General features: G+C 48.1%; 1 long non-coding RNA gene across 1 annotated transcript; it reads left to right on the plus strand.

Annotated features, from left to right (window-relative positions):
• Positions 1–24,023: 24,023 nt before the first annotated feature.
• Positions 24,024–45,155, plus strand: LOC134159909 (uncharacterized). The gene is made up of 3 exons (XR_009963358.1): positions 24,024–24,193; positions 25,717–25,829; positions 44,553–45,155. It is a non-coding gene; the product is annotated as an uncharacterized LOC134159909 (long non-coding RNA).
• Positions 45,156–71,249: the final 26,094 nt, after the last annotated feature.

The raw sequence follows: 71,249 nt of genomic DNA on the forward strand, positions 1-71,249 counted from the left end.
AGGCTGGGTCCTCTTATCACCATTTAGGAGACAGGCTTTGCACATCTATTGCTTATCAAAGACAGCACTTTGGAGGATTAGAGGATGGGGACAGGGGTTTGTCAGATGCCTCTTGAAAATGACCCAGGAATGATGGGCTTGCAGGAAGGGCGTGATCATGGGAATCAACCACGGGTATCAGCGCTCCACCTAAGCTGTCACACTATCGGATGCATTCATTAGGAGGTGCAGAAGCTGTTGAGCCAACTGCATTCACCGGGCTCGCTCTGGTCCTGCTTAGTTTAGGGCTCTCTGTGCTCTGATAATGAAGGATCAGTATCTCCAAAAGGCTTAGTCCTCTCTGGGGCAAGGTAGCACAGCATGGCCTAAACTGCATGTCCCAGCACCCTGTCCAGCTGGATCTTAGCAGTGTCCATCACTGGGGAATCCACTCCTTCCCTGGGGACATTATTCCAGTGGGTGGTTTTTCTCATTGGAAAGAATTTTCCTCTTGTGTCCAGTCAGAATCTTCCTGGGAGCAACTTGTGCCCATCACCCATCGTCTTTCCAATGGGACTTCTTGTAAACAGGGAGTCCCCATCTTCTCTGTAGCCACCCTTTAAATACTGGAGTCTGTATACTGGGGAGCTGTTAGGAACGTCACTGTCTTGACCCTCAGACTAACTCAGTCCTCTGAACACTCCATTGACACTGTGCCTCTCAGTGGTTTCACGTGAGTAAATTGGCCAACCCTTCCTTTTCCAAGGCTGCCTATGGTCCTTCCATGGAAGATCTTCCATGATCTTCCATGTTCCCATTCTCCTACTCTTTGCTCCAATCTGGTTTTCATCTTCCAGCACAAAGGAACCAACCAACACTTTTTAGTTGCTGTGGTTTATGCATCAACCTCTGCAGGCCTTCTTGCAGGACCTCCATCTTTTCCCCATTGTTCCCTCAAGGGCTTAGATGGTGCATCTCACCTTGCGTGAGGTATCACACCTCAGGCTTTCTTCACAGCGGGTCAAATCCTGTGATAGGCAATATTAAGATGAGGATTTCCGACTCAAGAAACCCCCTGGTGATGTCCAATACTCCTCTACCACGTCAGCCAGCAGCAGCTGTGTGTCTTTGCAGCCAATATTGAGTGTATTTTGTATCTTCGCCTCCATCCCTGTGGGATGTTGTAACTCCAAAGAGCAGTGCCCTGGATGCTCCAGTAAGAGGCTTTCACAAGTGAACATTTTGACTCAGTATCCTGAAGTGACTGCATCTCTTGGGGAAGAGAGGCAGACGCAGACACCATGTCCTGACTTTAAATGCAATGAGTAACTTATCAGAGGCAGTAAGTGGAGATTTGAATTCAGAGATGTAATTTATCTCTAAATACACATCTTCCTATTTAGCTGCGTTTACATCCACCCGTATCTCACTGGCTGCAATGTGCGTTATTATCTAGCAGTGCTTACCTTTGATGTGCTGAAAGGCTGTTTGTGCTGGTGATGAGAAAAGCAAGGTGGAAGCAGGCTTTCCAGTGCCGGAGTTTTCTGTTGCATTCTCCTTTGACTGTCTTTCATTTAATGTCTCTAATAAATGGTAGTTTACTGGAATCAAAGAATTCAAGGCTTCTGTTCTCGGTGATGAATGCAAGGAATAAGAGGCTTTTATACGTTTTGAAATCTGCAGAAAGACTGAGATACGGGGACAGCTTTCCTATACATGCCTCGTAAGCGAGTGCTTATCCTGAGATAGATGCAGCGATCTGGGCAAGAAAAACCAACATTTCCAAGCAAGCACAGTGCTGTCACTAAAGCTGAGCCACAGTGGAAGTACTGCAGGGTCTGAGCCCATTGTGTGCTGACCTGAAAAGGTTTTTGAAAAGCAGATCTGACTGCTGTTTCCTATTGATTACAGTTGGCTGTAGAAGTTAATGGGGTATTGACAGTCCAGCCCCCCCCCCCCCCCATCTTGGTCCTTAACCTGTTGTAGTGGGATATCCAAAGCTGAGGATGGAAAGGGCGTCAGAGCCACTGTGGGGACTGCAGTGATCTGGGGTCTGTCCCAGTGGTGGGAGCTGCTCACAGTGCCCAAAGGCTCTGGAAACCTTCATTTACTTCAGCCTGAGCTCAGCTGCATAACTCACAGCCAGGCTGCAGAGAAGAAGTGATCCCTTCTTCCTCCCATCTGAGATCAGAGCTCATCACACAAGTCAATACAGAGCCCAGAGTTCTTATTTGACATGGAGATACGGAGACTCAGGGATGCCATTCCCGACCTGCCTTAGGACTCTTTTCCTTTTGTCTTTGGACTCATTGGTGCCATTTGCAGAGGCAGCCTAAAATGGTGCTACGTACATGGAAGTCACCCAGGTGTCATCGTGCAGAACTGGTCACAGCATGGGCAACCTGATTTAGTTGAAGATGTCCCTGCCCATTGCTGGGGGTTGGACTAGATAAGCTTTGGAGGTCCCTTCCAGCCCAAACTAGTCTGTGATTCTATGGATGAATGAATAGATGGGTTTCCTGATTGAAACATGCTTTATAAACTATTTCCTGGAGAAAAACCAGGATTGGTACATTTAAAACAAAAAGAAGGAGCTAAAGAATGAGTACTGGCTTCTTTGCAACTCCTTTTTGTGTTCCTGCGCCGAGGGCTTTGTCTCTCGTACTTTCCAGTGCTTCCAGATTACTGCCTCGAAGCACAAAAGCATTAATGCCACAAGACTCCTTCTTAATAACTCTGCAGAACTGTTGTGCAAGTGAGCAAAGATAATGTGGGTCTGACACGTTGAGATGAGGTGATGGAGGCAGAGGCTGGGAAGGGAGATTTCTCCAGTAAGTCCCAGCATCAATCCAAGAGAGCAGCTAGAAGAAGAGTAATAACAATCTTTTCTCCTTTTACATGTCACAAGCTATAAATATGAAGCTTCAGCCTCTTTGCATTGCAGAATGAACTGAGTCACTTATCCTGAAGTTATCTTGTTTTAAGCCTCCTCCTGCTGTAGTTACTCCGTTGTGGAGCATCCCACTGCATCACGAATGTCAGCCGTGTTCCTATAGTCAAGTTTCTTTCCAGGCACCATGAACACTCCTCCTCTGAACCACTTGTTTTGCTTGGTGTTGTTTTCTGTGGCCAGGATTCAAAGGGAGTTTTGGCTTGGACAAACAGCCCAAGTTCTTTGTCACAAACTGGATGATCAAAACGGAAGGGGAGGGAAAGGAAAACTCATCCTTTTGAAGTGACTGGGGCTGCAGTTTGTTTTGTCAAGCTTAAAGCTTTTCTTTACATTGGCAAAAAGTCAGGGAAAACATTTGCTGGGAGTTACAGCAAAAAAGGGGCCAAGCTGCTGCTTCCACTTGCAGCAGAGACACAAGAGCTGGGTAAAGTCCTCACAGAATCAGACTGGTATGTGTTGGAAAGGACATTAAGATCATCTAGTTCCAAGCCCCTGCCGTCAGCAGGGACACTCATCTGCAAGGAGCAGTGGGAATGGTAACCCCATTAGCAGCGGATGCTCTTCTCATGGTCAGGATTGGACCAGACCTGTTTGTGGCAGGGAGAGTGCTAAAGAGGCTGAAGGAGAAGAGGTGAGGCCATGGGCACCTGAACCCCTGGGGCAGAGAAGAGATTCAGAGCAGCCCAGGGAGAAGGACTTGGGGGTGTTGGTTGATGAGAAAATGAACATGAGCTGCCTTCAGTGTGCGCTCACAGCCCAGAAAGCAACCGTATCCTGGGCTGCATCAAAAGGAGTGTGACCAGCAGGGCGAAGGAGGTGATCCTGCCCCTCTGCTCTGCTCTTGTGAGACCTCACCCGGAGCACTGTGTGCAGTTCTGGTGTCCTCAACATAAAAAGGACATGGAACTGTTGGAACAAGACCAGAGGAGGCCATGAGGATGATCAGGGGCTGGAGCACCTCCTGTATGGAGCCAGGCTGAGAACACTGGGGCTGTTCAGGATGGAGAAGAGAAGCTGCGTGGAGACCTCAGAGCAGCTTCCAGTATCTGAAGGGGGGCTATAGGGATGCTGGAGAGGGACTCTTCATTAGGGACTGCAGTGACAGGACAAGGGGTAACGGGTTAAAACGGGTTTAGATTGGATATAAGGAGGAAATTCTTTCCTGTTAGGGTGGTGAGGCACTGGAATGGGTTGCCCAGGGAGGTTGTGAATGCTCCATCCCTGACAGTGTTCAAGGCCAGGTTGGACGAAGCCTTGGGTGAGATGGTTTAGTGTGAGGTGTCCCTGCCCACGGCAGGGGGGTTGGAACTGGATGATCTTAAGGTCCTTTCCAACCCGAACTATTCTATGGTTCTATGATTCTCTGTGAGATTCTTGAAAAGAAAAGGTGTCTGGTGTGTAATGAGCGTTCACCAAGATCTGGCTGAGGCAGAGGGTAACTGGTCTACCAAACACCTCCATTTGGATGTCGTCCCCAGCTCCTCTGGCTGTGGGCATCTGCTGACCTGAAGAAAGGAGGAATGAAAGGCATTGCTTCTGCATGGGTTGGGGAATGTGGCAGGACTGTGCGCACATATCCTGGGAGCAGGTTAATAGAGAAGGACCCTGGCAAAATGCCTGCCAAAATGCATGTTTGGAACCACTGGTAGAGTTCTGAGGATGCAAAGATCAATGGAGAAAGAGCCCATTTTTTTTTCTTTAAAAACCAGAGGTTTTAGTCAACGTTGAAGGTATTTTTTCTGCCAGGAAATAAGAACTCTGCCGAAATAGTGGAGATGTAGTTTTTATTTTAGCAAGTATTTGGCCTGGGATCAGAAGTGCCGAGGGTCTGCAGTTGGCTCCACGTGTAGAGGAGGCTGGGTGAGATGCTCATTGCAAGCTCTTGGCATGAGCACACATGGGAGCTGCAGGATATTTTGCATTGCTGTTATGTTCACAGTGACTGCCTCAGTTTCCCCAGCTGCCCAGTGGAGCAGTGAGTTAATATCTTGTATCAGGTGAAGAATACAAGTCATTATGGGCAAGAAAAACTCTTTTGGAGGAGCATAGAGAAGGATAAGAAAGCAAAGGGTTTCATACAAACTGAAGTAATGTGAGGATCTGAGGATGCTCTTTTGTTTGGAACTGGGATTTTACCCTGGAGAAAACCATGTGTAAACCACCAGCTGGTTCTGGTGATGGTCTGTGCCAGGCCTGCACCTATTTGGGAGAGATGGATGTGAAACTCCAAGCTGCAAGGCCTGGGGAAAGCAGCTGTGCCATTCTGTTAAGTACCCCAATTGTTTTTCAAGTCTCATATCATAAAGCACTTGCTCCTGAAGGCCTGTGATTACAGGAGAATTTCTTCTCTCATTCAAAGGAAAATGAAGAAGACCCAGTAAATGCAAAGCTTTCTTGGGTGGATGTGTTGAAAAAGCCCCAGCACTTCATTCAAGTAGGCTTACAAAGGTTCAGAAACCAAAAGAAAGGCAGAGAGCAGACAGCATCCATTGTTTCAAATCCTTCCTGGGTTTCTGAAGTCCAGTTCTTCCTCTGTGCTGTAAAACTGGGCTCATTTCACGTGATTTCAGGCAATTAACCCCGACATGGCTCATGTATTTGGCCTGGTTCCTCAGCACGGGTTTATCCCTGGAGACTCCTGGCAAGGCAGGAGTGGGTTTGTTGCTTGTGCCTTTTCTGTATAAAACAGAAGGTTTGAGCAACAGTTAAACCCAAGTAATTACAGACAGATATATAGCGTTACAATTCAAACCTGCACTGTAATGGCTCCATAAAGTCACCTCGGTTTAGATATACATCGACCCATTTTTCACATTGCAAATGAATACTTTTTAAGAGCTATAACTTTCTTGGAGTTCATGAATTTCCGGGATTCATAGCCCTTTACTAGATGGAGGAAGGTGCAGGGGGTGCTGCTGTACAGAAAGAAAAAGGAGGGAGAGTGGCAAAGGGAGCTGAGGCAAGAGGCAAACCCATAAATCCTTAGAGATGAGATTTCCACAAGCTGCTTGGAGAGAAAGCTGGGATAAATGTCTGACACACTCAATAAATAGCACTTTGCTTTGGCACCCTTTCTCTTTCCCAGCCTTGCCCAGGGTTTGTGGGAGCCAGACTGAAACATAAGCTCTCAGGTCCCTTCCAACCCAAACCAGTCTGTGAGTCTGGGATATGACTTGGGGGATCCATAGCAGTGATGGTTAAAGGAAAGCAGGGGAAATTTTCTGCCTCCCTTTCTTCTAAACCCACTCTCAGCCTGTGCCACTCAGCATGTCCTCGTGTCCTGGTGCAGCAGAGCATGGTGCTGCTGAGCCAAGATGGGAGAAGCCTTCTTCCCAATGCTTTTCCTAAAGCTTGCTCCGATCAGATGAGGCAGATGATGAGAACATGCTGTTAGCTTTGCCTGGTTCAAGTGAGAAGGCACAGGTATGTGTTGTTTGTGATGGAATTTCCTATCCCAAAGAGCACTTTCAGTCGAGGCAGTGTTGACTGTTAAGGGCTGTCGTGGTTTAACCCAGCAGGCATCTAAACACCCATGCTTGAGAGAGACACCAAAGTGACACCTCCGTGCTGAGGAAGCACAGAGAGCGTGACTGGGTTGTGCCATCCCTCTGGGGTTGAGTCACTGTGCTGCCAACAGTGCACAACAGCCACAAAGAGACTTAAAACGCAGCTCACTGCATGCCCTGCCATAGTCTGACTTAGGCTACAGGGCACAAAGGCAGGCTTCAGATCAAGACATCATGGGCAATGCTCCTCGTGCCTTGCTGATGCTTTCCAATGTATCAATGAAAGGGTAACAACTCCTTTTACTCCTTTACTAAAATCTCCCCAAATTCTCCTCCACCCCGTTGTTTAGACCAGCAAATCCATTTTTCTCATGCAGTTTGATCAAGATTAAGGGGGCTTGATAGGGAATTAATTTTAATAATAATAATATGATTGCTTCTTTCTGATTTACAGACACTGGCTTGGTATTCTCTTAGGGAGTTCAGAACCAGGTTCCCACTGATCTCAGTGAGAAGCACAAGTCTTCTATCTCTAAGGAGCAGAGTCATCTTCTCTTCAGAAGCATACAGAGATACAGAACAAACCAAACCCGCTTTATGAAGCCAGCACCTGATGAAAACTCATGCCTGGGAACCCTCCTGCCTGCTCCAGGGAGCCAGCAAGGGCTTTCATCTGCTGCTGAGAACTTTGGGTTTCCTACATTCTGATTTGCTTAACCGAGAAGAAAACCTTTGACCTGCTTGCAGGGGCACAATTTGCTCCCTGGGGTTTGTAGCACTGCTCTTCTTAACGTAACTCGGGCTGTTTTGTCAATTGATAAAGGAGATGGGGAGAGAGAAAGAATCCTGCAGAAGCACAGAACTAAGATAAACAGGGGTGAGCAGGTAAAGCGTGCTGATATGAATGCATTCGAATCTGTGCATTTAACTGACCATGACAAGAAGCATCCATCTTTCCTCCTACAGCTTTTCCTAAACGTGCTCCAGTGTTCCTGGAAGAACACTGCCTTTCATGGGAGGGCGTGTAATGAAATGCCCTCATTCTGTTCTAATCAGTTTTGAATGGGGGAAAGACAATCATGAGCTGAGGAAGGCAGTGTTTCCCTTGCATGTGAATTATGTGATACTGTAGCTTCATTAACATGCTTTACAGTCTTATCTTTATTCATACTGGCAAATTAAATTAGCACTGTCTTTCAAATCGCAGCCTATTTTTCCCCCTAGGCAACCACCAGCAGCACAGAATAAATGACAGCAACGGGAGTAGATTGCCGTGCTCTCGACACTAGTCCCTGGATTTTAAGCAGCCATCCCTCCAAGAAATCATATTCGTTCTTGTTCCAAGAGCTGAGCCCCATTCCAGCGTGCTTGTTGCAATTACAGAGCTCCACGTGCTGGCACAGAGCCTGGGATGTCAACCGGGATGTCAGCCTGGAGCCCATGTGGTCCTTTCCTCTTCACTCTCCCCATAGACTTCACTCTGCTATTTAGGCAGGTGCATCCTTCCTCCCTTTATGGTCCTTTCCCCCTGTCAGCTCCTTGGAGGTTTGGATGGGAAAAGCATAAACCATGGTTGTGGTAAGGGTGGAAAGGCAGAGGGAGCTTTGCTGCACAGGGGGACCTTCCTGGATGGGAGCGTTTTCTATAGCTGCTGCTTAAGCACATGTGGGCAAACGTTTATGGGAAGGGGTAGGGAGTCTATTACTAATATATCCCCAGCTGTTCTGAGGGCTGTTTAGTGGAAAGATCCTGGTGGAAAGGTATAAAAGGTAGGATGAGGTGGCAAATACTGTCCCTACTTCAATCTTTGTCATGCAGCAGCCTGGGAGGGGAGTGGTGTGGATTGGTCAGTGCTGCAGTCAGGCATAAATCGAGCTTCATAACCTTGCAAGTGAAAGCGTTTGGAGCAGGTGATTTTACATTAAACACTAAATATTGCAGCTATTAAAGATCATTCGTCATCCACACAAGGTGCCTGGACAGAAATGAGCTGTAGCATCTCCTGCAACATTGGAAGCACATTAAAAACCATCGCTGTGCTGTCAGTCATTGCCACCTTAGAGGGGAGACCTGGCACTCAGACGAGCATCAGCCCATGCTTTGTGCAGCATCATGGGGTGACCTGTAGCTCAGCTTAGAGCCACCATCCCTGCTACCTCCAAACCCTGCCTCTTTTTGTTTCCTCTGCTGCTCTGCTCTTTAGCTCTGTCTCCTGTTGTGGTGTCCCAGAATGGAGCATCCTGTGGTGCTGTTGTCCCCACTGGAACAAGTGGTGCTAAAAGGATGCTACCAGGTGATTTGACCAATGTTAAATGACCACCTCACTGTTTCTCATAGGTGGGTCCTACTCAAAAGATGGGCAGTGCTGTGCAATCAGTTGTGATGGAGAATATGGGAACATTGCAGCTTTCTTCCCAAAACCTCAATGTGATTAAATTGAGGAGACTTTGTTCCCTTTTCCTGAGCATTTCCCCTGCTCTGTACGTTATCACCAATCTCAAGAGATGGCCCACGCCTCTGACCTAGAGAAGTTTTCATTTCCTTCTGCTCTCCTCCCACCAGGCCAGCCAAGACTGGCCATGCATTGTGCTGGGGAGCCTTGTTCAGTGCAGGATTATGCTGCAGATAAGGGTTTGTGTGATTATGATTAATATGACTCCTTTATTTGTCTGACAGGTGGACTGATAAATAGATATTGTTGCTAGGCTTCTGTTCCTTCCTGAGGTGATAAACACCACAGCCAGCCTGAAATGCTGATGTTTCTTGGAGATCTCTGAAAGCAGAGGTCAGGGCAGTCTGTGCCGTGCCCTTTGATTGTACTTGGATAAAGGGCTTGAGTCCCTTAAGTGAAGAGTGATGATTTCATCGGGACCTGACATGTCCTTAGTTTCCAGTAAGGAAAACAAACAAAACCTCTCAGTTTTCAGGGTATAGTCCAGACGCAGCTGAATGCTCATAAAAGGGCAGAGAATCTGCAGATCCAACAGAAAAAGTAGCTTAAAATGTCACCACAAACTGTTCCAATCTTTGGTGGGATTTTTTCTCCTCCCTTTATCTGATCACCATTTATCATTCTTCCTCTCGTTTTCTGACGTGAACAGATGAAATCTGGGGTTTCTCAGCAGGCAGATGCTCATGGTGGGACTCAGCCCTGGCTGCTCAGCCTTTCCCAAGCACTGGCCAGGGCTGCCAGAAGGCTCGGTCCCATCTCCAGAGTAGCCCCAGCTGCAGAGACGAGCACATCTTCTTGTTGCACAGCTCTTTGGAGCACCCGGTCCTGCAGCCAAGGAGGTACCGATGTGCTTGGAGCAGAGAACAGACCAGCAAGCTTTAAAAACCTTTTTACATCACTTACATTACTAATCCATCGCATGCATCCGTGAGTACCGGGGTTAACCACTAACGCATGGATTCCCCTCACTGAATCCTCAGCCTAATCACTGCAGCACCTCCCCTCTCAAGCTGGATAAATCCTGAGCAGGCTTTACTGGCTGTTTGCCTGTAGGGTGGAGCTGCTGCTGCTCCTGTGTTAGCTGGGGATAGCTGTGATAGCTGGGGACTAGCGATTGGGAAGGGCTTTGTGCAGCTTGCTGGAAAAGGATGTGTAAGGGAATCTCTCAGCAGTGCTTTTTCAGGGCCTGTATTGTTAATCTATGTAACTCAGGCTCCAGAGGAGATTAGTGATGCTGATTATAATGTGCCTATCTCATTAAAGCGGCTCATTTAATACAGGCTCTTCTTGCAAAAGTGTCTGGGAGCCTCCCATTTCCTAATGAATTTTTCCTCTCACTGGTGGAGGGAATGGTAATATTTCATTGCCCTGATCATGAGCTTCTGGAGATGGATAGACAGGCCCTCGGTCTATGGAGAGAGGTAGATGAGGAGAAGTCTGCTGCGCAGTTTGGGAACCTAGAGCAAGACTAATGTGCTAAACCAGGCACCGTTCTCCACTCAGCCCATGCATCACTGCCTGTTGTCAGAGCTGCAGCTGATTTAGGTACTCTCCTTAATGATGGAAAGTAGGTCTTTTCAGCCATAATTAAGTGGTTTTTTTTCCTGAGGTTGATGGCCTCAGGGTGAGATCAGCTTTTACCTGGTGTGTGTAAAGCCTGTGTAGGTCAGCCTCCAAAGAATGCTGGATGCCTGGGTGTGATGTGCAAACTGAAATCGGTGCCAGATGAAATCCAACCACGTGCAGGTAAGCTCTTGCCCTCTGATGTGCGTTTTACCCATGCCTTGGGGCTGGCAGAAGCGTGAACAATCTGCACACGTGTGGCACAGTAGCTTTGGCTCTTTTGTGCTGTCGGACCACCGGAGACAAGGGGAGATGCCCTGTCCTCTCTGCGATGGGTTAGGGATGTTAGCAGCTCTGCAGCAAATCTTGGAACAATGAAAGGTTCCTGCTTGTCCCTGGCAGCTCTGGTGAATCCTCCAGAGATGGTGCTGATTATGTCAGGAAAAGATGCCATTTGGTACCTGGCAGTTGGGGAGAAGCAAGAGTTTTCCAGCCTGCACAGGGAGGCAGAGACCCCTCAGTTCATTAGGCTGTGCCTGCCCACCTCCAGCAGGTAGTAGCTCCCACCTTGATCTCTGGTTCTCTGTCGATTGTCTTCCTGTATTTCCTACCAGTGGAAGCCCAGTGTTTCCAGAAGACTTTGCTCCCTCCTGTTGTCAAAAGTGCCTGAGCCTGGGCGGGATGAGATCTGTGGCTGTGGAGTGGCATACATGGAGTCAGGTCCTTGCCTGGTTTTGTTCGGTCCATGCATACTGAGTCAGGCACTCAAAGAGCAGTGATTAGGTGGAGCTTGCTCTACCCTGTCCTTTCCAGCCTGCCCCCAGCATCGGCTGCGTCGTGGGGACAGGGGTGCATGTTGACGTCCTAGTGCAGACCTTGCTGCCATCGGGTCTGAGATAGCTTAGCTGCCCTCTACTCTTGGAACAGCAGAATGTCCCCCTTCAATCAGGCTATAAGGGAGGATTAAGTGTTCAAAAGCACTATTTACATTTCAAAAACTAACCAGGGCCTGGTGCGAGATCAAAGTGGGAGTGGGGTTTAGGTGGATTGATCAGATGCCCACATTGCCAGGGCCTTTCTGCTTTCCTGTGTCTTGTAAAGGATCAGACAAGTTTGGAAGTGTAAGAACTGTCAGCATGGTTGTTTTTTCAAGGCAGGAAGAGTTTGTAATCCCAGGCATTTAGGTGCTTGCCTCAAAGAGAAATCATTCCTTTGCAGTATTCACTGGATTAATTGGTGACTACACCTTACATGCATGGCACTCATCCCTCCCTGCCCCAACCTCCTCATTGAAATGCTGGTCATCTACCAGACCGGGCAAACTCTGATCCATGTGTGGGATCCTGTTATTCAGAGCTCACACTTTACCACTGCCTTTATGTATAGGTAGAGCTCAACCCAGTTACCTGGCTCTCCTCACCCCAGGGAGGTGACATAGTCACTTGCATCAAAACCTGGATGAACATGGGACCGTGATGGTCGGGTAGAGGTCCCTTCCAGCCTGGTATTCTGTGATAAAACTAAGCATCTCTGAATGCCTTTCAGGAGTGGGAAGTGTCCAGCAGGACGTGAGCAACCAGTAAGTGGGATTGGATAGATTAGCAGAGATGTCATCATCATGCCATACTTCATCCACCATATACTGAGAGAGAGGATAAAGGCTGGGGCTGCTCTGGTCCATGTCAGACTGCTGGGTTTGTGGGTGCTTGCCTGCACATTTGGCAGCATCGTAGTGATGGGTGTCAAGTGGCCACACACTGGCATGTCCATCCACACCAGTCAGCTTTCTGCTTTGGCCACCTGCCCTGGAAGAAGCCAGCAAACAGCCTTGCATCCCGCTCTGTTGTAAGCAGTGATAACGCACTATGTGGATTGCTGTTCCTTATGGAGAAGTTGATGGCATCAGGTTTGAGCTTCTAGGCTTGAAACGGCAACTGCTGCATGCACCAGCCTTCCTTTGCTGTGTGCTCAACCAGCAGCTGCCTGTGTCTGGCAGCGAGAGGACTCTGCAGGAAAAGTAGGACAACGCATTCCAAGTCCCGTTTCTGTGGATTTTGGCCAAGCAAGGAGCTCTCTCAGTTAACCAGCGTGACTGCTCTACTCCCAGAGCAAACTCTAAAAGCCTTCTTCCTTTGTGCCAAGCCCCCTGCAGTTGTGGGTAAATTCCCTGGAGGAAATGGTGTGTGGCAGGAGCAAAGCTCCTCTCCCCGCAGCAGGTCTGTGGTGTGAAACTGCACTGTTGGAAGTACTGGAGCACACATGAAGAGAGGTTTTAAATCCCGACCCCATCCCACTACAACCTCCTGCCATGTAGCTGTAGGTGCTCCCCATCTCAAAGACCTTACGGGGGCTCCCATGGGGAGGGGACAGGGCTGTCCTGGTGTGTCCCCAGCGCTCGTACACCATGGGCTGAAGCTGACCCTTTGGCTTGGGGGGTGGCTGCCGTGTGCCATCCCGAGCTGCCCTCCGGGTTGTGCCGCTTCCCAGAGGCTGTGAAGGATTCCCAGTTCTCAGCCCTCCTCCTACCAAGCTCCTGAATGATGCTCAGGCTTGTGAAGTGGTCTCCTTAAGTGACTGGTGCCCTGTTCCTCCCCTGGCAGGGTGAGCTGCTGAGCAGCATCGGGTGCCTGTGCTCTGAAGACTGGGGGGGTTCACAGTAATAAATCTTTATCTGTTAGAATGGTTTCTGTGACAAGCTCAGCCCTGCAAAGCCAAAAACCAGCCTGGCCCTTCAGCCTCCTCTCATTGCACTGGTTGTCTCCTTCCTCTACCAAGCAGTAAGCGAGGGCTCACCGGTCCTGGAGGGGAGCAGAGCCAGCGTGTGTGGCCTGAGACCTGGTTTCTGATTAAACCTTGAAACAGGCAGAAAACAGAGCTCCCACTGGGGGGGCCAGGGCTGTCAGCTCACCCCCCTCCTGCTCTGCACCCCCAGCCCCCTGCGAGTCCCTTCTGGTTTTTATGTAGATTAACAGAGTCTTTGGGCTGTGATTGAACAATTGATCAAACCCATCCGGGCTTCACAGACTGGAGCAGACCTTTGCGAAGTTTCATTCCCACCCAAGGCTTTAACATCAGGAAGATCTGAGCCACGCAGCACCTGGCTCTTTGGTATCTGATCTCACTGGAGCTCTTAAGCTGTGCTTCGTCTTTGTCAAACCTTCCTGTTAGGTTTTGCTGATCGCAGCGATACGAGGGCATTCAGCTTAGTCCCTTTCCAGTGGGTTCTTTTGGATGATGGAGAGTGTGTTGACTTGTCTGAACATGGGCATTTAATAAAATGGGTTTCTAGTTGCAGTGAAAGATGAAGGTCTGTATTTCCAGACCTGGCTGCAGAGGACACGGTTTCATATCCATTTTGTGTGGCAGGCTTTAGAAATGAGTTTAGTCCTAGGAGGAGTTTATCCTCATCTTCCCAGCTCCCCAGCTGTGCTGTGCAGGGACATAAGCAAACATGCTGGTGACTGTAGAGTCATATGGGGTTCATATATGTGTTACATGGCCATGTCTCACCCCTGGCGGGGGAGATGGGAGGGGAGAAGGTGGCTGTGGGTGTCCTAAGTGACTGGTAGCATCCGCCTTGCCTCAACGAAGCTTTAGGTGGGTTAACACAACCTATCCATCACCTTCCCAGTGCTGGGCAATGAGGAGCAATGCAGACACTCCTGTCTGCACGTGGGACAGGGGCTGGTGTGTAAAACAGCCCACGGGTTGTCTTGTGTGATCCCTCATGGCAAAGTAGCTCCTTCTGAGAGAGCTGGGCTGGGTCAGCCTGGAGAAGAGAAGGCTGCTTAAGGGGAGACCTTAGAGCAGCTCCAGTGCCTGAAGGGGCTGCAGGAAAGCTGGAGAGGGGCTTTGGACAAGGGTCTGTAGGGCCAGGCCAAGGGGAATGGCTTTAACCTGCCAGAGGGGAGGCTGAGATGAGCTCTTAGGCAGAAGCTCTTCCCTGTGAGGGTGCTGAGGCGCTGGCACAGGGTGCCCAGAGAAGCTGAGAAGATGCTCCATGTGGCCCTCAGTGCTCCACAGCCAGCTCTGCTGTCCTTGGTCATGCTGCAGCTCTGAATAACAGGAGCCAGTGTGAAAGCTCCCTTTATTCCCCACTTAATCCTGATGCTGCCTTGTAGGAGACAATAGGGATAAGCCATTGTAGCAAGGCTTGTTGTTCTTCATGCTTTGTTACAGACACTGGCATGAAGTGACCACGTGCCCGGTGAAGGACAGGTATTGTTCCCCTGCTGCTGCTTGGGAAGCACACTGTAAAGCAGAACAAAATATCCCAGTTTTTGTCTTTCTTTACCTCCTACCGCTCTGTCTTGCTTTCCCCCACCTACAGACACTAGTTAAGCCCTAGAAAGCAGCTTAGATCAGCGGTGACTTGTTGTTGCTCCTTAATTCATGCAAATGTTCTTTTTAACTAGCTTGGAGTCTTAAACAGCCCCCTGGGGAACCCTTTGTGCTTGTGATTATTGAAACAAAAGTTTATTGCCTCTAAGCACAAAACAATTGGGGAATAGAGGGAAGGAACCTGTTTTCTTTGCTTGAAAGGAAGGTAAATTCAAAGGTCAGGCACAAGTTGACATACCAGTGGGCAACTGAACCCTTGGAAGAGCTCCCCACAACAGCAGTGAAGTGTGTCAGCTTTGCAGCCTCACAACAGCACAAAGTTTTTGGGTCTGCTTTTGGACTAATAAAGACCTTATTGGGTCTGAGGAAGGCTTTGGTTTGGCTCGAGGTTTCGCTGCATTGGTACATGCAAGGATGTGCGGAGATTGCCCGCATCAGGTGCGGTAAGAGCCCTGCTGCCGTGTTACAGCTGGGGCACTGAGTTCTGCTAAAACCTGGGGGACAGCTTGACCTGGCTGAGGGTCCAGCTTAGGACCATAGCAACAACCAGGCTGGAAAAGACCTTTAAGCTCATCCAGCCCAACCTGCCTGAGCACCCTCTGGGGAAGGAATTGTTCCTCAGCTCCATCTAAACCTGCCCTGGTGCAGCTTGAGGCTGTTTCCTCTTGTCCCATCCCTTGTTCCTTGGGAGCAGAGCCCAGCCCCTCCTGGCTCCATCCTCCTCTCAGGCAGTTGTAGGGAGCCATCAGGTCCCCCCTGAGCCTTCTCTTCTCCAGACTGAACCCCCCAGGTCCCTCAGCAATTCCCCATCACACTTGTGCTCCAGGTCCTGCACCAGCTCCATTGCCCTTCTCTGGCCCCACTCCAGCACCTCAAGGTCTCTCTTGTAGTGTGCTGCAGTTTAGCATCTTCCCTTAACAGTTGTGGCTCCAGATCCACCCTCTCCTGATTTCCTGTGTAGTCCTGTTCCCACTGCACGTCTGTGATTTGTCTTCAGCATGGTGAGAGACAGCACTGAAACACATCAGTGTGCTGGATAGTCCTGACCTGCTGCCGGCATGAAAAGGCTAACTGGTTTTCCCATCACATCTGCTGCAGGGCTGTAATGACAGCCATGATCTCTGACCCCCTGTGGTTGTGAGGCACATACTGGCTCTTTGGGGAGGCCACAGCAGCCGTTTTATCCTTGGGCAGGAATAACCCCTGCTCTGCAACATCCGACCCAGCTCCAGCTCCCTGCTGGAGTGCTAATAACTCCCTCCCAGCTACATGCTGGTGCAGCAACTGGAAATGCTTGATCTTAAGGTACTGATGCTAAAGAGCCACACAAATACACCAGGAAAGGGTTGTTCAGCTGGGAGATGGACTTGGATCCTTTAAACTGAAGGCCTTGGTAGTAGGTACAAAGCCAACCTTCGTGCTCTGGCACAGTGGAGTTAATGCGCTTGCAGGCTGAGCGCTTGATCTCTGCTCCCTGGGTGGGATGGGTAAGGCTGAGAGGGGTCTGTGGTCGCTCACACGTTGAGAGGCAGCTTCCAGTGCTGCTGCAGGATGGTTGTGCTCAGGAGCCTGCCCCAGGGGCAGGGTTGAACGTGCTCCATGGCCTCTGGTTGGGTTTTAGCTTTCACTCAATTGAGGTCAGGTTGGAGCAGTTCTCCTGGCTCAGGCTCTTCTCTGTGTGACAGTGGTCAAGAGCAGCGGCCAAGAGCAGAGGGTGAGGCTGTGGGCAGCACATTGTGCTGATTGCCCTGGGTTCCCACAGGGACTCATGGGGTTTCCTAAACACCACTTCGTGCTTGGGGTCTCTTCAGGGGCTTTCTTCTTCCATCGGCTTATCTAGTTCTGAAGTCATGCACATCCATGGCTCCGGCAGTAACCTGTGGCAGAGCTCCACATCATTACGTGTAGGAACAGCTTCCTCTTGTTTTCAAGCCTGCTGCCTGCTAATTTCAGTCAACATCCCATCGTTCCCTTCTTACGGGCAGCAATCACCTTTTTCTCCTTCCCTTCCATGTATTTTCAGGTGACTTCTGTGTCCACCTCCCCAGATGTCTCCTCTCCAACCCTCAGCCATCACCAGAAGAAGCATGGAGCCAGACTCCCCTAAATAGCCACTGACAGGGATGAGTCTTACTTTGCACCAAATGAACTGGCTTCAGTGTCTTTCCCAGTATTCCAGAGTCCAAGACAGAGCCCCTTTGCTTGCAGACCGTGCCTGTAATAGATCACTCTGACACCAGTTCACTTGTTCTTTGTGTAATAAGTTATAATCTAGCCATTCAGGCAGACATGTAAAAAAGAAAACTAACATGGCCTCTAAAATCAATGAGCCAGTAAATAGAAGGCTATAAATAATCAGGAGAAAGGCTTTAATTAGCAACAAAACTTGCTTGCAGTACACGGGGTGTGTATGGCAGCCTCTAGTCTGAAACAGCCTCACGTGCTCCGGCTTCATCTGGCTCTCACCAGCATGATCTCTTCTTGCATCTGTAAAGACATAAAGACCGGGTTGTGTTTTGGGGTCTCTTTGCTCCCCATCGCTGGGCTGTGTGATGGATGTCCTGTAGGCTGGGGGAGATCCCTCCTGCAGTCCTGCATCCAGCTCAGGGCAACAACACCAGAGGGACGTGGAGCTGTTGGAGCGAGGCCAGAGGAGGCCATGGAGATGCTGTGAGGGCTGGAGCAGCTCTGCTCTGGAGCCAGGCTGAGAGAGCTGGGCTGGGGCAGCCTGGAGAAGAGAAGGCTCCTGAAGGGGAGACCTGAGAGCAGCTCCAGTGCCTGAAGGGGCTGCAGGAAACCTGGAGAGGGGCTTTGGACAAGGGATGTAGGGACAGGCCAAGGGGAATCAGTCAATAAAAACAGAGAGCAAAGCTCTCACAGACGTGTGCTTGTGAGCAGAGGCAATACAGTCCCCACTGCTCTCAACAGTGGCTGGGCCGGTCCTGAGCTGCCCAGTGCCTGTGCAGAGTTTTCCTTGCAAAATCTGCTGTGGATCCAGCTCCCAATGTGAATCCCTGTGAGTGGCAGATCTGCTGGATATGGGAAATGAGGGGATTGATCTCTGCAGAGAGTCAAGCACTGGTGCCCAGAGCTGCTGCCTTGCTAGGGGAAAGTGGCTGATTTGAGGGTGGTCAGTGAAGGAGCTGGTTGATTACTTTGCCCGATGGTATCACAGCTTATTGATAACACAGGAGATGAGGATAGATCAGCAGAGAACCCAAAATGAGGTTAAACTGCACCCAGAGTTGATGGTTTGAAGCAACTCTGGCTTGAATTTAGAAGGCTAGATCAGCAGAGAACCCAAAATGAGGTTAAACTGTACCCAGAATATAAAATCTGGGTGCAATTGAAGTATCTCTGGCTTGAATTAAAGAAGGGGTTTGATAGATCCCTAATGCACTCTGGCAGAGTATGCTGGAGCCTGTATCTCAGGCTGGAAGAAGACCATTCCCTAAAGGATGCTTTCCACAAAGCCCTGGCTTCATTTTGCACCTCCTTGCTTCCTTGGCTGTAGTTCAGTTTTCTCCTCATGGCTCCACGTTTGTGAATTCACCTGGAGATGCTCAACTGGAAGTGTGCTATTGAGAGGCATCAACCCCAAGCTCCTGAGTTTTCTGGGAATCACTTCACTGCCCCGAGGGATGCTCTGTCGTGTGTCAGGAAAGAATAATTTTATTATTGAAAGAGTGATTCCATTAGGTCAAAGCAGATTGTAAAGATCCCTCTCCTGTGTTTTACTGCCTTTATTGAGTACCCAGCCATATGCCTCTTTAGTATCCACGTGCTATTTGGTTTTATTAATGCTTGCATCTGCTGGTGATTTGAGCAAGGGCCAAAGGTTCAAAATTGAAACTCAAGGACCCTCTACTACTAAAAGATTTTATTAGCCATAAATCTATTATAAAGTGCCTGTGTTGACAATAGGGAAGAACATAATCAAACCTCTCTCCCCACCAGCGACAGCCCTACTCTGCTGCAAGGATCCACATGAATTAGTCCGTCTTGTTAACCATCCCACAGTAAGTGCCTTTCAAGAGAAGAAAATACTGGAGCAAAACACAAAGAAACATCTGTGCCCTTAGAAATGCACCCTGCTTTCCATAGGGACACTTGTGTAAGTAGATGATGCTCCATTCCAGTAAGAATCTCCCGGGCTGGGTACTTTGTGGTGTTGCTATCTCTGGTACAAAGCAAACTGCAGAATGTTTCAGCACTGGAATTGTGGTTGTGTGCTTGCTTTGTGCTGGTTAAAGGGAAATATGCTGGGTAAATGACATCTTTCTTAGCATAGAATCATAGCATCAACCAGGTTGGAAAAGACCTTTAGGGATCATTAAGTCCAGCCATTACCCCAAGTCCATGTCTAACTACTGCTTGTTAGGTTTGGGGGGTGTTTCTAGCTCTGTTTAGGACTTGAGTGTGTTTCATTCTTGGTAAAAGGATTGATCATTACTACAAAAGGAGACCCTGAGACTAACTTGGCCAATATGTGTGGTGCTTTGGCATCTTTAGATACAGGCCAGCTGGAGGCTGGTCATTCCTTTTCTTAGATCACCACGGTATTGTTCCTACAATGAAGGCAATTCCAGTTTGGGTGGTTCCTCCTCTTCCCTCTAAATGTCATGGGGAAATGTTACAGTTCAGTCTACCTGACAGCCCTTCCCAGCTAGCATTCAGTGTTAGCAAACCCTCCTTTGTCTGCCCTGTCCCTTCCTTTTGGTGCTCACAACTGCCCAGTGTTTGAGGTGCCCACTGAAATAAAAGCCTGATTGCCATCAAAATCAGGCGAAGGAAGTTCTTTCTGCAGTAACAAAAGCAGGAATTATGAGATGATGAAGCACTGTTCCTCCTCCACACACAGAGGACCTGTGTTTAGAACAGGGCACTGTTTCAGATGTGCACCAGCACAGCAGTCTAAAAGCTTGCTTTAAGGAATTAAATGAGCATTATATTGAGACAGAAGGCTACCAAAAATCACCGCATTCACTCTGCTCTTGTGAGACCTCACCTGGAGCATTGTGTGCAGTTCTGGTGTCCTCAACATAAAAAGGGCATGGAACTGTTGGAACAAGTCCAGAGGAGGCCACGAGGATGCTCAGGGGCTGGAGCACCTCCTGTATGAAGACAGGGTGAGAGAGTTGGGGCTGTTCAGCCTGGAGAAGAGAAGCTGAGTGGAGACCTCAGAGCAGCTTCCAGTGTCTGAAGGGGGCTATAGGGATGCTGGGGAGGGACTCTTCATTAGGGACTGTAGTGACACGACAAGGGGTAACGGGTTAAAACTTAACCAGGGGAAGTGTAGATTGGATATAAGGAGGAAATTCTTTCCTGTGAGGGTGCTGAGGCTCTGGAATGGGTTGCCCAGGGAGGTTGTGAATGCTCCATCCCTGGCAGTGTTCAAGGCCAGGTTGGACGAAGACTTGGGTGCCATGGTTTAGTGTGAGGTGTCCCTGCCAATGGCAGGGGGTTGGAACTGGATGATCTTAAGGTCCTTTCCAACCTAAACTATTCTGTGATTCTATGATTTAAAGGGTGGCTGCAAAGAAGATGGAGACTCTCTTTTTACAAGGAGTCACGAGGAAAAGGTGAGCGGTGATGGGCACAAGGTACCCCTGAGGAGATTCCGACTGGACACAAGAGGAAAGTTTTTCCCAATGAGAACAGCCATCTATTGGAATAATCTCAGTGTTGGACACTGTTAAGATCCACCTGGGCAGGGTGCTGGGCCATCCAGTCTAGCTCATGCTTTGCCTAGGAAGGTTGGACCAGATGGTCCTTGAGGTCCCTTCCAACCTGGGACTCTGTGATTCTGTGAAGCAAAATAAACCCCATTCCTCTTTAGCTCCTCAAGGCCAATGCAACCAGGCTCTTAAGTGCTTGGTGCAGAGATGGAGCAGTGCTCTCGGTGTGACGAGCTGGCCCACACTCTCTGCATGGGGCTGTCTCCACAGGACCCATTTGCAGGGAACAAGGACTGTGATTTCCAGCCACTCTGATCCTTTTACTCAGGTTTATGTTTCCAGGATATCTCTGGAAACCAGCTCCAGCACAAAAGCAAATGACAAAAGCATGCAACGCTTTTGTAATTCAGGAACAGAGCCATGGGTGACCTCCTGCTGGCAGTACAGCTGGTCACTGATGGAGTGTATGGAAGCACTAAGTTTGCATCCTTTCTCCTTCTACCTTTCACGCTGTGATTGTGCTCAAGAGAAGAATATTTCATTGTCCACTAGCAAAAGCTGGCATTATTGTCTTGCCTCCATCTGCCCATTAGCTCCCTAAAACTGATGGGAGATGGAAAAATCAACATTGTGAGTCCAGGGCAAATGAGGGGTGGAAAATACACAGGTACCTCCCCAAAAACGTTCTGCAAAGACACAAGTCCTGGCCCCCTGCCTCCCTCTGTTTGCACAATTGAATGTGAAAGTTTGCCATGTGACAGCCCCCCGCTGCTCTTATAAAACCCAAAAGTTCTCTGTTTCTGGCAGGAAACTCGAGATCTGGTCTTGCAATGTCAGGAGCAATGTACCAAGACCCTGTTTCTTCCTGCCTGCTGATGCTGCCAGCATCTCACTAGCCGAACTGTTCTTTCTCTTCACTCTGGAAGACAAAATAGCAATAAACCCCCCCATAGTTTGGGTTTTGCTCCCTCTATGCCTCATTTGTGCTTCTCCTGTATTAGATTTTGTTGGGGCCATTTCACACATAAGTTTGATTTTTCTTTTGTGCTGGAGAAAACCTGAGGAATTACTTAATGCGACTCCGTTTGTGACTCTGGCTGTGAGAGCAGCCTGTCATCCTTGCCTCTGCAGGGGCAATGGGAGCAAGGAGGGGGGGAACGTGAAATGTGCCAGTCAGAAGGGAAAGATAGGCTTGGGCTTTTGTAACACCCACCTGGGCTTCAGAAGGTTCATGGGCTTTGTGATGTGGAGGCAATGTGTTTTCATCTGCTCGAAGTACTCGCTGCTCTTTAGACAGGAGATGTCGGTGGCTGGTGTTTGCCTTTCGCTTCTAGGGATGGGGAATGGGCAGTAAAAGCCTGGAAGCGCTGTGACAGAAGTAAGGGTACAAATTCAAAGCAAGGCTCCTCAGCATTGGACCATAGAATCCCAGAGTGGTTTGGGTTGGAAGAGACCTTAAAGCTCATCCAGTCCCAACCCCTGCCATGGGCAGGGACATCTTCCACTGGAGCAGCTTGCTCCAAGCCCCATCCAGCCTGGATCCTTAGAAGCTGTGCACGGGCCAAGGTCTTTTGGGGACAAGGGGAGATGTGAGTGGGGTTGGGTGTGTTTGGGATATTGGCAGCGTATTCTGTTCTTGATGCAGAGGCTGGGGATGTTAAGATGTGCCTTATGTTGTGATTATTCTATAAGCTTTCAGCCACCCACAAACTCATGCTCTTAAGTACCCTTTTGAGAAGGCCTGAGTGAACCAAGTCCATTGTGTTTTGGAGTTCCTTACTGCTGGGTTTCTCATGCCACTGTTACGGCTGGAAAATAAATGGGGTTTCTTTCCCTTTGGCAGAAACTTTCAAGCACTTTCAGCAATCTGAAGTGGAAGAATAGCATCCCGACTCTAAACCCTGCTTTCCTGGAATTACTCTTGACATGCACCTGAAAGGATAACTAAAAATAAAATATTGACAGTATTGTCAATATCTTACCAGTGGTCAGAAACCAATGAACTAAGCTTAAAAGTGAGATTGTTGCTGCTATTGTAAGTGGACAGCAATTCAGGGCCCTTCTCAGCAAGACCTAAAAGCTCCTTGTATGCGACTCCCACATAATGCTGCAGCTGGGGGTTGAGCACTTGAGCTTATTTATCAAAGGCTCACTTCAACCATTGCCTCCGAGCAGGGGAGGACAAGGAGGAATGTCTGCCTTTCTGCTCCAAAAAGCTTTAGTTTGTTTCTTTGCCAAACAGAAAGCTGCAGACTGGAATAGCTGGGAAGTTGGGGACAGCAGAACGGATACGAACTAAATGGGCACATTTGTTAGTCACGTTCCTGCCATCTAAAGCATCTTAATCTCGCTTCAGTCATCAGCAGCTCCCTAGGTATTCCAGAGCAGCCTCTTCTTCCTAAGGGAATTTCGCCATTTTAAAAATGCTTCTGCACAAAAAAGTTGGAAAAAAACAAACCAATAACCCTGATGTTAGGATGCTGTAGAAGAACAGTGTTAATGTTGGGACAGGTACTGTAAGCACTCTGTGTTGCCAGCATTAATGTGGATACTGTAGGCTTTTTCTCTTCAAAGCCCTAAAGTGCCCATCAGACCCTTTGCTTTCATCAATTTTGATGGGGAAAACAACTTGCAGCTAGTAAATCAGCTATCTATGTGGGAAAAAAATCCTAATTCTAAGTTGTGGAAGGAAGGGATCATCCCCTCTTGTATTTGAGGAGCTGTAAATACCCATTTACTTTCACTGCTAAGTTATCATCTTATTCCAGTTCATTTCTGGAAGTCTGCAAAATCCACTGCTACATGAATCATATATTGCACATCTCCAGTGGTTACCTCTGAAAGGCTGCCCTAAGCATAGAACCCAATGAGACATCGCATCAGCTTCAGCCAGCTTCACATCCAGCCCCAGGGAAGGCAGCTCTGTGCAGGGGACACAGATTCATTCCTTTTTACCCCAAAATGCTTTTAGAGTGCAGAGCTTTCAGGTGGATCTGTCCAGTTTGGGTTCTCCAGATGGGATGATACCAGTTTCACATTGCTTTTCTGCTCTGTTAATGTCTGCTGGGTCAGTGGTGCTTCAGGATCAGAACATCGTGCTGTGCCTTGGGCTTGTGCCACTTGAAGGCTTCTTGTCTACGGGAAGCCAGTGTTCCTCTGTTGATCCTTCACATGGCATGGCCCCACCACACATACCCTGTGCCCGTACACCTCTGGGTACCACAGGCCAGCATCTCCAGCCCATCTCTTTTCAGACAAAAATGCCCTGGAATCTGTGAACAAAAAGTGCTTTATGAAATTGTTGTTCTCTGGAGAGCAATAGAATTGAGTGAGAGCCTTTCTATGGAATTTGTAAAGCCAAATACAGCGTTTAATGGCAAATTAAGCCTTTACTGCGAGACTCCATAGGCTGGTGTGTTACCATTCCCAAAATGCCCGGAATAATCCATTTCTCTAAAAGCCTTAGGACACAAAGTGAACTGCATGAAACCCCTACAATACTCCAAACTGTTCTCCATTCATTTTCCAGTAACACAGGGCTTATTTTCTCTTGTGTGTTGGCCCCTCAGGTCTGCAGTAGTAGGAATCTACAGTTGCTTTAAGATGATTGCCAGATTCACTCCTCCTCTGCAATGTGCAGAGTCCCCTTGTCACTGTGGCCACTGTCTTGGATCCTGACAGCTTGGGCTGTTGGACTGAGCTCCAAGAAGTATTCTCTAAGGTGTTAATCTTTACAGGGCTTATCTACAGCAGCTGCTCCAGCTGGCTTTTGGAAATCCATCTGGGGTGGGGCTTTTTGTGTCTTTTGGTGAATCTAATTTGGTGTTAAATTCGTGGCTTCTCTTCGGGGAAGGGTTCTCTGGGCTCCCTTATTACAGAACCACAGCCTGGTTTGGGTTGAAAGGGAGCTTAAAGCTCCTCCAGCTCCAACCCCTGCCACGGGCAGGGACCCCTTCCACTAGCGCAGCTTGCTCCAAGCCCCTGTGTCCAACCTGGCCTTGAACACTGCCAGGGATGGGGCAGCCACAGCTTCTCTGGGCACCCTGTGCCAGCACCTCAGCACCCTCACAGTAAAGAACTTCTTCCTTAGATCTTCTTATATCTATCTTACATCCTGAACTTCCCCCTTTCAGTTTGAACCCATCACCCCTTGTCCTATCGTTCCAGTCCCTGATGAAGAGCCCCTCTTTTATCCAGCTGGATAAAAGCAGAAGCCTAACCCATAAACCTGAATTCACATTGATTTTTCAGCCCATCTCTCTTCTGCATGCAAAGAGCAACTGTTCCCATCCGAGATACCAAGCTGCACATGTTTTGCATCCATTTCTTGGTAGAAAATGTAGGATATGCAGGATTAGAAGTGATTGATGCTAGTCAGAATGCATCCGCTTTGTCTTCAGGCATGCCTGGGCACGTTCCTGGGTAACCTGCTTTGGGTGGCCCTGCTTTGGCAGGGGGTTGTACTGGATGATCTCCAGAGGTCCCTTCCAACCCCAGCTGTTCTGTGGTTCTGTTATTCTCTAACCTGGAAGGCAAAGGGGGGATTTTCAACAACGACAGTAGTGACTGAGGCACTTCAGCAAGTCTTCTTTCCTCACTCGACATAGGAGAGGGAAGAGATCAGAGGAGAAGGACGATCATCGTATCAGTGCGAACATGAAAGCTGCATTTAGCACCTGTCTAGTTTTTAATATGTGCTTAGCTCCAACATGGCATTAAGCACTGAGGTAAGTGATAATTTATGCAGCATCTCTGATTCGCTGGAGCACGGACAAGAACTGACTTCTTTGCCTCAACAACCGCACTGGAAATTTCAGGAAGCAGAGATTATTGCATATAGAGAATCATGGGAGCCCAGAGTGGTTTGGGTTGGAAGAGACCTTAAAGCTCATCCAGTTCCAACCCCTGCCACGGGCAGGGACCCCTTCCACTAGAGCAGCTTGCTCCAAGCCCCTGTGTGCAACCTGGCCTTGAACACTGCCAGGGATGGGGCAGCCACAGCTTCAGTAACCTCCCTCCTGTTATAACCCATCAGTGTGTGGGTCTCTGGGTACTTGCAGTTGGAGTCCACCTGACTCCTTAAGCCTTAGGGACCAGTTCTCTCATATCTTCATGCCTGCACTCTTCCTGCCTTACCTGGAGGGCCATTGAAAGGACCACGCACTGCTTGTTTCTTACAAAACTTCATGGCAGGGTTTGCCTTGTGCACAGGCTGAAAAATCTTTATTTTCTTTTCTTTCCTAGCTAGCAAAGAGGAAGCAAGCCCCAGCCCAGGAGCAGAAGAGAAAAGTAACTGGATGCCCTTGCACCCTCCAATCCATAGAGCTCAGGTTTCAACTGAGTGACCCAAGGCCAAGGTGAGTATAGATCTGAACTGAAAGCAGCACTGCCCAGTTAATAACAGCCATACACAATATCTTTTAACAGGAGAAGGTGCTTTTCAAGTGATAGGAGTTTTGTATTTCCCATAAGTGTAAGACGTGAAAAGCCAGCTCCTTTGCAGTGATGCTCAGTAAGTGTTCTGTCTGGCACAGAGGGCTCTCTGATGATCAAATGCCATTTCCTGCACTCCTCACTGCCCCACTGTAATCTCGGGTTTGATTAGCACCTACACCTCGTCAGAGGTAGGTACCACAGGTTTGAGAGCAGGGCAAAGTGCCACTTCAGCAGGGGGGCATCAGTGCCAGCACGCCAGTGCTGCAGAGCTCAGGGTGCCTGCAGCTCCCCCAAAGCTGGCATCACTGCTACTTGCTCCTGCCTTGATGAAGCAGGTGAGAACTGTCCCTCAGCAAATAAGTTTCAGATCAGTATTGGAACAAGCTTCTGTAGCCAAGCCCTGACCACGTCTGTTCTGGGACTGGGCTGGCTTCTTGAAGCTCATGGTACCCCATCCTCCAGCTTCACCACAAAGGGCACCATGGATGCTCAGCTTGCACATGCATTTTGTGGACATAAGCTGCCAAAAGGTAGAGAAAAACATCATTTAGAGTCTGAGGCACCTGGGCTGGTGCTGTGGCTCCAGTGCTCTTTGTACTTGTCCTACTCCAGGTCAGTTGTGAGGCTGGAGCAGGGCTGGGTGGAAGCTCTGCTGTTACTGTGGGTCACTTTGCCCTGGAATCACTGCAGCGCAGCGTGGCAGCAGCGCACTGAGAGATCTCCCCTTCCCTCGCTGCCACCTCGCAGAGGCTCAGTCATGTTCTCACTAGAGGCAGTCGAGCCGCATGCGCTGCCCAGCTTCTTTGCGAGTTTGGCATTTTTCATCATTTAATACAATGCAGCAAACAGGTTTTCACACTCTCAGAGCAGCCCCATAAAGCACCGCAACGAGCTTTAGCAGTGGTTTTACTCAGCACGTTTTATTGCGTGGGGTTTTGGATAGAACTGTTTGTGCATCGTAATCAGAAACCTGCCTCCTGTTTTGTTTCTGCAAGTAGGGGAGAGAGGGGCCAAAAGGACTTTTGGGTGAGGACTCACGTGCTTCAAGTTGTAAAACCATAGTTTGTTGAAGGCACTAAATCTCTGCTGGAGGTCTGAGCCCTCTGTTCTAAGGTAGAGGGAGCCCTGTTGTTAGTTAGGGGCAGTTCTAGTTCTGTTGTAGTCAAGCGACCTCATATGATGTATATTCAGACAGGGCCTCCAGGCAGGTTGTGCCTGGATATTAGAAGGTCTGGCACCGTTTTCTCCTCTCAGCATCCCAAACTGCTTAGCAGTGCTGGTGTCCCAGGAGCCAAGGCTGGCAAGGAGCGGGCGCATGTGTCCAGGGGCAGGCAATGGGGAGAGCCTAGTTCCCGATTCCTCCAGTGGTAACTTTTCCCCTTCCAGAAGAAGCCCAGAAACAGAGCCACCCAACATGGTCACTGCAGCGAGGGAGGGAGAGCAGAGCCAAGGTGGCTTCTGCACCTTGGGATCTCAGTGGCTTTGGAGAGGGATGCTTTCAAAGGCTGACATGCCCTGCTAGGTTTGGGGTGCCTCAGTTTCCCGAGGTTTGCAGCTGTCTCTGGAGCCAGTGTTGGATGGGACTTGATCAAACACAGGTTGTGTCCGGTTGGCCAACAGTTGGACAGGCAGATGGGACCTTCTGGGGTGAGCAGTGGGAGTTGCTGTCACCAGAGAGAGTGGTGTCTTCTGCTGTAGGCAGCCAGTACCCTCTTTATATAGCTCTAGCCACTAGATGGAGGTGCAGATTGATACTTGAGGAGTGCAAGTTCCACTGTGGAAATAACTTCAGTCCCCCATTTTCAGCAACTTTTTCTCCTGGGGTCTCTCAGTTCGCCTCTAGGACCTACGGAAGTCAGCAGACTGGCAAGATATAGGTGCTAATTCAGCCGCTGGTGGGAGAGATTTGTGCTGCAGGAAAGCAAACAGCAAATGGCAATGCTGGCAGGGGATACTGCTGTGGGAATCCCTACTCGAGCACGGCCCCTGCAGTTAGTCTGAAAGGGCATTTCTGAGCACTGCAAGAACGTGGTCTCTATCCCTGTTCTTGCTTTCTCACCTGCCTGTGTAATAGCAGCCTATCTGCGTTGCCCCAACTTGAGGCTAGAGCAGCCAAAAGGGCTTTTACAAGGACATCTGCATAGCAGAGCACAGTGAAGAGCATGGCCTGAGCTTCACGCACGGTGTTTGCAGGTCCAGCTGCCCTGTTTGAACAACATTCCTTCCCATTACCTGTATCACCCCCAGTTATCTCCTCTCCAGCCGTGGGGTCTCTTTGGCTTTCTGAACCCGAGCTGCTCAGAGCCCAACTCCATCCTCTCTGCCCTCCATGAGGTTTGATGCATATCCTGACCCTACAGCAGCGCATGGTGGTAGGGGAGCCACAGAAATGATGCAGGGCTTTTGAGAAGTGGGCCTGTGAGAGGCAGGCTCTCAGGCTGGAGCCTGGATGACTGTACGGAGGCGGGAATGCTGTTTGCAACTGGAAGAGGCTGTTACAGGGCAAGCGGGGAGAAATTATCCTCATTAGTCACTGACAACAACATGAGAACCAACAGGCTGGGGCTGCAGCAGGGAAAATGCTGTTAAAGTGCCAGAAGAAACATTATAACCCTAAGCAAAACTGATGCATATCAAGTGGGTAAGGAATGTCCGTGGCATTTCTGCTCCTGGAGATGCTCAGCACTGGGCAGACCTCCCTAAGAGAGAAGAAAACACCAAGCAAAGCTCAGACACAGGAGACACTAATGGAGGAGAAGTGTCCTCCTTCCCTGCCCACGCTGCCCAGTGATGCTGGTACCAACATAAGCTCCTGCCCGGCTGAGGGAGAGCGCTGTCTGGTCCGTCCTGCGCACCCCAAGGCAGAGGATCTCCTCGCTCGGGCTCGCATCTCGCCTTGCTTTGCCACATCTCCCCCATGCTGCCTCGCTGCTCGTGGCACGGTGCCTGCTGCAGAACAAACAGCCCTGCAGAACAAACCTCCTTTCAAAGAAACTCCTGCTGCTGAAGTGCTGGCGCAAGATGCTGGCAGCAGCGAGCTCCATGGGAGGTCAGCGTGACCCCATCCCCAGCCAAGAGCACTTTCCCTCTGACATGCACAAGCTGTCTGGCAACACTGGAATAACTGGGACTGAGACTTGGGCATGCAGCGTGTCCGCCCCAAGCAAGCTGCCTTTGCTGCTGGGTCTGCAGATGATGTTTGCAGGCCAGAAAGCTCTCGTATACTGGGCTGTGTCAAAGGGAGCATGAGAGCAGGTCACAGGAGGGGATCCTGCCCCTCTATTCTGCTCTTGTGAGCCCCCACTTGCAGCGCTGTGTGCAGTTCTGGTGTCCTCAGTAAGGAGGACATGGAGCTGCTGGAGCAAGGCCAGAGGAGGCCACGAGGATGGGCAGGGGCTGGAGCACCTCCTGTGTGGAGCCAGGCTGAGAGCACTGGGGCTGTTCAGCCTGGAGGAGAGAAGCTGCGTGGAGACCTCAGAGCAGCTTCCAGTGTCTGAAGGGGGCTACAAGGGTGCTGGAGAGGGGCTCTTCTTCAGGGACTGTAGGGACAGGACAAGGGGTGATGGGTTCAAACTGAAACAGGGGGAGTTCAGGTTGGAGATAAGGCAGAAGCTCTTCCCTGTGAGGGTGCTGAGGTGCTGGCACAGGGTGCCCAGAGAAGCTGTGGCTGCCCCATCCCTGGCAGTGTTCAAGGCCAGGTTGGACACAGGGGCTTGGAGCAAGCTGCTCCAGTGGAAGGTGTCCCTGCCCGTGGCAGGGGTTGGAGCTGGAGGAGCTTTAAACTCCCTTCCAACCCAAAGCAGGCTGGGATTCCATGATTTTGGTTTGAGGAGGAGGGGTTTGGGGCCAGCAGCTGAAGGATCTGCACTGCAAATGCCAGCAGCAGCTAGGATCCAGCTGAACAAAGCTGACAAACTTCATTTTTCGCTCTCATCTCAAGCCCACATGCTGCAAAGCCCAGGGAAATTAGTGGCATTAGTGAGGAAACACAACAGGAGGACTGAGGCCAGTTGGGATATAAGCTCCGTGCTCTGAGGTTCAGCTCTCCAGTGGGGTCTGGTAGCAGAGCCTCATTCAGCCTGTGTTTGAAGGGACACTTTATGCCTGTCTCCAAATCAAAGCTACACCTATACTCGTAAAGGAGCAGCGCAGTCCTGCAGAGCATCAGTGAATAAAGAATTAGGCCAGTATAAAGTATTTCTATAAGGGAATGTGCTCCTTGCATAGTTATTAATTCATTCCTGGTCATGGCCAAACTCACTCCTCTACTAAGTCATCTCTTAAATGAGCCAAATGAAATTTATTAACACAGCATTGATCATTTAAGTCTTTTAGCATAAAGCATAATGGAATAGAAACAGAAGTAATAATTTCTTGCCTGGCGTCTGGTTCGTGTCTTGTGCTCAGAGCTCTGTGTTACGGCTTCAATTGTTCCTGGAGCTTCTTCCCAAACAGGCACATCAGAGCAGCTGGGGGTGGGATCTGGATTTTTGCTTAAAGACAAAGTGAGTTTCCCTTTGGGCTGGGCCTGAAATGACTCTGAAAACTGAATTGGCAAAATAGAAGCAAGCTTTTAAATAGCTGCGAGGACTGGTTAGCTGGAAGGGAGAAACATGGGATCATTGAATCAACTGGGTTGGAAGAGACCTTTAAGCTCGTCAGGTCCAAGCGTTCCCCAGCACTGCCAGGGTCACCACTAACCCATGTATCAAAGCATCCTTAACCATTGCCCAGTCAAAGACATCTCCATTATAAACGAGTCTTACCCAGGCTCAGAATTGTTTTGAGATTCACACTGTGGACTCCTGACACAAAATGAAGCAACAAATGAATTTCTAGCCAAGAAGCTCTGAGAAATGCAAGGGATTTACCCCCTAACCCAAGCCCTTTGCTGCTATATGCCATCAAATATTTATTTACTGATATTCAACTGTAAAATGCTGAGAGAATAAGTCTGGAAATGCCTTTAGGAAGTCATCTGTTCCATCTCTCTATCCACAGCAGGATCGATGCTATTTGTGTTGCTCCTGGCAGGTATTTTTCCTACCTATTCTTGCAGATGCTCAGGGATGGAGGCAGTACATTCTCCACAGGTTATCTTTTCTTCCCTATCCTTACTGTTATCACTGTTACATGTTGTTACTATCTGAATCTGGCCCCATGCAATTCAGATTAGCTCCCTCTTGTCCATTTGATGAAGGATTCTGCATTTACTGGACAAGAAGGGCTGTCACAATTCACTGTTGGCATCCACAGGTTTACACTTCACTTCAGTGGAGCTCAGGAAAGTCTGCAGCCTCAAAAACCTTGGGTTTTCATGGTATGGCTTTGTCTGAGCCATAGGATTCCAGGCATCCTCTGACAGTAAACCAGAACACGTGTGCTCATGGTCCTAGGAGCATTCATACAATTCATATCTCAACCCAAGGCAGCCACAGCTGGGATGGTGTAGGAGGGATGAGTTTGTACTCAGACAATCACAGCTGAGACCATTTGGGGCTGTAATTACCAGGGCTTGAAAAAGGACTGTGAAGGACACGGCCTCCCTTCTGCTCCTCTCCAAGCTGTGTTCAGGTGGGTGGTTCATGCTTGTCCTGGGTTCAGCAGTAGCAGTCATTTTTCTCCTTCTTGGTAGCTGGTGCAGCGCTGTGTTTTGACTTTCAGCTCGGGAACAGAGCTGATAACAGCGATGTTTTGGTGTGGCCAAGGACTTTGTGAGCCTCATGCTCTGCCAGGGAGGAGGGGAAGCCGGGAGGAAGCAGAGACAGGACACCTGACCCAAACTGACCAAAGAGGTATTCCATACCACAGCACGTCATGCCCGGGATGTAACTGGGAGTTAGCCGGAAGGGCTGGGAGACTGCAGGGTTGGAGGAGGTATCGGTCAGAGCTTGGTCGGGCTGAGGGGGCGAGTTATCGGTCAGCTGGTGCTGAGATGTTGTATTCTCTTTGTTTCCTTTATCATTATTATCACTGGTGGTAGCAGCAGTGATTTGTGTTATACCTTAGTTACTAAACTGTTCTTATCTCAACCCGTGGGAGTTGCATTCTTTTCGATTCTCCTCTCCGTCCCTCCTGGAGTAGGGGGAGGGAAAGAAGGGGGGAAGTGAGTGAACGAGTTACCTGACTGGGTTTAAACCACGACAATGCTCAATGTCTCTTTATGTAGGCTCTGCTGAGACCAGGGTGAAGTTGGCTTTGGTTGGGAACTGGGAGCAGTAGCTCTAAGAGTTGGTGGCTTCATGTGGTGAGATGGGTAAAGAAGGTCCATCAAGGTCTCCATGGCTCAGGGCAGACCCTGGGGGACTTAATGTTTCTTCACAGCAGCTGTTGTCGCTGCAGAAGGTTTCATACATCTCAGCAGCATTCACTATGGAATAGGAGGGGGTTAATCCCCTCTTCTGCAAGGAGGGAGGGCAGTCTGTCTCTTCTACCTCGCTGCTGGAATAGCAAATCCTACAGGTCTGTTTAAAGGAGGCCCAGGGAGCACCACAACCAGCTACCAGTGTCAGCAGCCCACGAGTTGAGTTCATGATAGCTCACAGTCATGCAAGCTTGGATGTTTTCAGACATGAGTTGTTTCGTGTTGTCTAGAAAGGTCTCGGAGGGCACAGTTCAGTTCAGCCTTGAAGAGAAGCCTGGAGAGTAGCTCAGCAACACGTAAACTATCCAAATCCAAGCTAAAGCCCATCTCTATGCCTGGGATGCTGCAGTGTGCAGGGGAAGCTGTCAGACGCTGCAGAGTACAGCACTGGGGGTGCAGAAGAGAGGTCCTTCATTCCCACTTCAAGTGTCTGTCTCCACATTAAAGTCACTAGTTAAGCAGTCACAGTTCTGCCTTTCTCTTTGCAATTAGACGCTGTGATTAGAGCAGTGCCCATCACGTAGCTGTGTCTTTTCGTCCCCTTTATGAATATCTTCTGCCTGATCCTTTCCATTTCAAGAACGGATTAAAAGGCTCCTTTTAAGAAGCTGGGACAAGTTTCCTAAGCTAATGCAACCCCGGCCAAGTTGGGCTTTCATCAAGGCAGTTCAATCTTCACCTCTCCGTTCGTTAGGCTTGTTAGATCAGCCTGGTCTCCTGAGGGATGTTTTAAATGGGGGTAAAATACCATATTAAGCAGTCCAGGAACTAATTTGATCTAATTTCATTTGTATTTTGTTTCTTTCTTTGTCTCCTCTTCAAGTAGTAAGAAAGAAAGACTTGGAGCTATTCTAAAACCACTCTTTTTCTTAGCCTTTTGGTGGATAGAATAATTCAATGGAGCCTTAATAATCTGTGTCTCTTGGCACTCACAAAACTCTATCCTCCTTTCTTGCTACCTTTCCTCTTTCTGCTTTTACCAGATGGATGTAATAGCCCAGCACTGTGGTGATGCCTCTTGTTGCTAAACACTCATGAACTTTTGGAGAGTATCTGGTGAAGAACAGTTGCTGGAGTGCTGGAAAAGGGTAGATATTAAAAACAAATTCTACTTGTCAAGTAAAGGAGCAAAGGATGCTGATTGATGCATTACCCAGCTTTTTGCTAAGGGAATTATGGATGTGTACAGAACAGCTTCATTTGTTGAACTGTTGAATTTAGGGTTTGGGGTTTGTTTCCCAACATGCCTCTTGATCATTAGTAATTAAATTGCTCAGATTGTACAGTATATGCGTTTTAAAAGCATCAAATGGAACTAAGTGTATCTTTGTTTAAAAGCTTATAAACATGATTGCCAGAGGAAAAGTGTCTGTGCCAGGATGTTCTGCATGTGTGTGTCTCCATTACAGCTTTACGAAGCTGTTGGTCAGTTCTAAGCTATGTGTGAAAGAGGCGAGTGATAATGTTTATGGGGTTGAGCCTATATTAGACATCAGAGAATCCACTTAAAAGCTGGCTCTATGGGAAATCACAGTTTAGCTCTGCTCTTTCGATAGTGACTTACAGACACTGGTCTGTCCCTGACCCAGCCTGTGCTTCTGGAAGTGATGCCACAAAGGCCATAGCAGGTACAGATGGATGGCTCTGCCTCTTCAACACCCTCTTCTCACCTGGGGGTGAGGTTCTCTGCTGCACACCTCTGCCAACCAGATCCACAGGGCACGTTAGCTCCTGTCTGCAGGCAGAGCACACTGGTAGCGATCAGTACCCCTTTGGTGTGGCTGGAAATCAGGTGTCAGGGACAGTCCTGTGACTGTCTGATGGGGTCAGCATAGCCTAGACCAACCTGGAAGGTGAAATAGTTGAGGTGGGGTCACAGAACATCAGTCTCTGGGGGTGTTCTGCTGCTGGAGCCTCTGAATTGTCGTTCAGCAGCTGAAGTGCTCATCTGAATTCAAGGGGACTGATGGTACTTATCTACATTTCATGCAAATGAGCCCAAATGCTGGTTTCTGGCTGCTTTCCAGTTCAGATTCAAAGCCTCTCTCCCTCTCTCACCCTCACACCAGCCCGCTGGTGGGCTTGAATATCTCTTCAATGGCTCTTCGTGGCTTTGGCAGCACAAGAACTGCCTGAACTTCAGATCAGGGAGCAAGATGTGAAAGAAGAATGAGCTGAACTGCACTGCTGTGCCCTGGGCAAGACCCATCTCCTCTGAAGGACCAGAGGCTTTTGTTCCTGGGGCCAGCTGGGCCTGGATGAGCAGCTAAATCCTCGGTCCTGAGCCTCAGCAGCTCTTCTGCCTTGTTTTGCAATGAGACACCATGAGTGCACCTTGCTCAGTGTGCCCTCCAAGGGCTTGGTGTGTGTGCAAGGTGATGGTGCAAAGAGAGCAGCACAAGCATTGGCTTGAGAAGCAGGGGTAGGGAGAGATGCACTGCTCTAAAATCACCCAGCAAATCACCTGCTGCTCTGTGCCTCAGGGTTCCCAGGTTTGGGCTGTTTAAGCTCTTTGTTGAGTCTCTCTCCTCGCATGTTTGTGCGATGCCAAGTACAGAAAGTGCCTGGTTTTGCTTGAAGTTCTGAAATGTTTCCATAATGCAGACAGCAGCTCTTGTGTGCCAGGGTTTTAATTGCCAGGATCCCTGAGGTTTCCCTGCATAGCCCTTGCAGAAGCCAGCATATGGGGCTGACCTCTCCCAACTTGCTTGTTCTGCCTGGCAGGCTCTTCTCCATTATTTTCTCCCCATGTTGCTGCCCGTGTTCTGTACTCCCATCCTGTGCAGCATTTCCAGTCACCTTCCAGCAGCCTGAATGCCTCCTAATCTGAAGTGTGTTTCAGCCTTATCTCTGTCAAAGCAGAAGGGGAGGGCAGCCATCCTCATTCCCAGCTGCTCTTCAGCAGCCTGATCCGTCGGGAGCTGAAGCCATCAGCTGCTCATCTCTGCTTTCACTGGAAGCTGAGTGACTTGCAGGTGATGCTTCTGTCAAGAGCACTGAGGACAAAATGGGGCTCTCTGTCTTTTCAGGGCTGCACATAAATCTCTTCTCAACGTGCTCAGCAGTGATGGTGTGTCGTGTCTCATTGCGGGCTGTCACTGAGTTTACTCAGCTCCCTTGCAAAGAGTCCTCCTGCCGCAGTTTGTTAGTGCTTGTGTGTGACCATGGGAGGAGGATCCAGAGGGTCACAGCAAGAGCCCTCGTGCTGGAAGTGCTTTGCTGAAGCAGTTGGGTTGGCCTCCGTTTGCATCAGTGTAAACTGGGATTGGGATTCACTCTGGTACCACGGGGCTTTGAAATGATGTAGGAAGGAGCAGCAGAGCAGTTGCTGCTGATGTTGAGCAAACCGAATGTGTTGGCTGAGGGATGAGGAGGGACCAAAGAGAATAAGAAAACTGGGTGGGCTCCTTGCATCTTTCTGGCAAGCCTGCAAGCATTAGGAAGTTCCCTGCTCCTCATCCCAGCAAATCCTAAAACCTTGTGCTACCAGGGATGCACACCATCCATTCAGCAAGGGATAGGAAAAGCGTGCAGGAAGGCAGTAAGTACCAGGGAAATCCGTGCTAGGCACTGAACACAGACTGTCCAGGACCTGCTCTGGTGGAAGGTGTCCCTGCCCATGACAAGGGGTTGGGACTGGATGAGCTTTAAGGTCCCTTCGACCCAAACCAGTCTGTGGTTCTGATTCAGTGTTGTTACCCTGGACACAGCCTGGATGCTGTGTGCTGGTACATAAGGTCCATGTCTGGTACTAGCAAGCTACAGAAGAGCCATTTCTACTGCAGAGCAAAGCAAGACTTTTTGTCCTTAGTTTCCATCCTCAGGTTTTCCAGTTTTTACCCAAATCCCGAGTTGTGTTTGCTGTCACCTGGACCATTTGCTGCAGCTTCGGTATTGATCTGACTCAGAGTTGCAGAAAGCCGGCGCAAACAAAACCCCACTGTCAGGCTGACAGCAAGAGCTCACTCCTCTCAGGCAGCAATGAAAAAGAGGTGACAGAGAGCTGAGTGCACTGAACATGCACCCATAAATACACACATAACTGTGTAATTACTAGTATCAGTGAAATGATAGGTATAAAGACCTAGTTAGCAATGGAGCAGGATCATTAGCATAAAAACTACAAGCACAAAAATGCCTTGAAATGACAAATACAAGGAAGCCATATGAGATTTGCATTAAATTAGTGACTGCGTGTGAGATGCTGTTTAAATGGCAGGTGACTAGAAAATTTCTTCCCCTTTTAGTGGAAGAGGCTGAAATGTTCATTTTCATGGTAAACAGTAACTGCACATTGATTTCTGGCTTTAAAGCATCTCTGCAAATAGCACTCGCAGTGAGTGGGGTGAGAGTCACAGAAATCAGAGGACTGCTTTGCCCTGCGTGTCTCAAACTTAGCAGCACAGCTTGAGTTTCTTTCATGCACTTGTTAAGAAGCCCGCAGTGACAACAAGGAAGCCAGCCCCCCCTGCGTCTGGGGGTGGGAAATCAATTCACATACAATGATTTGGGAAAGGGATCTGATGAATTATTTCAAAGCAGAAACGCGTGTGAGAGGGAGCGTCGGGAGCTTGCAGTGAGCTCAAGGTGCCCACTGGCTGCTCCCTGTCACTTGGGAATTAGAACTTCCATAGAGCAGAGGAACGGGATCGTATCTAACAACTGGTGGGTCAGGATTGCTCCTGCAGCTTGCAGGTCCTGGTTTGGATAGACAAGCAAGTAGGATTCTAGGCTTGGATTAGTGTAGAAGGGCCCCCATCTGTACCCTGACTGTAGAAGAGAGCGCACAGCCTGCTGGGGCTCTCAGAGCTCCCAAAAGTCAGCACGAGACTGGCACGAATAGGGATTCCCGGGCTGTCGAGCTCTCACTTTTGCAGATGCTGTTAGGGAAACCCTATAGCCCTTCTTGTTGCAGCACCTGGGGAGCCCTGAGGCCTTCTCTGTGTTGTGAAGGTGTTGACTGCACAATGAAGAACGTGTTTCTGATAGGAAAAAGCCTTGTGAAAGTGCATCTTGCAAAGCCTTCTTTTTGTCCTGGAACCAGGACAATGTCTGGGGACCCAATGAAGGATTGGGGACGCTGGTGAGGCTGCAGGTTGGAGTGTGAGGTGGTGGCTGCCTCCGGGGCAGGGAAAGGAGGGAGTTTCTCTGTGATGCCTAGCCCTGTCCCTCAGCAGCACTGGTAACAGCAGCCTTGTTTGGGTTGGAAGGGACCTTAAAGCTCATCCAGTTCCAGCCCCCTGCCATGGGAAGGGACACCTTCCACTAGAGCAGCTGGCTCAGATCTCCATCCAACCCGTCCTTATGCCTGAGAACACCTGGGAGCCGCGGGTGAGTCCATCAGTCAGGAGTTGATTTGCACAGTTAACGTTACAGACCAAAACTCACTGTGGGTGCAGTCACTACAACCACCTAAATCCCAGCCAGGTTTACCCCAGGCATCCACTGCCAGATCAGCACACACACACCAGGCCTTGCACCCATCAAGCTGCACTGCTATAATTAATTAGCACAACTTCCTGACATAGCGAGGCTTTAAGTGAGAGCTTTTGACAAGGTTATGCTTTGATTGAATGAAGTCTTACCCTAGCACATCACTAAACGGTGCTATTTTGGGCATGAGAAATGTCACTTCTTTCCCCAGATAGGCCCATCTGAAACTGGTCACCAGGCAGTGACACATTAGTTGTTCTCCCTGGGTTTAGCTGGTGGTTGCTGTTTGAGAAGTTGCTTGGGTTCAGTTTGACCATGTAATTTGCAGAGAATTGTTTGAATGGCTTTCTGTGTTGTGAACCAAAAGCCGAAATGCTTCTCTTGGTAATTAAGATGGAATGGGTAATGGTTTTTCTCTGTCTGTAAGTTCCCTTTCTGAAGAAGGAAGGATTAAACTGAGCTTCCCAATGCCTCTGTTCTTTTCGTCATGGACACAGTCCTCATTTGCACCCACAAAGGTTTGCGCATCCTTATTTGTGTCTTGAGCTCCCTTTGAAAACCGAGCCCACCTAATGAGAAGAGGAAAACAGGAGCTGGTGCCGAGCAGAGAACAAGCACCAGCTCTCCTCTATCTTTCTTTTTCCAGCTTTCTCCAAGTACTTGACAAGTTTTATGATCAACCAGAAGCAGCGCTGAGGGGCAGGGAGCTGTTTGGAACAGTTAGAAACGTGCCACTTAAGTCATTTCTGCCTTTCGGGGTAAAACTTAAGTCACTTGGCTGCTGCTCAGAGGGTACAAATGGGAAGCCCTAAATACCCACACCAAGCCACTCTTCCAGCTGGTTCTTCTCGACGTGTCAGCAGCACGGTTGACCACGCTGGTGTCTCTGTTTGCTCATTCTCTGTAACCTCAGCCTGCCAAAGCCTGCATCTGTTTGGGGCGGCCGTCAATCAGATGTCGAATTTGATTTTGCTTGGCTCAAATCAAAGCTGGTGTTTTGACAAAAGGTGTTGGGGGGGGGAGAGAAGCTGTCAAAGCACTGCGGGCGAGAGAGATAAGCAGAGACCTGGGAGGTGGGGGGAGAAATGGGGGATTTATTATCCATGAAAGTGATGCAATGTTGTGGGCAAAGAGCAGGGATCGGCGGGGAGGGTGGTGCTGGGAGGTTTGGGGTGGCTTGGTCATGCCATGTTATGGGGTACAGAAGGAGGTGGTGGGGTAGAGGTCTAAGCAGGAGGGCAAGGAAGATCCCCCAGTTGGGCTTGTTCAGCCTGGAGAAGAGAAGGCTCCTTAAGGAGAGACCTTAGAGCAGCTCCAGTGCCTAAAGGAGCTGCAGGAACCCTGGAGAGGGGCTTTGGACAAGGGATGTAGGGACAGCCCAAGGGGAATGGCTTTAACCTGCCCGAGGGGAGACTGAGATGAGCTCTTAGGCAGAAGCTCTTCCCTGGGAGGGTGCTGAGGTGCTGGCACAGGATGCCCAGAGAAGCTGTGGCTGCCCCATCCCTGGCAGTGTTGGACATAGGGGCTTGGAGCAAGCTGCTCTAGTGGAAGGTGTCCCTTGGTGTGACATTGGACTCAGGGGATATTTCTCCTAATAGGGATTTTTAAACCCACATAGGAATTATTTTGCCCACTTTTGAGAGACTTCCCATCTTCTCATTCATTTTATTCAGTTCTGAGATGGGGTTTTCTTTTCCCCATATTTTCAGTAAAATTCCAAGGAGATGCAATAGCTTTGGGGTTTAATAACGGAAATATCCCTCTCCTGTTGAGCTTTTTACAACCGAATATCATTTTAATACTAACGGGGTGGGGGAGCTGATACCAAAATCACTTCAAATGGAAAATCAAAACAGTTCCAGTCTGTGGGGGTATTTTTCAGCTAAAGAATGATTGAAGTGAACGTGTGCCCGAGCCACATCTCACTCATCATAAAATGGCATTTTCTGACAGAAGGAGGAGCCACAAATGAGAGCGAGCGTGGACCGGTGATTATTCTTTTCTCCCATAACCCATAATCAGCCAGAGGAGCGAGTCTTCTGCTCGATATCTTCACAAACACATCAGATGCAATTAGAAAGCTGTAGCTGTCTCCTGGAAATAGGGGCAATGAACCAAAGCAATTGAACAAAACTAGGTGCCTGGAAGAGCGCCGAGACTGCGTGGTTTTTGGTTCAGTGGCCAAACGGGGGGGGGGGCAATACATTTTTGAGTTAACCTGAATTGAAAATGTTTCAATTTTTCCAGTGAAGCAAAAAGTTGGAAAAATTAAGAGCAGATTGCTTTGTCTTTTAAGCTTTTCTTTTGTATTTTCTGTTCCATTTCTTTCTCAACTGCTTTTAAGGGAAATTTCAAAGTCGTGTTTGATCCATCCCAGCCTATGGGTTTTATAGTGGAAAAACACAGAAGTTTTACCCCAAAATACTTTGTCTGTTGCCAAGTGGTGGGAGGAAAATGAGGTTGGCCCTTCCAGAGGTGTGAATTATGAGCTGGGTTTTAAAGTAAGGTTGAATCATTTCAGCTGAGAACCGGTCCTTTTGTCCTCGATGGGACATTATTCACCGGCGATGCTGTTCGCAGGGTGTCCTTGTGGGCAATTGGCTCGAGGATGGGACTCTTCATTCTGCTTCTTGGAGTTCTCAATGGCAACAACTCACAATGGAAATAAACCAGAGCAGACACCAGGGAATTCTTTAAGGCTCCTTTGTTTGGGGTTTCTTTTTTCCCTGCAGAAGCAGCAGATTTAGTTACGCTGCCTATTGGATCCATATTGATGCTACTGAATCTTCCTCTTTAAAAGACAAGAAGATATTACAGCATTTAGAGCCCCGGTTCAGCGTTGGCAGAGCTCTGCTTCAAGTTCCCTTTCAGGAACTGTGTTACATTTACCTAACCTGTCCTCAAAAGACTGGAGCACAAAAGGAAGCGGCTGACATTTAGAAGGATTTTTAGCTTGCTGCGTTGCACTGGTTCGTGTTTGTTTTGTTTTCTGAGCGGTTTCCTCTGTATCTACTGAGCATTTAACTGGGAAATGGAAGGGGGAGAAAAAGCAGCATTTTGGTATCTCACAAACTAGATGTGTGAAACAAAGCTCTGCGTTAGTGAGCAGGACTGGATAAAGAGTCCCTTTGCTGCTCACAACATGTTCCTGTGCTGTGCTTCAGAGAAGCAGAGAGGTGCCAATCACCAGCATTTGCCCCAGCAGCTAAAGAGAAAGATGTCAGAACCTAAAGGGAGGGTGAATTTCACTGCCGTGGGACCTGTCCTCTGCCTGCTGTCCTCTCATGTGTTCTGTAATGAAAGCCAGCCACATCCTGGGCTGCGTCAAAAGGAGCGTGAGCAGCAGGTCAAAGGACCTGATCCTGCCCCTCTGCTCTGCTCTGGTGAGACCCCTCTGGCAGCACTGTGTGCAGTTCTGGTGTCCTCGGCAGCAGAAGGGCATGGAGCTGTTGGAGCAAGTGCAGAGGAGGCCACGAGGATGCTCAGGGGCTGGAGCAGCTCCTGTGTGGAGACAGGCTGAGAACATTGGGGCTGTTCAGCCTGGAGAAGAGAAGCTGCGTGGAGACCTCAGAGCAGCTTCCAGTGTCTGAAGGGGGCTACAAGGATGCTGGAGAGGGACTCTTCATTAGAGACTGTAGGGATGGGACAAGGGGTGATGGGTTCAAACTGAAACAGGGGAAGTTCAGGTTGGAGATAAGGCAGAAGCTCTTCCCTGTGAGGGTGCTGAGGCACTGGCACAGGGTGCCCAGAGAAGCTGTGGCTGCCCCATCCCTGGCAGTGTTCAAGGCCAGGTTGGACACAGGGCCTTGGAGCAAGCTGCTCTAGTGGAAGGGGTCCCTGCCCGTGGCAGGGGTTGGAGCTGGAGGAGCTTTAAGGTCCCTTCCAACCCAAACCATTCTGTGACATGGGTGGAAGAGCAGAGATTAATCTTACAGAGGCTGTGAGCTATGTAATGATGGGAAGAGATGCAGATATGCTGGGCTGTGTGCAAGGCAAATATAACAAATTGGAGAATCGAGCTGAAAAAAGCTGGGATGTGATTGAATCAGGACAAGCCTCAAGCCTGCGCCTGGGAAAGGTAATCCAGAAGTGTGGGATGGAGAACAGCTGGCTTGGCAGATGTTGTGCAGGAAAGGATGGGGAATGTGTAGCTGATGTGAAGCCACACATGATTCAGCAATGCCAGGCACAGGGGAAGAAGCAGATGCATGAGGGAGCATAAGTAACTGTATCAGCCACAAGGCACGTGGGTGAGCCTTCCACCAGTAAGGCCACATGTGCATGGGGTTTTTAATGCATTACTTGGAGAAAACTGGATCAGTGGGAAGGCATTCAGAGGACAATAGGGACTATCAGCAACCCTCAAAACACAGTGTAAAGGTAAAATGAGTTCATAGCAACTATTTAACTTGAAAACATGGCAAGGCAGCGATCTTCAAATATGAAAAAGGCGAAGAAGGGGAAAATTTATTCGTCATGATTTTGGTGAACAAGTGAAGAAGAAATGGGCTTAAATTGCAGCAGGAAGGATTCGGGTTAGGTATTAGACTCTCTTTAAAGCTGGCATTGTGAAGTGCTGGAGCTGATTGCCCAGGCAAGGTGCAGAGCTGAAAGGCTTCAGGAGGTCACGCAAGCAGCTGTCAGGAGTGGGTTAGGCAGCATGTTATGGCTTGAGGCAGAGGAAAGACCCACTGACCTCCTGAGATCCCTTCCTGCCCCTTTCCTTCCCTTGCAGTAGCAAGTGTCTGCTCTTTCCCAGCTCAGCAGGGCTCCTGGAGAAAGCACTGCTGTCAGAAAATGAGCTTTCCTCCCCTCTTTATCCCGTGCTGGCTGTGCTATCAGCATTTCAAATGTGATTTTACTCAGCAGTCACCACCTGAACCATCTGAGGCTTAACTATGGGTTCAAACCTAGCCGTTTTGGTTTTCCACATTGCCATCAATGCAGATGGCCATGTGTTGTAAACTGCCTAGGAGAGAGGAGCCGGCTTTGTTTAACTCGGGTGCTCTGATGCATGGTTCACACTACACTTTATAGTTCAGGTTAAACACACAGAAATAGAGGTTACCCGCTTCTAATCTGAGCAAAGAGCGGAGCTGTACTTTACTACTGAACTACTCAGCTCTTTGTGGACATGAAAAGGGTTTTTATTTGGCTTTTGAGGTTTATTTTACAGCTCTGTTTTACATACAGAGAGCTTCGTTCATGGTTCCAGTTCATAGCTCAGGTACAAGCCATTGAAAAAGATGTGGCCAAAGGGAATAGTCTGGAAGCTCTTCACAGCTTCAGATCTACTCCAAGTCTAACATGGGAGGTCTGTGAAGCTTCAGGTTTGATGGGGCTTGCTCCTAAATGTTTACCCCCAACGTAAAAACCTAAAGAAGAGAGAGAGCTGTTCAGCAGATTCAGGATCCAGAGAAGATGTGAATGCTCTAGATCTTGGTAATTAAATCCTCACTTCTAAAGCAAGCGACGTGAATGCCTGTTTTGAATGTAGGTGTCGGAGCTGTCGGTTTTAGTGTTGAGAACCATATAAATCACAGACTGCTTTGGGTTGGAAGGGACCTTAAAGCTCATCCAGTTCCATCACCTTCCACTAGAGCAGGTTGCTCCAAGCGCCATCCAACCTGGCCGATAAATCTCATTCCACCAGCACTGGATGAATTCTCTAGAAATAATTGGGATTTAAGATTTGAGATTCATTCTGATATTTCTTCCTTAATCTTTTTCCTGCCCATCAAAATAGCCTAAAATAATAGACATCTTATTATAAACACAATAAATAGCTCAAACTACATTTCAAAAGTAATGAGAATTCGGAGCCTGTTCTTTTGAACCTGTGTCCTGGGTTCAGCAGTAGCAGTCATGTTTCTCCTTCTTGGTAGCTGGTGCAGTGCAGTGTTTTGACTTTCAGATCGGGAACAGAGCTGATAACAAGGATATTTTGGTTTGGCCAAGGACTCTGTGAGGCTCATGCTCTGCCAGGGAGGAGGGGGAGCCAGGAGGAAGCAGAGACAGGACACCTGACCCAAACTGACCAAAGAGGTATTCCATACCACAGCACGTCATGCCCAGGAGGTAACTGGGGGTTAGCCGGAAGGGCGGGGAGACTGCAGGGTTGGAGGAGGTATCGGTCAGAGCTTGGTCGGGCTGGGGGGGCGAGTTGTCGGTCGGCTGGTGGTGAGATGATGTATTCTCTTCCCTTGTTATTTCCTTTATCATTATTATCATTGGTGGTAGCAGTAGTGATTTGTGTTATACCTTAGTTACTAAACTGTTCTTATCTCAACCCGTGGGAGTTGCATTCTTTTCGATTCTCCTCTCCGTCCCTCCGGGAGCAGGGGGAGGGCAAGAAAGGGGGGGAAGTGAGTGAACGAATTACCTGACTGGGTTTAAACCACGACAACCTGCTCACTCCACTCCTATTGAGCTATCTTGTGTTGATGAAGCCAGACCCCTTTCTCATTGAGCCTTACCAGAAGGCTTCACATTTGAAATTCTTCGGTGTTTCCAACACTAAAGGGATTCTAAGAATCAAGAGCTTAAAAGGAAACAAAACCAAACCCAGCGAGTTGTGATGAGCCATTTCTTGTCTTCTCAAAGTACTTTGACATCTTTGAAACAAAAGGAGAAAATAGAAAGAAATGGTTTGGAAAGTCTGTGCGTCAGAAACGTAACTGCAATGGATGTGCCCCTGTGAAATGGTTAGATCATGGCAAAACTGTGCTTTCTGGTTCCAACTCAGGTGTCGCGTCTCTTTAGACCAACACTAACACTGAGCAGGGAGTGCAAACTGAGGGCTGACGTTAACGGGAGGATGATACACCTTGTCTTTGCTTTTATCCAGGAGAGACCAAAGTGCAGGAGACAACGTGGGCCAGCAGAAGGCAATGGCAGAGCAGAGAAACAAGAATGGCAAGGTCAGTGGTACCAAACATCAAGGGCAAAACCCTTTGATCTCCATCATCTTCCGAGCGCGGCACACTCAGGAGCATCCCGCTGCCACCAGCACTGCTGGATGGGTAGTAGGGAGCCCATTATCGCTCAAAAATCTCCTAGGAAGGCATTTTTGTCTGTGCATTGGAAGATTGAGCTAAATGCTGGGAGCTATTAGCAGACAATTAAAGCTAATGTTGCAGCCAGCAGAAAGAGCCCAGTTAGTCACTTTACTCAATTTAAATCTTTGACAATTTCCACAGTTCTAATCAAGGAATAAAACAGAAAATACATATAGATGTATGGATGTATATATCAGAGCGTTAACTTTCATTGTCAAATCAAGGCCAAAATTGCTGAATGAGGTAAATATGAGGAAAAATGTAATAGACTATTAGCACAATATAGCTTGTGGCTTTCATTTCCAAGTGATAGTCGCACAGCCCTCGCCCCCACACGCTTTGGGATATTTAAGGGTACAAAATAGTAATGTTTGAGATGGATGAAATAATCAAGTGAAAGACATAAAAATCTGCAATGAACAAGTTGTAGGGGGCTGGGATTTGTTGGGGAGCCTTTCTTTGTCTGGAGATAAAATAGAAGAGTGTTGTGTTAGTCTCAAGAAAGAGACTAGAATCATGAAAGGTATGTGCAAAAATAGCTTGGTACATGAATAGGAAGGCAAGAAGAACATCTGGGGTGTATGTAAGGAAAACAAAAGGCAGCTAAAGGAATACTGAAGAAAGAGAAATGCAGCCCAGGGCGCAAGGGCTGTTTCATTAGAGGAGCAGTTAGATGGACAAAGTGAAGATAACAGGAGGAAAAGCAGAGGTGTGCTCCCCAAGGAGCTGACAGGTACGGAGGCAGCCACACAGTAACAGGCTAATTTCGGGTTTTCTTGTTCGTGTCAGCTGTCAAAGAAACAACCTCACTGCCTGTTCGGGTTGTGGAGGGCATTAGAGTTGTTCATTCGGGGAGATGCTGAGGCACAGCCCTGGTTTTCCAGTACTTTGGCTCTCTGGTGTGACGTTGCCATCAGGAGGGAGATGTCCGTGTGGAGGTCTGGCTAAAAGGGGAGCTATAGTAAGACAACCAAGCAAAGCAACCCCATATTTGCACACTCTGGACAAGGATTAGAGGTTTTGTTGCCTGGGGTCTCCTGGGAGCCTTCTTTGAAGCAAGTCAAACCTGGATGTTGTCTAGGAGACAAAATATTGTCAAACTTGGCTTCTTTTCCTGAATAAAGCAGTTCTGTCCTGTATAGCCTTGAGCTAGATACCTCACTGGCTTCTTCATAGAGATAGCTCTTTCTTACCACGCATGGGTAACGCACCAGGCCCACTGGAGCCCTAGTATTTTCTGACATCTCCAGCCGACAAGCTCCCTTGTCATTGATCATGGTTTCTTGCACAGCAGGTTGTTTCTGCCAGAAGGAAAGGCAGCCCAGCACAGTGAGAGCTCTTGCATGTTAGAGCATCTTCTGCACTTCCCAGCTGTCAAGGCACAGAAAGCAAGAGAGGAAAGACAGGGCAGTGGCCTCGAGCTGTTCATGCCGCATCCTGAGCCCCAGAGACCATGATGAATGGGTTCCTGGAGCAGTGAATCAACACTGCCCACCTGAGCCCTCCTTCCCCATCACTGAAATACCAAGTGATAGCTTTGTCTTTGCAGAACCACCAGGGAAGAGCACAGCCTGTGTCTGTTTGACAGCCCAGTGTGCCTGGCTCAAGATACGTGCACACCAGGCATTTTGGCATGAAATTACAGCTCAAGGCAGCAAAGAGTTTCCAGTGCTGGATGTCATTGCAGGAGTTGGCTGCTCCAGAAACCTGAACGTGGGTGGCAAACTCTCCTTCGTGTTCGACACATTGCCCAAATGCTGCAGGCTTTGGCGTGGGCCAGGTTTGCCATCGGTCCATCGTGTCTTGACTAAGCTTTAGAAGATCCTGCGTAGGCTGAAGGTCAGAACTGGAGAGCTACAGCAAGCAGCAGTGTCAGGATCAGTGGTTCTGTGGGATGCAGGGAAGCAGGCTGGAAACCACATGTATGAGCTATTTGATGAGTTCTTCAGGAAACACTGCCTAGGTTGGGAATACCCAGGCAGGAGCATCAGAGGCCACCTCACATTACAGCCAGGGGCACGAGAAGCTTAATGACAGGTCTCCAAACTTCTTCACATTAGGTATTAGGCAGAAGCTCTTCCCTGTGAGGGTGCTGAGGCGCTGGCACAGGGTGCCCAGAGAAGCTGTGGCTGCCCCATCCCTGGCAGTGTTCAAGGCCAGGTTGGACACAGGGGCTTGGAGCAAGCTGCTCTAGTGGAAGGTGTCCCTGCCCGTGGCAGGGGCTGGAAATAGATGAGCTTTAAGGTCCTTTCCAATCCAAAGCAGGCTGGGATTCTATGATTGTGATTCCAGTCCTCATGGGAGAGATGCAGTTCTTCACAGCTCAACTGAGGAGCTGTGGGAGACGCGGTTTCCTTGTATCAGCACATTTCAAAATGTCAGTGGCAATTGGAATCAAATGCTGCAGTGCTGGAACAGCCACAGTAGCAGTATAACAATAACAGTGATATTATCATGGAGCTAAGTGCCTCCATTAAGACACTGCACTCTTAGGGCGCACCTGCTTGAGAAGTTTGTGTTCCTGCTTGCTGAGCCATTAATACTGATGCATGGCCCTCAGGGAGGTGGGGATGTTGCTCTGGAAGTGATCAGTATCATTCTGTTTGTTTCCTAACATCATCCACCCTCATTAATTTGCCTTCCCTGCCCTGACCTTCCCTTCGCTGTCACCACCAGCTTTTCAGGGAGTCTCTTTCTCAGCCCCTGTGAATATATTCCTGCCCCATAGAGATGGCTCCCCATCTGGGGGAACCAGGAATACTTTACTGGATAAAGTAGCTTGTCCCTTCTGCATTATCCTCCACGATCCCCTGAAATTCACTGGAATAGGGTATCTGTGGCCAAAATGCATCACCCTCCCTCCTCTTTGTACCCACATCCAGGAAGGGAGCAGCAAGTCTCCCACAAGTGGTGATTTCCTGTCATAGCCCACTCAGCCCAGGGGTGATGAGGGGTAGAAAAGCAAAGCCACCAGCCTTTGTTTGTAAAGCAGGTTGGGGTCATCCCTGTTTCTTGTATTTCTTGGGGTTTGTATTTCTGTTTTAACACTACCAGTAACTCCCAGGTGTTCTGGTAAAGCATCAGAGGTAAGGAATGACACATGATGGTTTCTCACCCAGCAAACTCATGATGTATTTGAAATGATGCCAAGGTGGGGGGGGAAATACGTACACTGGTGTGGCTATAATGCTAAGGGGGCAGACAGCTTTGTAGGGAGCATACAGGAGAAATGTGCATGAATATGTTAACAGGGTTAAGCTGCAAACCCACACGCATCACCAGCTAGAAAAGGCACATGGGGCCTTGTAGTGAAAGGGGAGCTGAAGCATCCTCCTGACCCATAATGGAACGACCATACTCCAGTGTTAACAAGGGGCTGACTTCTCTGTTATTAGCCAGGCATTTGAAGGGCAGGATGCATCTATCCTGCATCTGTTCTCCAGGTCAGCGACCTGCTGTTACATGCAAATGCGCCGAGGAAGAGGTCAGCGAAGGAAAGTACCAAAGGGCTGCAGGAGAAGGGAGGAGGGATCCAGATGGATGTCAGGAGCTGAAAGGAACCTCATGTTTTCCAGGCAGAGAGGTTGGCAGCCTGAGCAATGATTCTTTTCACACCTGCGAGAACTGGTGCCAGACACACAGATGATGGCATGGCTGGGCACAGAGAAGTGAAGTATCGACCGGTGATGGGGATAGCAGAGGCCCATCAATCTAAGTCACCAAGGGAAGGAGAGCCATTGTCTTGCACACGTTCTCGCTCACACGCTTATGGAGAGATTTGTAATTGCTTTGCCAGTTTGGCTCCAGTCTTCCACTGAGTCATCATCCAGCCACTCGATCATTTCTAAGTAAAGGGCTGTCAGTGCATCCCACCAGCTTGAGCGAAGAAGTGCTTTGGTCCCAGATAATCCCTCCAAACCTTTCTGTCCGTGCAGTGCTAAGACGAGGCTGTGTTCCCTCTGTAGTCAGTGGAGAAGAGATGAGTTTCTCCAGGGGGTGACTCATCCTTTCCTAACAAAGGTGCTTAAGATATTGTTGCTGAACTGGCATGTCTGGGTTTCCCTAGAGAGCCTGGCTGGCCAGCTTAGACATGGGCTTGCATTACAGCAATTGATACTGCTCTCCCAAGTGATGGCAATAGTTCTCATTCAAGATAATCCCTTTTTCCTGTTCTCTGCTTTTCAGTGTAGCTGCAGGAAAGAGAATTGTTGCTTTGGGGCTGCTGCACTGGCAGTCTCAGAAACCAGAGAGTCTCTTGGTAGGTCCTCCATTGTTTTCTGTGTATCTAGACCCTGCCATAATACAGCATGATGGATGTTCCCTTTTTCCCCACCTTTCTTCTGTTTCCTCCATTTGGATGACATCAGTGTAAGGCTTACTCAATGTAACTGCAAAGGTATAGGCTCTTCTCTAACATTTTGGCTGTCACAGCTTTGCTTTGCTAGGATGTGTGGTTTTTACAGGTGGTAGCTGTACACTGTCCAAGCATGGCAGTGTCTGGTTACTTGCACCACCATTACCGCTCCAGGCCTGGTGTCCTTTTGGGCAATAGTCCCCCTGATACAGCATTCCCCCCCCCTGTTCTAAGCACAAGTGTTATACCTGTGGGATCAGCATACACATATCCTCAAAAATAGCTTTTTGATAGCAAGTTATGGGAGCAGACTGCCCAAAGTCACCTGGCCAGCGTGGAGAACTCCATTGACATCAGCCAAATCCACAAGCCACCTGATTTCATTGATCAATCACAATGCTTTTTCCTGCCAGAGACCTTCAAACTCTGCCAAAATGGCTAAGACAGACCCAAAGTGCTGCTATCCATGTGATGACTCCATTGCCTCCAGGCACAGCCTCCGTTGGCTCAGCGAGGGAGCTACAATCCAGTGCCTGGGGAGGATGCGGCCAGTGCAGACTTGCTGACCAAGCCCTATAAAAGTGAGCAGGTCTTGCCAGGGAGACATTAGGGGATGATGAATGAACACAGCCAATGAAAGAAGGGAGAAGGGGGATCAGGGGAATAGATTTGCTCAATTGAAAGCATATTAAACGTTTGCTCCTGCTTGAAACAGCAAGGTTGGCAAAGCCTAGCATGGGCCAGTGGCGTGGGTTAAGTGAGAAGTCCATGGACCCATAAATTGTACATCATCTATATTCAGATGTACAGGCTTGTAGCCTCTCTGGTCCAGCGAGCCCAGTAATGAAAGACTTTAGAGCTGCCCAGGACATAAGATCAAGTGCCCCTGGTTGTTCTAGCTAGATTTTAGATGAGGATTTATTTTGTTCCTGGCATTTTCAGTGTGTACCTCTCCTTCTCAGCCACGGTGCAAGCTTTCTGCAGAAGTGAGAACCTTGAGGGATGTTCAGGAGAGACTTTTATCCCGTGAGTAAAGCCAGGATTACTGAACTACGTTGCCAACACAAGTCCTTCCCACTGCTCACAGCCCTGCATCCCTTCCTCTTCCTGCCTCCAGTAGAGGGGTCCTTGTGTGGTGAAGCACAGCTTGTGCTGGTGATGGTCCTGACCATGCCAAAGGTTGTTCGGCTTCCTCCTCCCATCCCCATACTGGTGCTGCTGTCAGATGTTTTTCTGTGTTCTCCATGGTGCAGAGGCTTGATACTGATGCTGCATCCTCCCTCCTGAAAGCTGATTCCCCCAGGGATGAAAAATGCAGTAATTAACCCCCCCAGATCTTAAAATGTCCTTGCTTTCCAAGCAGATCCTTTCTTGACTCCTGGAGGATGGGAATTGCTGTTATTTCCACTGGCCACATCTTTCCAAGACATCTGCCTTCACCCAGTGACTGTAGGTTGAGGAGACATCCACATCCACATTAAAAACCCTCTGGGAATTTAATGTTCAGGGCCTGGAGGACTCTACCTCCTTGCAGCTCTTCCTGGCAGTGGCTGTCCTCTGACATTTGCTATTGACATCAGTGACGATAATTAACGAAACACTGCACTGCCTGTTGGTGGGTGTTGTGTCAGCAGTTTCACACCGAAGTCTGCTGATGGGATTGGTGGTAGCACACAGGAGTTATTTAGGTAGACCTGTTGGATTACTGAGATGAAAAGATTTAATTGCTGTTTGTGTTAGGACCCCCTGTGAAAAGGAAGATGGGAAGAAGGAGAACCTGTAGGGATGTGATGGACGAGGCACCTGCACCAAGGCAGCAAAGGGAGGAGAGCTGAGAAGAGTATTTAAGACCTTCCCCTCCCTGTTCTACTGGTTTATGAAGTGACCTCCAAAACTTGCACTGTGCACACCCATCACCCTTGTCTTGTCACTACAGTCCCTGATGAAGGGTCCCTCTCCAGCATCCTCCTGCTCTTTGTGCAGCAGACACAAAGGGTCTGTGGTCCTTGCAGAGCAGCAGCACATCATGCAGGACTCCCTGCATCTCTGTAGGGCCCTCTTATAAAGAAAACAGATTTCAAAAGCATGCATCATTCCTCTGGACTCATCCTGCTTAGTCTTGCTCTCTGTGGAGACAGCCCACTGAGCTGGGTTTGGGGCTGAACCTCCCTCTCTGTGCTGGGGCAGGGGCACGGTGACCACCTCAGATGGACACATTTATGCTGTTGATAGTGAGGGTGAAACAAACCCTTCACCTGGGGAGAGAGTGTCCCATGGGATGTGAGTGCTGAGCACCGGGAGCAGTACATCACCATGGGGCTGTTCATGAGCCCTGGGAGGTTGTGGTTTGGTATTGCTCACATTAGGTGTGCAGACTTAGGTGTGGTGCTTCGGTTCCTCTCAAGATGCTCAGCAGTTGGCTGCTGTATATAAATGAAGAGATTAAGAAGGGGGTCCCAAGACATCAAGGGGTTATGAAGCCCTTTCCACGTCCAGTGAAGGCACTTGTGGGGTTCTCAATTATGGCCTCCTCCTCACCGTGTGAATGTTTGACATTTCATAAGCTGCTTTCTCTTGACAGCCTAAGAGGGATAATTTTGAGTAATTTCCCATGGGAAGTGAGGGAGAGCAGGGAGTCACAGAGGGTTCTGGTTTCTGTGGTTTGGAAATGTCTTGGAACATCCTAAAAAAACCCCAAGTCTGTAATTTCAAGCTTGTAACTTCCTCTAAAACTCTCCCGTGCTCAAGACTTCGCTGTTGTTCTAAAGTTCTTGTGACCTTTATTTTCTCCCTTTAGTTTCCTAAGTAATAAAACTGTGAGGAGCAATATGGGATTTGGGGGGCTTTCTTTCCCCCTCCCACTGCTAGAGACAGAATGGTATTTGAAGTCGCAAGGTGAAGGAAGCAAGATTTAAGCTGGAGAGACGCTGTTGCAGTCCTGGCGCTGACTGATAGCGGGACAAGCAGTCAGTTATTAGAAGACATAAATCACTCTAAAAGATTAAGTACTGAAAATAATAGCCATGCAAACCTTGGAGGGAGGGATGTCAGAGGCAAAGGTCAGTAATTGACTGGGGAGATTTGGGGCTACAAGTTACTGAGGAATTATCTCTTTTTAAGCAAAGAAAATCTATCTGTTTCCTTATCAGTAGTGGCGGGCAGTGATTGCTGTTGTTGGCAGTGCCTGGGTTCAGTGTTAACTCCCTGTTTCAGTGGATCTAAATTATTCTTCCTTGCAGTTTTCCTGCTTTATTTTATATATGCATTTGGCATTTCTACAGTGCTCGTGCTCTCAAGGTGAACATGAAGCAAGATTAAAAATGCTCAGCAATTAAGAACTCTGGGAGATAAATGAAGCAGATTTAATCTCATAAACCGTCTCTATATGCTCATCAGGTGAGGTGGGTGAATGGATCAGGTATCTGGGTAGAAGCAGCCTCTTTCGGTGCCCTGCTAACATGCAGTCAGCAAAACCCCTCACTTTGCTACCAGACAGCAATAGCAAAGCCCCAGACAATGGTTGAAGACACTCTGAGGGCCAGGTTGTACAGAAACTAGTGAAAACCTCATTTTCATTGCTGTCTGTTAAAGTGTGCTTTGGGAATGGCTCGGGAGTCACAATGCACAGGAGCTGGTAGGAGTCTCCGTGTTCTCCCTGTCTGTGAATCACATTCTTCCTATTCTGTTAAGGAAATGCAAGCCAAAATCGTGGGACCTTGCAAAGCTCTCCTTAGCCTCCATCCATCAACACGCAGGCATACATCCATGGTATATAAATAAAGGCAAACATCTACATCCTCCTGGACCTTCTTCAGAGGTCTTCTCTTGGTTGTTCCCTTCTTGTTTCTTTGATTTCTGCATCATTTGTGCAAATAGAGATGATTCTTTCAATCCTGGAACAAGAAATTCTGCTCTACACTACACTACAGGCTCTATCTGTCAGAAGAAAAGAGAAATACAAGGCCAGCCCCGCTGCCCAGCTAAGTTAGTGCCTTGTGCCACGCAGCAGAAACTCCAGAGGAAGACATTCAGGGAAATGAATCTACATTATACACCAAATACACCAGTTAAACTGTTTAAAACTCTCTCAGACTCTTCTGGCTCAACCTTTTTATTCAGAGCTGAAGTGGCATAAATCAGTGCAGTACACTCCAGTTCCAGAGGTTTTCTCTTCACAGTGAAACTGCAGCAAATGGCAGGGATTTCTAGGACATTAGCTCCGTAGGAACTCTCCAGAGTAAGGTCAAGTCTTGTGCTTTCACAGTAGAGTAAGCAGCAGAAAGTTACTCTCAAACACATGAAAAACAACCACAGGGAAAAGAACTGCTTTGTGAGTTCACCCCTTTCCGTTATCAGGCGGCTCAAGGACAAGTGAGCTAAATTTGGGTCTGTCCTGCTCCTAAATACGAGTGTTTACACAATGGTTTAATGCAGTTTAGCTAAGCCACTTTAAATCCCCAAGCTTAATTAATTGCAATTATTAAAGAGTGGATTAAATGTCTCAGCACCCCCTGCAAAGAACCCTATGTGAAAAATCTCCCAGCAGAGTCGTGTGTGTCCTGCACATGAACAGACCCAAATCTGAGGAGGGAGGTGGACCAAAAGTCTTCCTAAACCTACTTCAGATGCTGGCACACAGTGGGTACCTCTGGATCTGCTCACTGGGACCACCACCTCTACTGGGAGTAGATGGCAGGGGGATAGAAATGGATGAGCTTTAAGGTCCCTTCAACCCAACCCATTCTGTGATCCCTTTTCATTACCCATTAGTGGGTATCACCGTCCTGCACTCTTCAGACAGGGTTTTCTACTGCTGGTGACAACACCTGGAGTTTTTCGTTCTCCATACATGCATCTTTGGGTTTAATAAGACCTTACATCTCACTCCTGGTTACAATGTGCCATTACTGTCATTAGAACTTAAAAAATAATCATTGTTTTTCTCAGACACGTACAATAGAATTATAATTTAATTCTCATTTTTCATTTTGATACCACTCACAGCTTAACCATGTGAATTTAAAAGCCTGCTTTCTGCTTCACTTCGGGTTTAATCCCATCCTCTGCTGGTAAGGGGACAGGAAAAGAAATCGGAGAAAGGAGATAGAAACCTCAAAGAGTCTGGGTTTTGTTTCAATGCAAATCCACTTCAGTCAAACTGTATTTTCTTTTTTGTTTGTATTGGAAGTGAAACTAACCCGGACACTGTGATGAAATATTGAAACGCACAGATTACAACAAATATTTTTCCTTCTAAAAAGGCACATACTGTTTGCAACCCTACTTTTCAGTGGCAAATCCTTCAAATCAAAGAAACTCGCCAGCTCCAGAGAGGCAAGAGTGTGGTAGCTACATATTCATTTACCATTTCCTGCTGTTCAAACATGTGCTAAGTACTTTATAGAACAAATAAAAGATAGGCAGAAATGTTTGCCCCAGTGAAAACAGGAAAAACCCAGGGATTTAAACCAGAATTTCATTCTTTCCCTGTTTCAAAGCTTTTCCAAGCTAAGGCTCCTATCTGTGTGCACACATTGAATATGAGCCAATTCCCATCAAAGAGAATAAGATCAAATTGCAGGACTAGGGCCCATGTACTTGACAGTTATTAGTTATTACTCCAAAACAGAAAGTATTTTCTATCCTTGCTAATATTGATAAAGTTGGTAAGATATTTGTTCAAATATTCCTAACTGGGAAAAAAAAATATGTATATTGAGGTTGACTGGAGTGATTTCCTAAACCAGGTCGAACTGATTGAATTGGGTTTTGGAAAGCTAAAACCAAAAAGTGATTTGTTTGTTTTGAATGGATTAAATCTCCCAGGAACGGCTTTCTTTTCAATTGAATTTAAAGATAGGAAAGCAAGAAAAGAGAATGAGGCAAGGCTGTCTTCTGTGTCCTCCTGTCTCCTTCCATGGTCTTTGAGGATCATTTCTGAGAGCATCGGTAGTAGAGTCACAGCAGGGCTGAAGATGCTCCACTGTGGTTGCACTGATTGTGTAAGAGCAGCTTTCCTCTTTCCCACCCACGAGGATACAGCAACAGGATTACCTGGGTTTAATAGATATTCCTCTTCCCCAGCCATCCTTTTAGTTTGAACTTGGGCATGAAAAACTGGAAAACATTGGAAAACATTGGAAAACGAAAATAAATCAATGGATGTGACCTTCGCTTGGCAGCCTTCAGAAGTGGTAAAAAGCATCAGAACCAGGAGGCCTTTCGTGTGTTTAGCTGTGATTTGTAGCTGATCTCCTCAACTCCCAACTACTCCATGAGTTTCATGCATAATGCAGCAGCAGTTTTGATTGAAGTCAAAAAGAATCTGCTGACAGAATGTAGTGTCAGGCATCTGGGGAGATGTCTAATTAATTATTATAATTGACATCCACACCAGATGTCTGATATATGACGGTCTCTTTGTTGATAAAAGGTTTGGGTAATTCTGTTTGAACAGCACTTTCAGAACAATATGTTTTCCATTTAGGTCACAGGGAAAAAAAAAAGCAAAAACCCCACCAAACTATGATTTATTTTTTTCTGGAAAGTGAATTTTGTCAGGGAGCAGCATGCGTTCCTTTTGCCTTCCAACTTCTAACCAGCCTTGCAAATGCATGGGATGAAGGATGCAATGGCAAAGCATTCATCAAAGTGTTGACCACAGATCAAAAGCACTTAGGTGGGGAGTGCAGGATCTGCCATCATTTTTTATTCTCTGTTGTCACAAAGAAGAGCAGCTGATCCGACAGCTTTGTAAAAATAATCATAATAAAAAGGAGGAAACCTCAATCAAAGAGCCATTCTCAAATGGAAAGCCGATAGGTTAGGTTGTCAAAGCAGGTCAACAGCTTTGGAGTACTTTCAAGTCATTATAAGACTCCCAGAGCATCTCGTATTGAGAAGGGACAAAGCACATTGTAACGGGAACCTTTTGGCCCAAATTCAAACCAACTCTCAGCCCAGAAACTTTTAGTAGGAAGAAAGAGCTTGCCTAGCTTTCTGCCTGAGTGATCCGCATCCTTCTGCACATCTTTGCCTTTCTTTTTTGGCTTGGGTTTGCTGAGAAAAGGTCTTCCTGTGGCATGCTGAATAGAAGCAGGAGGTACCAGTCCCTTAGAAAATCCAGTTTTGTGAGCTTTCCAGAGTATGTGATGGGATCTCAGAAGTTCCATTTCTGAGGATGAGCACCTTGCCTTAGGACATGGTTATGCCAGCCACACTTCTGAGCTGCTTGAGGTTCATCCACTGCTGATGAACATTCCTCAGTGACAAACTTCTTTTGCACATGGTTTCTTCACCATGCAGACACCTAATGATGCTCAGATGATCCTTGTGCTTCATGAGCTGGAAGGATCACCTTCAGCCATCCCCAGAAAGCAGTTTTGGGTTCAGACAAAAGATGACCTTAAAGAAAGCAGGGAGAGCACCTACTGCTTTCCATCACTTCTTTTTCTTACAGCCTTGTAATAAGTCTGTGTGATTTCAGAGTGAGATGGGAAGTACAAGAAGTTCTGCCTGTGCTTATTCCACGGTTCTGATGCAGACCGTGCAGGCTGTCAGGCTAACACAGACCTGCACTCTGGCCAACAAGTACTACTCAGTGTTTAATCTATATTAATTGAAGTTTGGCAATCCAGATGCTTATTTCCATCTAAAGAAGGTAAAATCAGGCTTTTCACAACCACATTGATTATTCCATGCCTAATTCTGGGCACACCAGTTATTGACTTTCTCAAACCACCAAGCAGATTTGTCCTAAGCTTGGTGGAAAAGCAGGGCCCAGGCAGATGAGTGCTTGCAGTACATTTGGAGCCATTTAAGACGTTACCTGCTCTCAGCTCCAATTGCAGCTGCCTTAGCTGGGACATTGACTCATCCATTCTGGTGCTGAGTATGACAGATTGACTTAAATTGCCTGTTAAAGTTCCCTATCTAGAAGTAACCAAATACACTGCCAGTATTCCAAGGTATTTTGGTGCCCAAAGAAGCAGCTAGGCTCTAGTCATCATTTGAAAGTCTGGAAGTGCTAATGTGCATCCTAGACACCCAATTTCTTTTCCAGATGTGGCTGGCAGATACAGGGTTATGAAGGCATCTGACCTTACATAGACACCTAAACAAGAAACTGTTTTAATGGGAATATCAGGCACTTGGTATGGGGATTCATTTCACTTCAGTCATCTGAAATTTAAATGTTAGTGATTCGTGCAGTCCCTTTACAGTTACTAAAGAGAGATTTATAGTTATTATGCTGTATAGTTATATATGTTATCCACCATTCTGTTTAGGAGTTAAAAACCTTGATACCTTTGTATGTTTGTTCTTAAGGGTTTGCATCTCTGCTGGAAATAGGACACAGGCACTTCTGTTACCTAAACCTTGTGCAGGGATTTTCAGAGGAGGCCAAAGCTTGACGTGAGAGCAAAGCCCTAACATGAAACCAAAGCATTCCCCCCAGCACAAAGATGCTGAATTTCCAGTTGAAACAGCAGCTTTGTGCTGCCTTAATGGCAGGGTTTTGTTTTATGCATCCCTTTCCTTGCTTAACAGAATAAAGGGAGATAAAGTGCTTGCATGGAGTCCTATTCCCTTCTGTTGGTAGGGATTTGAAACCTTTCACACCTGTGATGTTAGTGTCAATTGTAATATTGCAAATTTGCTAAGATGCCAAGCAAACAGCATTCCAATGATGGCTTTACAGGCCTGATGTGTGCACGAGGTTTTGGGCGAGGACGGCTGGGGCTGTTGGCACTAGCATCCTTGCAGAGCGTGCACTCTGCAGCCTCTTGCTTTAATTTCTGATAGAAATGTGAATGGTAATTTTCACATTTGAGATTCTAACTTGATTCCGTCCGATTCTGGCGAGACACGTGGCAACTTAAAACTCGGGTTTGAAAATGTCAGCTTTCCCGAGCACTGGGCTCATGTCATTTAGAGCACACCGGAGGCTCGCGGCAGGTAAGGGGGGCTGAAGGGGCATTTAAAGATTATTTGCATCAGGGGGAAGGACTGAACTATAGGGAAAGTGCCTGCTGTAATGAATATCTGAACGAAATGCTCTTAAACAGCGTCTGACTTGCGCCTTGGCTACTCACTGTGCTAAACACTTAGTAGCTGGGTGCAGCCTGGAAGTCCCACTCCTGTCTGCAGTATAAGAGGTCCACCCTCCCTGGCAGAGCAGCGTGGTCTGACCCCATCAAGAATCTCCCCTAACTTTCAAGTGAGGAATAGCCTGAAATCCTAAGCTCTCCCAGGCATTACAGGCTCAGCCTGGAGAAGAGAAGCTGCGTGGAGAGCTCAGAGCAGCTTCCAGTGTCTGAAGGGGGCTACAAGGATGCTGGAGAGGGGCTCTTCATCAGGGACTGTAGTGGTAGGACAAGGGGTGATGGGTTCAAACTGAAACAGAGGAAGTTCAGGTTGGAGATAAGGCACAAGCTCTTTACTGTGGGAGTGCTGAGACACTGGCACAGGGTGCCCAGTGATAAATGCCCCATCCCTGGCAGCATTCAAGGCCAGGTTGGACACAGGAGCTTGGAGCAAGCTGCTCCAGTGGAAGGTGTCCCTGCCCGTGGCAGGGAGTTGGAACTGGATGAGCTTTAAGGTCCTTTCCAACACAACCCATTCTATGATTAATGCCAAGTCTTCCAAAGGATGCAAAAAGGGGCTGGGAACACTCGTGCAAAGTCTCTGTGTAGGACAGTGATTTCTGAGGACTTTTGGTGTATGGGCTTGTAATTAAGAAACCAGAGGCCTGAAATCACTTGCTTTTATCCTGCAGTTTTTCTCTTGTAAGGATCTCCTGGGGTTCCTGTAGTCAGAGCATTGAGGGGATTAGGGAGCCCTGGGAGACACCTTCAGAACTACTCGGGAGCTCATTAAAGCAAGCGAGGGGAGCTGGCCAGAGAAACAGCTTCACAAACACGCAGGCATTCAAAGGCGCAGGCAGAAAATGCAAGACAAGGAGAAAGAGAGAGGCTTAAAGAGAGACAAATGAGAGACAGCAAAGGAGAGACCACCTGCAAGGAGTAAGAATTATTAACGACTTCCTCCTCCCCCAGCAGCCCTGTTTTCCCTCTGGATTTTGCCCACAGGAGCAGCGCTGTGGCTGTGATGGATATTTTTCCTAACCCAACAGGAACAGTTTGCTCTTTTCCAGTCATTAACAGCTCTGTTTCTCGCTCCCAACTGGCATCTGAGCGTGCAAGGCAGTGGGAACCAGTAACGCTGCCTTTCCCTTTCGTTCCTGGACGTTTCTCGTGGTGAGATCCTGCTTTGCATAACTTGTTAGAGCACCAGCGAATCTGAACTATTTGGGCTTACATTTTCTTTGATACCTGTCTGCAACAGGAAAGGAATTTTAGTGAAAGCACCAAGTAATATTGATTGTGTCTGAGAAAGGAGTCAGGGGAAAATAAATGGGTTTGCTGCTTTACAGAAATATCTACCATGATTCATTTAATAGCTCGTGCTATTTGAGTAGGGAAGCCGAGATTTGAAGGGAAAATCTCCTTTATATCAAAGATTTGCCTTTGCCATCCATTGCTGTTCCAGCGAGTTGTAAGCCAGAAAGAAACCTCAGTTCACATGGGCATAGTGCAGGCTACGTCGGTCAGAGCCTTTCTGCCCTCTGTGGTGATGGGGAGGGCAGCGTGGAGCAACAGCCTTAAATCATGGGAGAAGGGGGCTTAGAAGTCCTCAGAGGTTTCTAAGACCTTCTGGAGTTGGCAACAGTCCCATAGGCTGGGCAAGAGACCTCCGCGCATCCCTTCCACTGCTGCCTCCAAGGTTTTATGTAGTGAATAGCTGAGTCCCACTATTGTCTCTTATCTCCAGGGGCCGGTCTGCCAAGAAGATAAACGGCCTGGCAGTGCTGCTGCGTGCTCCCTCTGCCCAGTGCTGCAACGTGATGGAACTGCTCGAGGCTTTAGAATTAGGGCTTAAAAAAAAGGTGTTGGGGAGGGAGGGAGGGGTGTTGGGAAATATGGAAAAGCAGTTTGTGCAGAGTCAAATTCATGGAAAAAAAACCCAGAAGCAGCAGCAAGGAGGATGCTGCTCTCTTCCTCTCACCCTGCAGTATTAACACCAGCCCACAAGTGGGTCTTGAAGTGGTCTCGAGCCCAGTGCTGATGGGGCTACAGGGGAACCTCAGCCCTAGGGAGCCAATGAGTTGCCTCAGTGTGCTCACAAAATAATACAGCCATGAGTCAGAAACGCAGGTTGGGGCACTCTCCATGCTGAGAGGGTCCTGGGCAGGGATGATGGAGAGCCGGTAGCAGCAGCAGGTCAGTGAAGCAAACCAAATTTGAGAGGAAGGGTTCACTCTGGAGAGGCTGCGAGAAAACAGCAATCACAGCAGTTAGCACAATAATAAATAAGGCCTCCATTCTTCACGAGAGAAATGGTCACAGCTGAGCAAATGCCTAGCAATGGGCTGTCTGGTGTGAATGATGGATAGAGAGGAAAGCAAAGCTGGATGAGGTTTCATGAGCAAAGTAAATACATAAAAGCAACCACTTGGCAGGGATGTTTGGAGGTGGGTCTTTAAACGCAGGGCCCTTAGCAGGGAGAGGCTCTCACTGCTCGTAACATACCCATGGAATTACACAGATTCAGGGAGGATAAAACCTCCTGGATCAACTTTTGGGAATGATTTTGGCCAGAAAATAGAACTAAAGGGTGCTTTTTTTTTTTTTTTTACAAAATAGGAGAGCTTTAACTCTGCCTTTTTCAAACGGGAGCATTTTGACTGTTTCGAAAACCACTGTTTTCATTTCAAAATGGACCTTGATGTTTGAAGGGTAAAAATAATCACACAATCGGAGCTGAACTGAAGAGGTTTTGTTTTGCACTCGTCAGCTTTTAACCTCTGTGAGGTTTGGAGAGTGCCTGAGGGCTGGAGGAGATGCTGATTCATACACAGAAAACATCTATTTTGTCATGAGGCTGAGAATTAACTATTTTTGCCCCCTGCAATTTTGCCACTGAATATTGTGGGTTTCAAAGGCAGTTGGGCAGATGAATGGGAACTTAATCCATGAAGGGCTGTTAAGCACAAAAGCATCAATAGGCAACTACGAGCTTGGGAAAATAACAAATCAAAGTACTCACCCTGTTCTTACAGAAGGTAGAAACCTGAGTTACCTTTGGTCTGACCCATCATAGCTGCCTTTGCATACCATAAACTACACCCCAGAATGCTCTTCTTCAATTCCTTTCTTTCCAAGCTCAAATTGAGTCATGAACTGAGTCATTGCTGCTGCTGTTGCAGCCCCTGCCATGATCAGACCCACTTCCCACTGCCCTCTCCCCTCAGCCTCACTGCTCTTTCAGTCTTTCATCTCTTGTAGTAAAACTTGGACAAGTAACTGAGTTTTTCCCTGGTGCTTCTTCCCCTTGCACCACCATTGGTGTGGGGAGCTGGGGCCGTCACTGGTAGGTGCAGGTACCACCGGGCCCATGGCTTGGCAGCATGTGGGGAGCAGCACCATGCTGCAGGCTCTGGTGGAGGTGGAATCTTCCAGTGAGGAGCTCAGATTTCAGAGCAGTTGATTTTTGATGCGGCCGGGGCTCATTTCCAAATCCCACCATTAACTTTTTGCCCTGAACTCCCCCTGATCTGTCACCTTCATCCCCTAAAGAAATGGGAGTGTGTGCAGTTCTGGTGTCCTCAGCATCAGAAGGCCATGGAACTGTAGGAGCAAGTGCAGAGGTGATCAGGGGCTGGAGCAGCTCCTGTATGGAGCCAGGCTGAGAACACTGGGGCTGTTCAGCCTGGAGAAGAGAAGCTGAGTGGAGACCTCAGAGCAGCTTCCAGTGTCTGAAGGGGGCTATGGGGATGCTGGAGAGGGACTCTTCATTAGGGACTGCAGTGACAGGACAAGGGGTAACGGGTTAAAACTTAAACAGGGTAAGTTTAGATTGGATATAAGGATGAAATTCTTTCCTGTGAGGGTGCTGAGGCACTGGAATGGGTTGCCCAGGGAGGTTGTGAATGTTCCATCACTGGCAGTGTTCAAGGCCAGGCTGGACAGAGCCTTGGGTGCCATGGTTTAGTGTGAGGTGTCCCTGCCCATGGCAGGGGGTTAGAACTGGATGATCTTAAGGTCCTTTCCAACCCGAACTATTCTATGATTCTCTGAAATGAAATATACTTCCTAGGCTTATCAACAGGATACACAAACCCCTCCATGGCAGCAGGATTAAACATGCTCTTTGACCTAAAACGTCCTGCTTAGCCCTTTTGTTTAAACTCTCCTTTTTCTACTTGCATCATAATGTTTTCTCAGTAAATGCTGTCTTGTACCTGAAAAAGCAGAGGAGCCCACTTTGAAAAGCTGAAGTGAAGCCTCCTCTGATGCAGGGACAGGCAGGGATGAGCTGCTCCCCAGAGCCCTGCATTTGCATTGAGCCTCTCTCCTGCAACCCAGGAGCACTGGGCACTGCCTGTACTCTGCCTGCACCTCACCTCACAGCACAGTGCTCTGCTCATCAGGGTATGCAAATAGATAAACTGCCAGCTGAGATTCAGTGTGGTATCTGAAATTGTTATCACCAGGACCTCATTTGCTGATGACAATACTGGGATGAAAAGCTGTACCTGTGCCTTTTGTGAAGATGAAAGGAGCGGCAAACAGGATGCTGTTCTGCAGCAGGATGCATCTGGTGTGCTCAGGTGGAAGAGGGGGTGGCAAGCATTAGCCTCTGAACCTAGATGGGTTCTGATTCTCCTGCCCTTCTATCAGTGCAATGAATCACTGGTAGGGAGCTTTGATAAGCTCTTGTGGCCCCAGCATGTCACGACATGGTCTTTAAGTAGAGGTAACTGCTCTTAAAAGAGTGTTCCTGGATTCAGGCTGGATGTGAGGGGAACAATCTTCACAGTGAGGGTGGTAAAACACTGGTGCAGGTTGCCCAGAGAGGTGGTGGATGCCCCATCCCTGGAGACATTCAGGTTCTGGGTAACCTGATTTAGATGATGCGGTCCCTGCTCATCGCAGGGGGATTGGAACTAGATGAGATTTAGACTACTTGGCAGTGCACATATAATAATATACCCATATAAATACTGATGTTACACATGTAATATAATGAATACCTGTGGACAAACAACCATATGTACAGTAATATAAATAATCCACATTGTAATCCTTATATAAATCCATTTTTTTCTATATTAAGCTGACAGCCAGGATTTCTGAGACACCAGAGCATCACTCCTCATCCTTCCAGAGCAGGGATGGTCATAGGCCACAGCCACACCAGCTGATGCCCATGCCAGCTTTGCCTCCAGCCTGTTAGAAGGAAGAGGCAGGAACACGTGTGCAAACACACATGCACACACTGTGCTCTCTGCTGGGGATTTGACTTTGATTTTTACCTGTTTGCTTTAATATAAAGTAAAAGGTCATTTTAGAGTAACATTCCACAGTATTCACTGGTTATTCTCAGTTGGAAGTGCAGCATCTCTCTTATCTGACATTTCCACGACAAATTAAGTTCCTCAGACACCTTTTTAGGGTGCAGAGTGATTAATATCTAACAGAACTCTGAAATTTAATAAACCCTGCCTATCACTCCTGCATCTCCGCTGGCCTGGTTTTAATGCATCTCTCTTCAGGCCAGCTCTGTGGTAGGGATGACCTTCTTAACCTTGTTTTACATGTAGGGAGGGCATGCACAGACTTCAGAACTGAAAGAGAATGATGTCCTTTATCTTAAATAGCTCTTACCTTTAAAAATATCCTTCTCTCCAGCACCTGAATGTAGGACTAAGGCAACAGCATGCATTGAATAAACCCCTCTCCTTTTCCTCCCACAGTGTTCACTACATCCCCCTACGCTGTCCTCTAGTTCTGTCAGATTTCTTTAAACATGGTCTGAAGAGGCACAGAGACACCCCAAAAATAGGGTGAACCCACAGGACTCATTTTGCTTAGGAAACCAGCCTGAAAACAGCAGGAAGCGTTTCCATGCTCCGAGCAGAGAGAATTAAAGAGCAACAGCAGCACAAGCAAACAGCACGAGAGGCAGCAGCCCCGCACGCACTGCAGCTCGGAGATGGAAGGAATTGCCAACCCATCTTAGGAAGGGTGCAGAAACCCAGCAGCACTGAACACACCTTGGGAAAAATGAGATTAATCTTGTTGAAGTGATAAATGAGCCGGGTAAGGGACCAGCTCTGCAGCATGGTGGGATGCGGGATGCAGGATGTGCTGCTGAGGTTGTGTTCTGGCTTGTTTCCAGCCTGGATCCAGGTAGCACAGGAACAAGGAGTCCTGGTTAGAGCAATCATGTTGAAGGTTAAATTGTACTGTTCAGTGAGGAATAACTTCTTTTCTTCATCTCTCAGGTAAACAGGAGAGTAAGAGTGAGCTAAGTGAGCAATCCACAGCAGCGACAAGCAGCGTGGCTGGCCAGATAAACGTTTCCAAGCAGTGATTCTGGGTCCAAAATGCAGTTTTGTTAAATTCCAGGCACTTTGCGGGGAAGAATTCAGGGTTAACACAATTTTCTGGGAGGAAAATCATAAAGTTTGGCTGTGTCTCACCTCATTGTGGCATGTTTTGGGCATTAGTGTTTCCACAGCGTCTCAATGCCACCTATCTCACCTGTGTCATCATGGCTTATAGAACCATAGAATCCCAGACTGGTTTGTGTTGGAAGGGACCTTAAAGCCTATCCAGCTCCAACCCCTGCCACGGGCAGGGACACCTTCCACTAGAGCAGCTTGCTCCAAGCCCCTGTGTCCAACCTGGCCTTGAACACTGCCAGGGATGGAGCATCCACAACCTCTCTGGGCACCCTGTGCCAGCGCCTCAGCACCCTCACAGTAAAGAACTTCCTCCTTATCTCCAACATGAGATACTGTTTCAGTTTGAACCCATCACCCCTTGTCCTATCTTAGACATTCTATCACTGCAGTCCCTGATGAAGAGCTTCTTAGTGCTGTCTTGATGGTGGCTTCTGGACCAGAAACATTTAGCCTCCAGGTTAGAGAACACATTCACACTCGATGTGCCCCCCAAAATGATGGAGCAGCGGCCGTTTCCATGGTGAGATTTGAGTCTCCATCCCTGAAACAGTCAATGCTGCTGAAACAAGGGGAGGGAAGGCAGTTCAGGAATTAAAACTGATTCCACTTTGCAGCCATTTGTATGCACTTGATGGGTCTTCATACTTCATGGCTATAAATAACAGCAAAGGATGCACTACAAAGATCCAAATCACTGCTTGCTCCCCGTGGAGCAGGCTGAGACCTTACAGGTTTCAGTGGCTCTGGGAAGGCAGAGCAAAGAGAGAGTTACTGGGAATGTTGATGGGAGCTGGTTGGAACAAATATTGCCAGGAAACAGCTTTAAGGAGGAAATACTCCCAGCACATGGGGTCCTCAGCACTGCACACAGGGCACTGCAAACACAGCATCCTTAGATCGGCTGGCTAAAGACAAAAGTCACTTGTCTTATTTTGCACTTTTAGAGGGAATTAGAGGGTTTTTTACTCTACAAACGGGGGTCTCTATACCATGGGAGATCCAGAAAAGCTCATCAAGATTAATTCTTTGAATGGATAAATGAAAACACATTAAACAACCTGTGTAGACACACTCATTTGGAATTAAAGGGTCTGTAATTAAGTTTGACTTAATTCACTTTTGAAGTGAGTTGAGCCAAATTGAATTAGGGCCACTTTAATTCTAAATAAAAGTATCCAGACCTGGGTTTAATATAATTTAACTAATCCACTTGCAATTCACACCACTAGTTAATGTTGGATTAATTCCCCCTTGTAAGCAGGCTCTTAAACAGACAGCAGGAGCACAACTTTAGTTTCCATTCTCCATCTAGAGAGGGAGCCACAGAACTTCTTTTCCCCCCCAAAAATGCCTCTGTTCTGTGCAGTTTAACCCCTTTTTGCCATTCCTTATGTGATCCTGAGCCAGGGTGTGCCAGGTGTCCGCTGTGGCGTCCTCAGCTGAAAGGAGACAGGGATGTTCCTCTGAAGGTTCTTCTGAACCATCACTGATGTCCATGTCAGAAACATTCCCTCTTGCAGGAATTTCAGGCTTGCTTCCAGGAGAAGGTTTTGTGTAGGGTCAGTACAATTTGGGAATGGGTCCTACTGAGGATTCTTGGTGTGGCTTGAAGGGGGGCAGGATCCAGGCAGATGTTTTGCTGAGCTGAAGTAAGGCAGATCCCAAAGGGCTTTGGCAAGCTCAGGAGAGGTGTCCTGTGCTGCGCGGTGGGACTGGAAAGGCTCCAGCCAACAAGCTCTGTTTAATGAAAGCCATTTACAAAGCTACAAAGCTCAGGTTTCAATGCCCCGAGTGTGGCAGCAGTTGAGCATGGTGGGGTGGCTCGGGGTTAATTAAAATCAGGGACCTCTTTGGAGCTTCTGACAATGACAAGTCATTAACAGAGCAACCAGCGAATGAACACGGAATCACGGGGCTGGAAAGGACCTCAGATGCTGGAGGAAAGACAGAGTTGGCAATGGAGGGCACGGGTCAGCAGAGCTAATGCACATGGCAGGTACCCAAAACTTGCTGCTTTTAGTTTGGTTTGGTTCACTTGCAGTTCAGTTCATGCCAAGTCTCAGAAGGATCGAAGTAACTCTGTGGTAGGGCGCATAAAGCCCTCGCAGCTGGGGATTCACCCAGGGAAGGGCTGTGCGCTCCCATCAGTAATAACAGTGACAACAGCTTCTATTACTGCAGCTTGCAGTGGGCATTATCTGTTCATACAGGCGTTGGGAAAAAGAAGATAGTCCCAAATAGTCGTAGAACCATAGAATCCCAGCCTGGTTTGGGTTGGAAGGAGCCTTAAAGCTCATCTGGTTCCAACCCTTTGCCACGGGCAGGGACACCTTCCACTAGAGCAGCTTGCTCCAAGCCCCATCCAACCTGGCACAGTGGAAGGTGTCCATGCCCATGGCAGGGGGTTGGAACTGGATGAGCTTAAGGTCCTTTCCAACCCAAACCATTCTAGGATCCTGTGATTGCGTTTCCTGGAGTGAGAAGGGAGGTTCAGGAGGAAGCTTCCCAGGAGCAGACCTGGCATCTGAAGTCCTTTGTTTTCCATCAAAGACGAGAGGGTTCCTTGCTTTGATTTCAGGAGCTGCCTTTCTTTTCAGCCAGAGCAGAGGTACAGCGTGGCTCCAGGGTGCCTCCACCCTTCCCTACAGTGCCTTTGATTTCCTAAATGGAACTACACTTCCCAGAAGGCACTTTCCCTGGCAGTGCCTCAGGGCAGGCCCATGGCAAGGGCTTGTTGGAGTTTCCTTTCTCAGGCATTTGACTTTTTCCAGCAAGATGATGGAAAAGACCCAATTTTTTTTTTGTGAAAATATCATTTAATCGAAAAGAAAATCAGTTCTTATGGGAATGGAACACAAAAAAAAAACCCAGCCTTCCAGTGAGATGGAATATTTTCAACCAGCCTAATGATAACTGTCCCACGGCTCCCGAAGTCTGGCTCCCTGCCTTTCACCACAGCAGTGAATGGGGAGGAACTCCCGCTGTCAGCATTTTACTTCCTTTGTGACCCACCACCTCTTTTCACATAAATTCCCATTGAATTAGCTGAAGTGAGCAGAGAGCAAGGGGTGAAAGGAATTCAGGCTTGGAGGATAATACAGAAGTTATTTCAGCTGGAAGATCGAGTGCATTGCATCCATTTAAAAATCATTTAAAATGGTGAAAGAGGTGTTTTGAACTCAGTGGGAAGTTGATGACTGATTTGAATCCGCGCTTGCTCAACCTGTTAAAAGGAAAGGCTCTCTGCAAAATAATAGCCCCCAGAGAGATCTCCAGGGATGTGGGGGTTGGTATAAATCAAAGCAAACAGAGATGACACCGAGAAGCTGTGGCTGCCCCATCGCTGGCAGTGTTCAAGGCCAGGTTGGATGGGGCTTGGAGCACTGGTGGAAGGTGTCCCTGCCCATGGCAGGGATTGGAACTGGATGAGATTTAAGGTCCCTTTCAACACAAACCAGTCGGTGGTTTTGTGACACAGGAGCCACATGTGGAGGATCCAGGCATCTGCCTTCCCCAGGGTCAGAGGTGCAGCATCCTCTACCTGTCCCAGCATGGCAGCCCTCCCCTGGTTCCTCATCCCCCCATAAACTTGCCTGTCCCCAGAGTAAGGTGCCTACAACTGTTATTTTCACCTCAAGCCTCAGGGTAATGCCCAAAGGGACAGATGGAGCAAGGCATTGATGCATGTACCAGCTTAGTTTAGCAACAGCAACAGCAAGGAGAGCGCCGTGCTGCTAATTCCAGCACATCCTGCTCCCCCACAGCCATTAGCTGCCTGCATCAGCCGTTATTTCTGCCTTAGTTTTACTATCTGTGGAGCAGTGATGGTAAATAATACAGACCCATTCCTGTGATTGATGCGAGCTCTCTGGATACAAATTGCTAATAATGGCAAATACTCTTGAAGGTAGTTTAAAGAAACATAGATAATTCAGTTTGGTTTGTACTGTAGCTTACTCCCGCTGCTTGCGTACACACAGCGATGTGTTTCTGTATCGTGTTAAGATTCATTTCATTTCTAAGTGTATGTGAGAAGAGCCCAGAGTTCAGCTATATATCTCTTATTATTGATGGTGGTTAAAAGTAAATAAGTGTTTGCTATTATGATTTCATCTCCTGTGCTGGAAGGCAACGCGGTGAGTGTGTATTACTCCAGGAGACCTTACTGCATATGTCTGCTTTCTGAGGTGCAGAGAGTGTCTTCTCCATTTCTCAGCACACTAAGGATTAACACCCCAACTGTACAATGCATTGTACTCCCACTGTTAATCTGTCACCTAGAAAAGAAAACAACTCAAATCTTCACATTCGCCACGTTTGTGGGGTTTTTTTTAGCAATTTTAGAAGACAACTGAGTGTTTCCAGGAGATGGGGATGTCCTCAAGGGTCTCCAGGCTGCAGCAGGGGTGCTGCAGGCTGGACATAGCCTCCCTTTCACACTGTGCACAGAAAGACCCGTTCCTGGGAGCAGAAGACAGCCTTTCACTCAGGAAGCCAGGCCTGAAATCACTGCTCTTTCACTATGAGCTTGAATAAATGGGTTTGTGCTGCAGTTCCCATGTGCAAGGCAGGTAGCACAGACGCCTGCAGTCTCACAAAGGCTTTCCGTGGGGCTTGGATTTTAGGACAAAATAGAGTGTGTAAGTAGATAATACAAGGAGAAAATGCAAGCCCCAGCTAGTTTTTTTTTGGTTTTGAACTAAAGAATGCCTCCAGCTTCGGAGTTAGCAAAAAGTTTGTAGCATTTTCTATGAGCCTGGATTCCCATGTGGGCTTTGGGGTGAATTTTACCTAGAAGTTGGTCTGGAAATATTCCAGCCTGCAGCTGAAAATCAAACTCTGCAAAGGTACCAAACCTCAGTGACTCCAATGGGATCCCAGGATGAGGTTTCTCAAAGGTGTAGAGGAAAGTTGCCTGGCAGAGTTCACTTTACTTTTAATAAGAGCTGGGCATTCCGATCCTGGAAGGAAAACAGGGGCTATCAGCCTCCAGATCTGCACCAGCCCCAGCCAAGTGGGACTGTGTTTCTGCAGGGCTCTGACAGCTCTAAATACAGTTGGAGGTGGTGGAAACCTGGTGTGGCACACAACCATGTACACACACACACGGACACAAGTGCCTGCTCCAACGGCATTGCCGGAGCCTTCCAGAAGTGATGGCAATACCTTGTAGCTGGTACATTTTGAAGTTTAAGGTTTGGGTTTGGGGTTTTCTTCCTGCCTATTAGGAAGCTGCAAGATGTGTTCACGTGGTTAAGCAAGAGCTATAACCATGCAAATTCCAGCTCAGCATTCTTTTATCCAGCTCTTATGCTGGACCTCTTCTCTGAGCAGATCGTAGGAGCGTGCACCTTGATGCTTAGGGCTTTCTTCATGAGCAAGCTTCAGCCCAGTATTTATGGCAGTGCTGAGAGGAGCTCTAGTTCTCAGGGGTTTAAACACAGGTTTAGAGCCTCAGACCATTTCTGAAGTCAGGCTTTTAAGTCAGACTTGCCCAGGTGATTTAAACACTGGGGAGTGCAAAACTTGGGGAAGAAGCTCACATTGCCACAGTCTCTGAAGCTGAGGGTTCCCAGTGAAATTCAATGGGAATTTTGTTAGGGATTTTTGCCTTTATTTTGGTAGGTTTGTCACTCTGTGTGGGGACGGACATGGGCATGAGTCACAGATGTAGTAAGGGATTCAGCAGTGCCTTGCGCTCAGTTCCTGAGTCCTGTTGGATTCAGAAGTCCTTTACCACATCCCTTCAGTGCCAGACTCAACATCAGTGCATGAGCATGGTGGCTCTTTACTTTGTAGATGGAAAGGCAAAGGGGAGATAGTAGTGAGTACACCTGCGAGGAAAGGCCATCAAGGGTTTTCAAGCTCAGGAATGCATTGAGTCTCCAAGGCTTGCTGGAGCTCACTGGACTATTGCAACCAAGTGGTTATAGCCAGGTTTAAAGTGGTTTCTGGCTACGTTTTTCCGTGTGAATCACACGCTGGGTTCCCATTGCTGGTAGCAGGGCTGAGCATCTCCCAGTCTTCTAGGTAGGAATAGGAAGAAAGCCCCAAGAGCTGGAGTAGCTCAATCCAAGAAGACATCCATTCCCAGTCAGTAAGCTGCCCAAGCTCAGACAGAGGACTGCAGCCAAGGCAACAACTGAATTGTGGTTTCAGATCCTGAGCTAATGTCTAAACGCATCTTCCTTCATGCTGGTGCTTGCTAGGGACAGGTTATGTGGTCCAAACAGCTCCAGCAGCTCTTCTGATACAGCACTTACTGGAAAGCCACTTCCCTTGCCAAAAATGCTTCTGCTGGATGGTAGTACTCATTTTCCAAGTTGTGTTGCCTTTAGATGTTGTTCATATACTTATCAAAGTCATTTTTCCCCTGAGCTTTCAATCAGATAGCCCTGCGCTGAGCAAACAGGGGGAGACACTCCTTAAGTCCTCAATTACATTTCTTTTCTCCTCTTCAATTCCAGCGCAGACAAGAGGTGATAATACCGAATCTTTCAAATATTTGATATACAAAGAGAAGAGCTTGTTAAAACGAGACCAATTAATGCATTTTTAATCCACATTTAAACACATGCAAAGAGCCTGAATACTAATGCC

This window comes from Pezoporus occidentalis, unplaced genomic scaffold (genome assembly GCF_034315485.1).
Source record: "Pezoporus occidentalis ecotype Australia unplaced genomic scaffold, CSIRO_AGI_Poc_V1 ctg153, whole genome shotgun sequence".
NCBI lineage: Eukaryota > Metazoa > Chordata > Aves > Psittaciformes > Psittacidae > Pezoporus > Pezoporus occidentalis.